This window comes from Humulus lupulus, chromosome 7 (assembly GCF_963169125.1).
Source record: "Humulus lupulus chromosome 7, drHumLupu1.1, whole genome shotgun sequence".
In the NCBI taxonomy this organism is placed as follows: domain Eukaryota; kingdom Viridiplantae; phylum Streptophyta; class Magnoliopsida; order Rosales; family Cannabaceae; genus Humulus; species Humulus lupulus.
Window position 1 is genome coordinate 62,553,018 of NC_084799.1, and position 72,089 is coordinate 62,625,106.

General features: G+C 36.9%; 1 protein-coding gene across 1 annotated transcript; it reads right to left on the bottom strand.

Annotated features, from left to right (window-relative positions):
- Nucleotides 1–37,426: 37,426 nt before the first annotated feature.
- LOC133792788 (ubiquitin-fold modifier 1) lies at nucleotides 37,427–50,461 on the bottom strand. Its single transcript, XM_062230732.1, has 5 exons — nucleotides 50,355–50,461; nucleotides 49,987–50,067; nucleotides 49,808–49,905; nucleotides 43,387–43,419; nucleotides 37,427–37,747 (listed from the first exon to the last, which is right to left on the bottom strand). Exons 2-5 carry the CDS (start codon nucleotides 50,052–50,054, stop codon nucleotides 37,650–37,652), a joined length of 297 nt encoding a protein of 98 aa, XP_062086716.1. The 5' UTR covers nucleotides 50,055–50,067; nucleotides 50,355–50,461; the 3' UTR covers nucleotides 37,427–37,649.
- Nucleotides 50,462–72,089: the final 21,628 nt, after the last annotated feature.

Sequence of the window (72,089 nt, forward strand, 5' to 3'; positions counted from 1 at the left end):
TACAAGAATGCAACACTTCGATATTTCTATGATTTCTGGAAACACAATCAAAGTGCCAATTTCGACTACCTTCCAGAGGACACCAGGAAGGCTGAGCTGGCTTGTTGTACTGCTCGGTTGGCTGCTGAAGAAAGGGCCAGGATTCCTGCCTCCCCAGATATTCCGCTGGCCGCCGGAGTAGAGGGTGCTGAAAACGAAGTCGTCGACCAGGACCTTCCTCAGAATTGTCCGCCTCCTCAAGCTTCATAATTTTTTCTTCTTTTATATTTCTTCTTTTTGAACCATATGACCTACGGGTCGTGATGTAAAGACGATGATTTTTCTTTGGTTTTGCTGCATGGGCAGCTTATTTTACTTTTACTTTTAAACAATTACATCCAAGCAATACTGCTTGCGGTGTAAAAGAATTCCTTTTGATATTATAATATTTTTGCTTTATTATAACATTTGTTCGCATGACCGAACTTAGAAGAGTACTTTGGCTTGATTTGACAAAATATAAATTTTGAAAAATACTCTAAGTACCGTAGTATGCTTTCACTTATTTTGTTCATGTGTTTACATACCTCTTGGTATGCTTTGCTATCGATGTGTCTTATATGCCCCCCAAGTGACTGAGGAGCTTTAGGTCCTTGGTCACTTGCCTTGACCACGACCTGTATGAAAATTACTGCTCGGTATAAAATGAAAAACTTATAATACAGCAAAATAACACTCGTAATGAACAAATACTTGTAAAAAATTACAAAGTTTGGCAAAAATGACTGGCTGCGCACAGTCCCTTATAATTCTCATATTTAAATGGACTAAACATGTCTTTACGAGTGATCTTTGAAAGATCTTACACTTATAAGCGATTAGCCATATAACATGACTAACCCTTTTTCAAAACTTGTAAAAAGTAAAAATTAATACAAGCCAGTCCTTTAAGAAGGACTGTTCACTGATAATACTTGCATAAGTGTTCTTTGTTCCAATAGCGTGGAACGATATCTCCATCTAAGCGTGCAAGTTTGTATGTGCCTGGATGAAGGACTTCTTCAATCTGGTAAGGTCCTTCCCAGTTTGGTCCGAGTACTCCAGCAGCCGGGTCGCGGGTGTTTAAGAAAACTCTTCGAAGTACTAAGTCTCCAACGTTGAACTTTCTTTCTTTTACTTTAGAGTTAAAATACCGAGCGACTTTTGGCTGGTACGCAGCTACTCGGAGTTGGGCTTTCTCTCGTTTCTCCTCAACCAAGTCTAGGGACTCCATCAACAATTGGCTATTTTGGTCTTGGTCGTATATGATTCTTCGATGTGAGGGCAGATCTAACTCGACTAGCAACATAGCTTCATACCCGTATGCTAAGGAAAATGGGGTATGACCTGTTGTTGTCCGATAAGAAGTTCTATATGACCAAAGTACTTCAGGCAGCTGTTTTGGCCATGCCCCTTTGGCTTCCTCGAGCCTTTTCTTTAGGGTATCCTTCAATGTCTTATTTACCGCTTCGACTTGCCCATTTTCTTATGGATGTGCAACTGAAGAAAAGCTCTTGATGATTCCATGCCTCTCGCAGAAGTCTGTGAATAGGTCGCTGTCAAACTGGGTGCCATTGTCCGAGACAATCTTTCTGGGCAATCCATATCGACAGATAATGTTTTTGATGACAAAATCAAGTACTTTCTTTGTTGTTATGGTTGCAAGTGACATGGCCTCGACCCATTTGGTGAAGTAGTCGAATGCTACTACTACGTATTTTACTCCACCTTTTCCTGTTGGCAAGGACCCGATTAAATCTATACCCCACACTGCGAAGGGCCATGGACTTTGCATCTGCTTTAACTCATTAGGAGTTGCGCGTGGGATTTTGGAAAATCTCTGACACTTATCACACTTTCGCACAAACTCCATCAAGTCTTCGTTCATGGTCGGCCAGAAATAACCCTACCTCAGAATATTCTTTGATAAGCTCTGCCCCCCAGCGTGATCTCCACAGAAGCCTTCATGTACCTCCTTCATCAGTTCTTTAGCCTTTTCTGGCGTAACGCACCTGAGCAATGGCATGGAGTATCCCCTTCGGTACAGAACACCACCGACCAGTATGTACCTAGCAGCCTGTCTTTGAAGAATCCTAGCTTTGTTTCTATCTGCTAGTAGTATACCACTCATGAGATACTCCCAGTATGGTGCCATCCATGTATCTGCTAACCAGACCTCCATATTGGTTTCATCTACTCGTATGCTCGGCTCGCGTAGCCGCTCAACTGGCACTATATTTAAAGTGTCAGCGTCCTTCGCACTTGCGAGTTTGGCTAAGGCGTCTGCGTTTGAATTTTGATCTCAGGGTATTTGCTGGATGGTATATTTCTCAAATTTTACCAACAGATCTTTGGTTTTGTTCAGATAGGCCACCATTTTCAGACCTCGCGCTTGATACTCCCCTAGGACCTGATTCACTACCAGCTGTGAATCATTGTATATATCCAACACTTTTATGCTCATGTCTTTGGCCAACCTTAACCCAGCGAGTAAAGCTTCATACTCGGCTTCGTTGTTTGAAGTGGCGAAATCAAACCTAATTGCACAGTGAAATCGATGCCCTTCTGGCGTTATCAATATCACTCATGCTCCTGCGTGAGATTCGTTGGACGATCCATCAATGAAAAGCTTCCACGAAGGAGCTACGTCTTGAGGCTCATGCGCACTAGGATTTTCGCTTTGTTCACCATCTGGGAGTTCAGTAAATTCGGCAATGAAATCAGCCAAGACTTGTCCTTTTACTACTGCTCGCGGTAAGTATGTTTATCAAACTGCCCGAGTTCGACTGCCCATTTCAACAAACGACCAGCAGCCTCTGGCTTTTGTAGAACTTGCCGAAGGGGCTGATCAGTTAAGACTGTGATGGGATGGGCTTGGAAGTAAGGACGTAACTTCCTTGAGGCCAAAATTAAGCAATAGGCTAATCTTTTGATTGGAGGATATCTCAATTCGGCCTCGATTAACCTTTTGCTTACATAATACACTGCCTTTTGTACGCCTTCTTCTTCTCTTACTAGCACCGCACTAGCAGCATATTCGGTGATCGCCAGGTAAATGAACAAAGTTTCTCCATTTATAGGCTTTGATAAGACAGGACGTTGTGCCATGTGGGATTTTAAGGCTTGGAAAGCCTATTCCCAGTCTCCAATCCACTCGAACTTCTTGTTGCCCCTAAGTAGATTAAAGAAAGGGACGCATTTATCTGTCGATTTTGAAATAAATCTACTGAGTGCGGCAATCCTTCCAGTCAAACTTTGCACATCTTTGATCTTTACCAGCGATTTCATATCGATCAGGGCTTTGATATTTTCGGGATTGGCTTCGATTCCCCTCGAATCGACAATGAACCCCAAAAATTTCCCTGATCCTACTCCAAAGGAACACTTGAGAGGATTTAGCTTCATTTGATACTTATTCAAAACATTGAAACACTCTTGTAAATCCTTCACATGTCCTTCTGCCTTTTTCGACTTTACCAGCATGTCATCCACGTATACCTCCATGTTTACTCCGATCAACTCCTTAAACATGTGGTTAACTAATCGCTGGTAAGTCGCACCAGCGTTTTTCAATCCGAAGGGCATTACTTTATAACAGTATAACCCTGTATCGGTCCGAAAGCTAGTGTGATCCTCATCAGGGGGATGCATACTGATCTGATTGTATCCTGAGTATGCATCCACGAAAGAAAGGATCTCATGTCCTGCAGTTGCATCGACCAGCTGGTCGATCCTTGGGAGTGGGAAGCAATCCTTAGGGAAGGCTTTATTAAGGTCTGTGAAATCCACACAGGTTCGCCATTTGCCGTTAGGCTTGGGAACCAGTACTGGATCAGAGACCCACGATGGATAAAACGCCACCCTGATGAACCCATTTTCCTTTAGTTTTTCAACTTCTTCTTTTAAGGCTTTCATTCTATCTTTATCGAGCAGCCTTCTTTTCTGTTGCATGGGTGGAAAGATTTTATCGACGTTCAAGACATGGCTGATGACTGCAGGATCTATGCTAGCCATGTCTTTATGTGACCAGGAGAAAACTTCCTGGTTCTTCCTTAAAAATTCCGCCAGTGCGCACTTTGTTGTTGCTTCCAAATTTTCTCCGACCTTTACAACTCTGGTCGAAAACTCTTCATCAAGCTAGACCTCCTCAAGGCCCTCGACAGGTCCAACATCTTCCTCAAAATCCCCAAAGCGAGGATCTAAGTCTCTATCCTCACTTTGGGCAACACCCTATTTGGTGACTTCATCACCTGATTGGGCATGTATATCAATGGCCATCTGCAAGGGGAGCGCTCTTCGACATTCCCTTCTTGGCCTTAGTAATTGAGGCATTATAGCAATCCCTTGCTTCCCTCTGGTTTCCCAACATGCGTCCTACCCCTGCGTCTATTGGGAATTTCATGGCCAGGTGCCATATTGAGGTGACGGCCCGAAAGTCAACCAGTATGGGTCTTCCGATTACAGCATTATAAGCCGAAGGACAATCGACTACTATGAAAGTAGTGAGTAATGTCCTGGTAGCGGGCGATGTACCTTCTGTTACCGGAAGTTTGATTGACCCTGTTGGAGCGAGTCCCTCACCAGAGAAACCGTAAATTGTTTGGTTGTAGGGCTCCAAGTCCTTGACGAACAACTTCATCCATTCCAGCGAAGATTTATATAGGATGTTAACTGAACTTCCTGTATCGACCAGCACTCTCTTTACCATCATGTTGGCAATTTGAACATCCACGACCAGCGGATCAGAATGCGGGAACCGGACATGCTGGGTGTCGCTATCAGAGAAGGTTATTTCATCGTCCTCTGACCGAGCCTTCTTTGATGCCCAGTCCTCCATAGTCATCATCTCGATGTCCTGGTCGTGGCGTAGGGTTCGAGCATATCGTTCCCTTGCCTTTCCGCTGTTTCCCACAAGGTGCGGGCTGCCGCAGATGGTGAGTAAAGTGTCAGCGACGGGATCAGGCTGCAAAGGTGGCGAGCATTGGCGTGCAGGCGCCTGCTCGTTGCCACCTGGAGCCTTTCATTGGGAAGCCCCCGAGGCCCGTACGTATCTCCTCAAGTGTCCTTTTCTAATAAGGAACTCGATTTCATCTTTCAGCTTGTTGCACTTGTTCCTATCGTGTCCGTAGTCGTTATGAAAATGACAGAACTTGGTTGTATCCCTTTTCGAAATATCCTTTCGAATGGCAGTGGGTCTTTTGTAAGGCACACTGGAACTTGTGGCCTGATACACCTCTGCTCGAGACTCGACAAGGGCAGTGTAGTTAGTGAACTGTGGCTCATAACGGTTGCCCTTAGCGCGTTTATTCTCGGAGGTAGAAGGTTCGTTATGGGGTCTCCTCCCCCCATTTTTGTCGTTGTCGTTCCCGTTGCCTTTACTGTTGTCGTTGGGGTTGACCCATTGGAAACTTTGGTGGGGTCTTCAGTCCCCTTATCTTTGCCTGGGGTCTTTCCCTCGCTGGCAATGGCATCCTCGAGCTTGATGTATCGATCAGCTCGATCCAAGAATTCTTGGGTAGTCTTAACCCCATGCTTCCTGAGGCTACTCCAAAGAGGCGTACGACGCCTAACTCCTGCAGTTAGGGCCATCATTTTGCCTTCGTCTCCCACTCTTGGCGCTGGCGCTCTATTTCTTGATGTTGTCGCGCCATAGTCTCCGCAGCACTTTCTTGACTGGCCCTCAGATTGGCCAATTCATCTTGCAATACCCCTAGGGTATTTCTCAGCGTTTCGGAGTCCAGTTCCTCCTCATCAAATTCCAAGTGTGGCTCATTTTCAGCCATGTTCGGAGGAGGAGGTTGAGATGGTGCAGCGCCAGCCGCCTGCCCAGTCTTCCTTGTTGTTTTTGCCATTAATGCTTCAACAACCTCGTCTCAAGCTCTCAATGAAAGCACCAGAATGTTGACCCTCGACCTACGTCCACTTAAGCTATTATTTATATTAATTCTCAAAGGAGTGATCAAAGAACTAGGGTTCTCTGAGTTTCACAAGCCTAAGAGAGATGAATAATACAATCCTAAGATAATAGCTCTAATTCTCTTGTAAATTATAAACTTAAATCAGCCAAAAGTCCCTTCCTTGAGCTATTTCTCTCTATTTATAGGCTCAAGGAGGATTACACGAATTAGTTACAGATATTCTTTCCTAAATAATCGGATCATCATGGATCATGGGTGATAATCTCGGATATGATTACAACTGTACAAAATTATCTCAAAATATATGGAGTATACGACCAGGCTGGTCGTATATAAAATCCAAATGTTACGTCAGAGGAATCTCACTGGTTGATGGTCGAACAGAACTTCTGACAGGTGTCAACCACGTGTTAAAAATGTCTGCCACGTCACCCATGCCTACTTTTTGGATAACAATGTGTTTCATTTTAGCTTCTTTAGCTTCTCTAGCTTCTCTAGAAGATAGATAAGATCTAAAATTATCATTAGCGTGTTTCTCCATAAACTAGCTCCTCTCAGCCTAAGCCAACTTTTCTAAAACAAACTAGGTTGATCATCATAACCTACACCATGCTTTCTCATCCTAATATATATAGATATGTTTCCATCCTTGCATAATCATGACTACAAACTCTATTATCGATATATTTCTAACGATGCATAATCTAGCTTACTACAAAATCGTATATATTTCCAACCTTGCATAATCTAGCTTACCACAAAACTATATATAAATATTTTCAACCTTGCATAATTTATCTAGCTACAAAATCATATATATTTCCAACCTTGCATAATCTATAGCTTGTTGCAAAATTACTACAAGCTAGCTCTATTCAACAATAATAAACATCCTAAGATATAAAAAACAATTTATACCACAAAATCTCTCTAATCTCTTTACACAATAAAGATGATAAACAATGCTTCATTTGTTGTAATCTTCCATTAATAATAAGAAGACAGTTCTTGCAACCGTGGATGTAGGCAATTGTAATGCCCCAAAATCCCTAATGTGGTTTAATGGCTGGATTAGTAGGCCGGGAGGGCCATAATTGTTTAATTATGCCATTAAATGATTATATGCATGTTTATATGAATTATATTATAATGTGATGTTAAATGCATGCATGTGGGTCCACATTTGATTACAGGGGTATTTTGGTAATTTGGCCCGTTGAGGGCATATTTGTATATCTTCGTGCATGCTTGTGATTAATTGTTGAGGCCACATTATAATGTGGATTTGTTCGAGCTATTTGGCATGAGACGATCCTTGAATATAAACTATCGGTTTGGTCATAATAGGTTTAAGCTCGAGGCTCGGGGTGAGTCTCGGGGTGTTTTGGTGATTAGAGCGTTGCTGGGAATTAAAGGGTAATGGGATATGAAATATTGGTATTTGAGGATATCAGGAATTTGAGAGCGTTAATTATTATTAACGAGATAGGTGGAAAAGGACGGTTTTGCCCATGGGAGTCCTTAGAAACTTTTATTTGACCTAGGGGCATTTTAGTCTTTTTACCCCTAGGATTGATATAAGGGCTGAAGGCTGTAGAAAATAGAACCAAAATAGAGTTTGGTTGCCTCCCTCACGATCATCATCTTCCTCTTGCTTCCTTTGGAGATTTTTATCCCAATTTGAAGAACTAAGCTAAGGAATCAAAGTTTGGGGCTTAGGACTTTAGTTCAACCATTGAAGAAGACTTAAATCCAACTTGAGGTAAGATTTCATCCATGAAACCTTGGTGATGCTCAATTTTTCTTATGGTTTTCAGTTGTGAAATTTAAGGTATTAAGTTGAGAATTAATGGAAGTTTTTGGAGGAAGTTCACTTGGGTTTTGATGCTTGTATGGTGGGTAAGTTGTGGTAGCAATTGGGGGCTTTGCTTGGTGATGTTGGGGGAATTTTAATGAGGTTTTATATTGAGTTCGAAGGGAGGAAAACATGGTTTTTAACTGAGTTTCAGGTGGGGTCACGGCTCTGTTCTGGAGCGTCGCGCCCAAGCTTGAGAAAAGGAGAGGAAGAGGCTGAAGGGTCGCGGCCCGTGCTAGGAGCTGAGGGGAGGCCGCCTCTGTTTGAGGGGTGGGCCACGGCAGGGAGAGCCGCGACCCTTAGTGGCATTTTGGCCAGAAATGGGTTTTTGGCTTGGGGATTCAAGCCTTAGGCCTCGGGATCGATCCTACTACCCGATTTAGTAGGATTCGATGTCTCGGAGGCTAGGTTTTGGTTTAGGAACCTTTGTTATTCATTTTATTGAAGGAATTCCATATTTGATTATGACTAGGTGACCGTCAAGGAATTAAAAGGTTGATCATTCTCAAGGGTCGTTCTTGTTCTGTTTCTCGCTCGAACCAGAGGTAAGAAAAATGCACCCTATTTGTGACATGCGGGATTATTGTAGAGGCATGTTGGTTGGTAAATGTAGACATTGATTGAATATTAAACGCTTAGCAAATCTTGCTTATTTGTGTATGGCACTGATTAGTCAAGGATGCCACTGGTCGCATATTACTGACTTGAGAGTCTAAAACGACATAAGCGTTCAGAACGCAGGGCCGATAAAAGATTAGATCTAATCGATATCAGCGTTGAATGACTCTAGGAGCATTAATGCTGGACCGATCCTAAGGTCGATGAAACTTATAAGTGCTTGACTAGTCTAGGACTAGTTACTCAGAGCCAGGGCCAAAGGCCTAGGTGACTGCTTGTCACATGGATAGTGAGCGGAATACCATGGTTATGACTTTATGGTCATGAGGTAGGTTATGTTGATGACTAGTTCATCAAGCACCTATCTTGTTTAAGCTAGTGAGAGGATCCCTTATTTGTAAAGCCCCGGTGACCCTATCGTCACATGGCTAGAGGGAACGGAACTAACCTTAGTGACTTTTCAACTGTCACTCTTCTGTTTTGGATTGAAAGTCCTGAATGATTATTATGATCATTGTTGATATTATATTCATGCTATATTGTGTTCTCTTGTTGGGCTTTGGCTCATGGGTTCTATGTGGTGCAGGTAAAGGGAAAGAAAAACTCACCCAGCCTTGAGTGGAGAGCTTAGGTGGTGCTATGTACATATGTGGCCGCTTGACCACCATGGCCAAGGAGTTCTCAGATGAACTAGGGGGTTTACCCTATTTTTGCCGCTTAGGTTGGCGGTTTTGTAAATTTGAAACTATAATGACAATTTTGAGTTGTAAATAACTTGTAAACGTTTTTATGGGCTCATGAACAGTTTTATGTTTTAAATAAAATATATCATTTCCTTTTGATTGGTTTTCCACCTTAACCTATTAATAACACCTAGAAGCACGTTTTTAATCAAAGAACTCGGGTAACGAGTTAAATTCACGGTTCATCATTCACCGTAACTGTTCTGGGGTAACCAGGGCGTTTACATATTTATATGCATTTAATTGTATTTATTTTGAGATTTGAATAATAACTCCCTAAAATGTAAGGGGAGATATTTGTAAACCAGTCTATAAATAGATTGGAGATATTCATTTGTAGACAGACTGAAAATTGGCACTGGGAATACTCTGCCAAATTGCTCCCTTACAAAGAGCTTTGAGAGAATTCCATAGTTGAATAACATCGACTCGTGGACTAGGTAGATTTTAACTGCTGAACCACGTAAAAAATTGTTTGTTTCCTTTTTATTTTTCTGATTTTGTGTTTGGTACTCTTCATTTCTAAGTTGACGAAAAACGGCGTCAATAGATGTATATATTCATGTCTTTTATAATTTAAATTTTAAATTATATGTTTAATATATGCATGCCTTTTATAATTAAATATGATTAATTTCTAGGTTGTTGGATGATATACTACATACCAATGGGTTGGATCATTTGTACGCATTTCAGCATCCAGGTGAAGTTAGTGTAGGTCATGAGAATAAGCGTGCTTAAGCACTTAAAGATCGATTAATTCAAATGGGCAAGAAGCAGTTCCTTATTTGTCCCTGGAATAATAAGTAAGTTTATATTAAGTTTTGAAATGTTAAGTTCATATAGTAATCTTCTAAATATTTGATTTTTTTTTCTAATGAACATTGGATGTTATTGCTATTTCAACCTCACTCACTTTTAATGGCGTTCTTGGATCTCATTAACCTTCGATTACACAATGAGATTAAAAATAAAGTTAGGTTGTAAGTTTATATAAGTTTCATTTCTTAATGTATATTATCTTTTTAATAGTACTTGTTTGCTAATTAAAATACTTTTATTATGTATAGTGCTTTCACGCTAGATGATAAGGAAAAAGAAAAAAGAGATGTAAGCCTAAAGTATTATAGTCCAAAAGTAAGTAATAATCAACTTTATAAAACATAAGATTTAAATTATAAGTATACTAACAAGTATATGTAATATACTTGATGAACCCAAAACGAGTATGTTTTAAAAATTTATAACTCACAAGCACACAAATCGTATATGAAATATAGTGTTCGTGTAAGCACGAGATTGAACCCAAATGAGTTGTCTAAAATAAAAAAGAAAACTATTTTAACCCAAAATTAATAAATTTTAACATAGCTCCAAAGATTGATGAGATTTAATATCATGAACATAAAATAAAAGATTTAAAATAAAGCTATTTAAGATAATAAAAATAAACCAATAATGATTTGAAAATAAGTGTTAAAAGGAAAGATTATTAAGATACTAGAATCCACAAAATGTAAGTTTAATAATCATTATTAGTATATTGATTCCCAAGTTTTAGTGATAGTTAAAATAAGTCAAACTATCATTTTCCAAATAGATTTATAATTTTAAGCACAAATTACTTCTAAAAAGATAGGATTTTTCTTCACTTTTCAAAAAGTATAATTTCAAAGTATTTAATGTGAATCAACCTAATGAAACAACAAAAATCAAATAATATTATTTATAAGGCAAAATATAATATTTTTGTTCTAAGCATTGGATGTGTACAATTTAATGACACATCTTACACAAAGAATATTATGTTTTGCAAAATGAAGAACAAAGTGCATATTATCTAACAATCCAAAATATGAGATATTAAAGATGAAAGACAAATATGAAGAAGAAATTCCATAAACTGTGTTGCATTACAAGGGAAATCAGCATACGACATAAATATTATCTAGTTACAAGTTGCTTCATCATGATCTTAATAATCTTATGAAAAATATTAGAAGCACATAACTAGAATAGAAATTATAAAATAAACAAAATACATACTTGAAAATGCTCTTGAAAAACCCAAAATGGAAGAGAGAATGGTAGAAAGAAGATGGTAACAAAAAATTAAGCCCCCCAAAATGGTCTTGAAAACCCTTATTTATAGCCAAAATGAGATTATTAAAATAATCAATTTAAATTGATTAGATTAATTAAACTAATAATAATATGGCAAGTAGGGGTAAATTGTAGGAGTGATGATGATATTGGGTAAAATATTGTAGAAAAATTGGGTAAAAAAATGGCATTTTAAACATAAGGGCAAAGGTACATTGATGGGCTCAAGGAAAGGTGGCTTTGTGGCTGTTGGCAGCTAGCTGGGCTTGGGGGCGTTGGGCCTGGGCAGATGGTGTTGAGAAGAGGAAGCTTGGGGAGGCAGCTGCTGGGCCTTCGCCTGGGCCTGGTTGGTGGACTGGGCTTGCTGGGAGGAGTTGAAGGAAGGCCCGTAGGGTGCAGCTGCTTGGAGACATTGCTGGAGATTCTGGTGGGCTGGGCTCAGAGAGGCCCACAGCTGAAGGTGCAGCTGGGCGTATGGGCCAGGGATGCGGATTGGGCCAGGCGACTGGACTTCCTTGAAAAATGCCCAAATTCCTTGCTAATCTCTTCAAAAATGCCATAGCTCTCATATCATCACAACTTTAATTTCTTTTCTTTATTTTTCTACTTCAAGCACCTTAAAATCAATAATTTTCCTTCAAAATAAATTAAATCATAATCAAATAATTTCAATTTATAAAATGAGTCATATTAAGTTCATGAAAATATTAATTAAAATTTAATTTCTTTGGAAATTAAGTTCAAAAGTGCATCTTTTTACTTCCAACTTAACAACAATAATACAAATAATTAAACTACAACATATTATAATAAAATATCTATAAAATTACACAAAAATCTATAAAATTACAATAAGACTAATAAATTCAAAATTACATAAAAACTTAATAAGTTACTTAAAAACTCAAAGACTAAGCAAAAATTAAAATAAAAAATGTGGTAAAATAACTCTATTTTGTAGAGTTATAAATACTTTTATATTTGTCTATGCTAATAGTGCCGACAACAACCAAAAATCAGAGTGCGGTATCTACTGCATGAACTATGCTAGGGATCTCATTTCACAACAAAAAACCAGAGCATATCTATCCAATAATGTAATAATTAAATGTGTTTACCTTTTAATTTTAATAAAGTTATATTTTAATTACATATATATTTGACATGTAACTTATAATTTCAATTATTTGCAGTTCAATTCAGATTTACCGTATACTGACGCTGAACTTAATGAAGTTCAAGAGGAGTGGACAAAATATATTATACCGCATCTCACTAAATGATGTCATGCATGCTCAGTACCTATGTCAGGGGATTTAGTCATTTTTGGAAATTTTGTATTTCTTTTATTAGAAATTGTTAGAATTAATTGTAAAATCTTTTATTGGCTAACTTTAATTTAGACAAAATATTTTAAAGTTATTAAGGAAAAATTAGTAGCATATCCATATTGATTCATGATTTAATTATCAATTTGATTCAGCTGATTTTCTAGTGTGAAAATATCTTTTTTAAGTGTGAATACATTTTTTACCTTATTTATCACAAATAAACATTATTTGGTAAAAATATATATTTCAGTTATCTTGAGATTATTTTCAGGGATTATGTTATTCTGGAATAAAGAAGGTGTCGAAAATGAACATGTTCAAAAGAAATGACCATGTTCGTTCTGCTAGATAAAACTGATTACATTGCTGACTCATCAGTTTCCTTTTCTGTCGACACAGAATTCATCTGGCTAGCTGATTTCCTAAATCAAAGGAATTTGCAATTTGATTTCAAAGATCTCGGAAAAGGATGGCCTTGGACTATTTCCTTGCCTATATATAGCTTGCCAAGGCCTTTGGAATTTTCATCTCTTCCATTTTGAATATTTGTAAACATTGTGGTATTTTGAAGAGTGTTTTTATTTGTAGAGATTAAGTTTGTTCACCTTAATCTTTGTGAGAGTGCTGAGTGTACTTGTGGATTTCTATCTAGTCCATTGTAAACAGATAGTGTCTATTGTGAACGTATTCATAAGGATCTTTGGGAGAGGATTCTATCTAAGTCTCACTTCGAGAGGAAGTGTGCACTCGCTATTCTTTGAAGGGAGTTCAAGAGAATCAACGTTTCATCAAAACCAGATTCGTAGAGAAGAGTACAACAAGATTGCGGCAATAGTTTAAGAGGGAGTCTTACATTGTTTAAGTCAATGCTTTTGTACACATTGTTTCTTTACTAATTGGTTTATTCTTTGGGCGTGGCCCCGTGGATGTAGGTTATTTGAAAAGATTTCTAAACCACGTAAAAATTCTCGTGTGTTCAATTTTTACATGTTTTTCTTTTTCTGTTTAAACAGTTTCATAAGTAGTGTGAACAAAACTGAAATCTATCTAAATAACTTAATCATTATTCCGCATTTAATTAAGTTGTTTATTTTAAATCACTTGGTAATATTAAAATACAGAATTTCAATTGATATCAGAGCGGGTCACTAAACTCTTAGTGCGATCTTGCACTTTTCCGTTTGTTTTGTGCCTTGTGAAATGTCTTTCTTTGCAGAAGGTGGATCTATAACTCGCCCTCCATTGCTGAATGATACAAACTATCTATATTGGAAGGTTAGGATGAGAGCCTTTATTAACTCTCAAGAAGAAAAGGCGTGGAGATCAATCTTAACCGGTTGGACACCTCCATCTGAATCAAATGATGTAACAAAGGTAAAATATGAACTTAACTGGACCGATGCTGAGGATAAATTATCTAGTTATAACAACAAAGCCTTGCATGCTATCTTTAATGGAGTGGGTGAAGGATACACAAAATTAATATCCTCTTGTGAATCTGCCAAAGAAGCTTGGGAAATCCTTCAAACTCAATTTGAAGGTACTGCTAATGTAAAGCATTCTAGGCTTGTTATGCTAATTACAATATTTGAAAATCTTAGAATGACAGAAACTGAATCTCTCATAGATTTCTATGAAAGACTATCTAATATAGCTAATGAATATTTTCCTTTGGGTGAAAAAATGGAAAATAATGTGTTAGTTCGAAAAATTGTTAGAGTGCTTCCTGACAGGTTTCAAACAAAGCTCATAGCAATTGAGGAGGAAAAATATCTCGACACAATGAAAGTAGAGGAGTTAATGGGTTCATTGCGAACATTTGAACTCAATCAGCAAATTCGTCAAAAGGAAAAACCAAATGCTCCCAAAGAAAAATCAGTTGGTCTCAAATCATCAAAGATGAAAGATTCAGATGAAAATGATAGTGAAGACGAAATGGCATTGTTGACCAAAAATTTTAAAAAATACATGAAAAAGATTGGTAACAAAAAATCCACGTTCAAATCTTCCAAAGGTAATCATTTTTCTAAAACTTTTGACAATAGCAATAAAAGAGGTGTGCAGTGCAGGGAATGTGAAGGATTTGGTCATATTCAATCTGAATGTTCCAATACACTAAAGAAAAATAAAAAGGTAATGGCAGCTACTTGGAGTGATCAGGACTCTGAAAGTAGTGATGAAGAAGATAACTCAAACCTTGCCTTAACCTCTGTTGTTTCTGGATTAACTATAAATTCACAGGTTAATAAAAGGCTTGTTTGTTTGAACAACACAGTTCAGGAAGAAAACTCTGAAAGTGAATTCAGTGAGTCTGATCTAGATGAGGACTCTTTGAAATAATCATTCAAAGATATGTATGATCAATGGTTAAAGGTTTGTTCTGATAATCGCTTAATGGCAAACAATAACAAATCCTTACAGAAAAAGAATGATGAACTTGAAAACACTATGAAGAATCTAGAGGATAAAGTTATTGCCAAAGATTGTGTAATTAAGAGATTATATAATGAAATTAATCACATGATAAAAGGTGTTAAAATGCTTAATCCAAATTCTAGGATCTTGGATGATGTTATTGGTGCAGGACAAAAAGCTGGTAATTTTTCTGGATTAGGATCTGATGGTTTTAAATCGAAAGGCAAAACCATTTTTGTGAAATCTAGCATTCATTCTGGATCAACCACTAATGTCTTTGCAGGTACATCTCAGACAGGTGATGGTATAAAAGTACAATCTGTTTCCACATCTGTTAAACATACCAAGTTTTTCAAAAGAAATAAAATAGATTGGTTCATTCTAATTTTTCATTTTTGTGGAGTGGAAGGGCACATCCGGCCCAGATGTTTTACTATGATGAATTTTTTCAAAAACAATTATTTCAATCATTATAGTAAAACAAAACAGGTTGTGAAAAAACCATCAAAAAGTGTTTGGATTGTAAAAAGAAGAACAAATTGTCTTGCTACTTTCACTTGTCATAAATCTCGTGCCTTTAACTCTTGGTATTTTGATAATGGATGTTCTAGACATATGACAGGTGATGCAAATATTCTCACAAATTTCAAATCTTTGAAATGTGGTGTTGTAACTTTTGGTGATGGTATGTTAGGTAATTTTGTTGGAAAAGGTACCCTAAGTCTTAATGGATTACAAACATTGAGAAATGTTTTTTTGTTGAGGGCCTTAAGGCTGATTTAATTAGCGTAAGTCAAATTTGTGATCAAGGCTTCAGAGTAAATTTTTCTTGTGATGATTGCAATGTTATTGATCAAAATGGTATGAGTGTATTGAAAGGATATAGATCTATTGATAATTGTTATACACTTTCACCAACGCTCACATGTCATTCGGCTATAGGTAATACCACTGACTTATGGCATGAAAATCTCGGTCATATAAATTTCAAAAGTTTGGAAAAGATTGCTAGTGCAGGGTTAGTTCGTGGGTTACCCAAATCGGGTAAAGAATCTGCAGGTAAATGTAAACCATGTCAGTTGGGGAAACAATTAAAAAAACTCTCACACAAGTGTTATAGGAATTAATACTTCAAAAGTTCTTGAACTCTTGCATATGGATCTCATGGGTCCTATTCAAGTTGAAAGTATTAATGGAAAAAGGTACATCTTTGTGTGTGTTGATGATTTTTCTCGTTTTACTTGGGTTGACTTTTTAAGAGAAAAATCAGACACTTTTGATGCCTTCAAAAATCTTTGCATAAAATTAAGAGTTGAAAAGGATTGCAATATAGGTAAGATTGTGAGAATCAGAAGTGATCATGGTAAGGAATTTGAGAATACTGTTTATGATGATTTTGTAAATCTCTAGGTATTTCTCATGAGTTCTTAGCTCTCAAGACTCCTGAACAAAATGGGGTTGTTGAGAGAAAAAATAGAACCTTGCAGGAAATGGCCAGAGTAATGCTAAACAGTAAGAAACTCTCCAAACGATTGTGGGTAGAGGCAATATTCACTGCTTGCTACACAATCAATCGAGTGTTTCTTCGCCCAGGTACCTCCATAACTCCCTACGAAATCTGGAAAGGTAAAAAGCCCAATGTAAGTTATTTTCATGTGTTTGGGTGTATATGCTATATTATTAGAGATCGTGAGAATATTGGAAAATTTGATTCAAAAAGTGATATAGGAGTATTTCTTAGATACTCTATGAATAATAAAGCTTATCGTGTTTATAACATGAGAACTCAAACTGTTATGGAATCATCCAATGTTGTTGTTTATGATTTAAAAGATTTTTTTTAATATTCCAATGAAGAAGAAATTGATAGGTTCATTGCCGAAACCTCTCAGACGGAATCTCCTGCTGTGACAATAGGTGATGTTGTGCTGTCTTATACAGAAAAAGTTGCAACAGAAGCTGAATCTGTTCCAACACCTTCTGAGCGACCAACAAAGGAAGGGCCAGAAATCATCACAGATTCAATACAGAGAGAACCTTCTGCCAGAATTAAAAAGAATCATCCTTCAGATCTCATTCTTGGTAATATTGAAGAAAGTATGGTGACAAGAAAAAGGTATGTGAATTTGGTTCAATTTGTTTACTTTACATCTATCTTTGAACCAAAAAATGTGAAAGAAGCTTTGAATGATGAGTCATGGATAAAAGCGATGCAAGAGGAATTAGAAAAATTCACAAGAAATGAGGTATGGACTCTTGTTCCTAGACCAAATCATACCAATGTTATTGGTACCAAATGGATCTTCAAAAATAAAATTGATGAATTTGGTACAATAATAAGAAATAAAGCTAGGCTAGTTGCCCAGGGGTACACTCAAATTGAAGGTGTTGACTTCGATGAAACTTTTGCCCATGTCGCAAGACTTGAGTCAATAAGATTGCTATTGGTTGTTGCTTGTATTATTGGTTTCAAATTATTCCAAATGGATGTTAAATCTTCCTTTTTAAATGGAATTTTGAATGAAGAAGCTTTTGTTGAACAACCAAAAGGCTTTGAAGATCCACATAATCCTGATCATATTTTTCAACTTAAAAAGGCTCTCTATGGTTTAAAACAGACTCCTAGAGCTTGGTATGAAAGATTGACTCCATTTCTTGTTTTGAATGGCTATAAAAGATGAGGAATCGATAAAACTCTTTTCATCAAAAATGTTGATTCTGATATTGTTGTTGCACAAATCTATGTTGACGATATTGTTTTTGGCTTTACTTCTAACACCTTAGTGCAGGAATATGTCAAACAAATGACAGATTAGTTCGAAATGAGCATGGTAGGTGAGTTAAACTATTTTCTAGGACTGCAAGTCAAACAGTCAGAAGATGGAACCTTCATCTCTCAAAGTAAGTATGCAAAAAATCTGATCAAGAAATTTGGGATGGAGTTTGCTAAACATGCCAAAACACCAATGGGAACCACGGTCAAACTAACCAAGGATGAAAATGGTGTAAAAGTAAATCCAAAATTGTACAGAAGCATGATTGGAAGTCTTATGTATCTCACAACTAGTCGTCCTGGCATTAGCTACAGTGTTGGGGTATGTGCTCGATATCAAGGGGATCCTATGGAATCCCATGTGATAGCTGTAAAGCGAATCATTCGCTATGTGAATGGTACTCATGAGTATGGAATTTGGTACACAAAGGAAACAAACTCTAACCTTGTTTGTGTTTAGTGATGTTGATTGGGCAGGCAATGCAGATGACAGAAAAATTACAAGTGGTGGATGTTTCTATCTGGGAAACAATTTGGTTTCTTGGCATAGCAAGAAACAAAATTCAATCTCCTTGTCAACTGCTGAGGCTGAGTACATAGCTGCAGGAAGTTGTTGTACTCAACTATTATGGATGAAACAAATGATGACAGATTATGGGTTTGATCTTAAAACCTTGACTATTTTTTGGAATAACACTAGTGCAATTAATATCTCAAAAAATCATGTTCAACACTCTCGCACTAAACACATTGACATTCGTCATCATTTTATTAGGGAACTTGTTGAAAATAAAACTTTGATCTTAGAATATATTGAGACAGACAGACAAATTGCAGATATTTTAACGAAATCCCTTGATACAGTTAGGTTTGATTCCCTCAGGAAATCCTTGTGTGTATGTCCTAATTAATTTTTGTTTGTGTTGTACCATATCCCTGTGCTAGAAAAATATGCGTAATTCCTTCTTGTCCTTGTTCACCGAAAGAGTCTCAATCATTATGTCAAAATGTATTTTTACTTCAGGTTAGAATTTATAGTTAATATATATTTTGCATTTTTTTTTAAAAATCAAAATAAATAGTCCCTTCAATTAATATTATTTCAAATCAATCTGTGTTTATAGTGTATGAGCATTTGATCCTTGAAAAGTATTGTGAGGCTCCATCTTAGAATAGAGCTACCTACACAGTTGTGTAAATTGCTATCTTTGAGTAAGTTGGAACTATGTAACTAAAATTATGTAGAAGATACTCTACCACTGATAAATGCAGCCTTTAGTGTAGTGTGAAAGCGTCTAATTTGGGTACTCTTTGAGAAAAAGGCTACAATTTCCATACAAGGCAATGATCTATGCTTTCACAATCACACACAAATGCTTAAGATATACTGTTGGAAAAATTTGTAAGTCTCATACACACTCATTGATTTGAATAAAATATTGTTTGAGACAGGAGTAAATATTTTGTGATATTTTATTTTGAAAATAAAAAGCATGATTTATATTAAATATATTTTCTAACCTTATAGTAAAAATTTGTTTTGAATTAATGATTGTTTCTCTCTACACAGGCAAGGGCACGAAGACTTTGAGCACTACTCAAAATGAGATATTTTTTGGTACATTTGGTTATATATATATAAAATAATAAAATAAAATATATATATATTCTTTCAAAGGAAAATCGAATCTGAGTGTGTTAAAAAAGGACATGTTTTATCAATTTTGTTTGTCTTTATCATATATTTTTCTAAGATCAAAAGGTTCCTATTTTGGCTTGTTTCCCAATTTTGTGTCGTGTACAATTGTTGGCAGTTACTATTTTTTTTAGGGATATTATTGTGTACTTTCCAAAAGTGTATATTTCATTTAATTCTCAAAAATTGAATAAAAGATCAAATCCCTATCCATCCCTTTCTTTATATTCAGACATTCTTGGGCCCATTATCTCAACCGTCTCCATCTTTCTTCCTCTTCTTTTTCGGTTTCTCTTTTTCCTTGTGACAGTTTTCTCTCTTTCTCATGAAAACATGGTGAAAACTAGAGGAAGTTGCTCTCGATCTGTCAAAGATTTGAAGTTCGGCTCGTTGTTTGCATCTCCATCTCTCACCAAGAAAAAGGCCCGAAAGAGTACCTTGTCTCAACCTAGCCTCATTGACGCAACCACCACCACGAGAAAAGTCGTGGTCATTCCTGACCTTGAAACCCCCAAAGCACCATCTAGACTTCCTTCAATGGCGGCTCCGCTCGTCTCTATTCATGGGTCTTCCAAAAAGGTCCGAGCATCCCTCTTAGATGATGTCTCTGATCATGACGGTGATTCGGCCAAAACTCATTATGACTCCACTGAATCCCCTGATGTTCTTGCACCCAAGAAAAAAAGTAAAGGGTGGTTCCAGGTTTCCTCTTTTCGAAAATCCTCTCGGTCCAAAGGTACTAATCCTTCATATTCCACTCCAAAGGTCTCTTCTCCCATGGGTTCCACTCCACTTTCTAAGTTACGGACGAAGGTGAAGAAGATTCCTCCATCCTGTTCCTCTTCTGAAACTGACCCATCTGAAGCTTTTGTTCCCTCTGATGATGACCCCCTTGAGATGATGCCTCTATTGATGATGATGTTGCATCTGAAGCTGAATCTGACCCATCAGAGGACCCTCCTGTTTCTCCAAAGGGCAAGAAAGCTGTGAAAATTCCTAAGATTTCAATGACAATGAGAAAAATATGAAGCATTATGTGCATCGTGATTTTATCTGTGAGAACAATTATTCCTTCTCTGCCCATAGAGTGTTTGGGGTCATTAAGAATATTGAGGATCGAGGGTGGTTAGGTTTTTTAACTGGGTTTGATTGTTTTGTTCCTCGGGTTGTTCAAGAATTCTATGCTAATCTTAATGATGATCAGTTTGATAACAAGTCTTTTATGTTTGGTCAAGTTTATGTTCGGGGCCATTGGTATTTGTTTAGTGCTGCAGAAATTGCCAAGGTTCTCAATTTACCTCCTGCTATTTTCAATGATGCTGTAGAGTTCAACAAAGATAAGGTTTTATCTGAGTTGGTGAGACATAATATGGTTAGGGAACAACACTCGGTTCTCCAGGTGACCGATCTTACTCATAATTATGTCGTGCTTCACAAATTTGCCATCAACAACTGGATTCCCACCACTCATACCTTTACCATTACCTTTGACACGACCTTCTTTCTGTTCAAAGTCGGGACTGGCCTCCAAGTTGACCTTGCTGCTCTCATTTTTTATCAGATCACTGCCTTAGGAAAAGCCAAAAAGAAAGGCCAATATTTGGTGTTTCCTCATTTGATCTACAAGTTGCTTGATTCTCAAAAATCTCTTCAGTTGGAATATGAAATCGTGACACCTCCCACTGCCGGTGTAGAATACAAACTCAAGAAGGAATCCTCAGCTATCCAGACAACTAAAGGGATTGCTCTCAAGGCTGGCGATGCTGATTCTGCCATTAGTGAACTCAATGGTGTCAAGGCCACTCTGGAATCTGTTCAGACAGAAGTTTACAGTCTCAAGAATTGTGGATCGACCATGATGTCTCAATTTGATGCGGAAATGAAGCCTTCTATTTCTGCCTTTGTTTTGATTTCCTCTTTTTTTGGTTTAAATAAATTGTAAAAGAACGCTTTTTAGTGTCTTTTCATTTGGCTTCTTTTGTTTGTGTTTTTACTCCTTTGGCCTTTTGCTAGACAACAAGGGGGAGTAAGGTTTATTTTGTTGGGTCTTTATCTTGTGTTTTTATCTTGTTAAACTTTCTCAAAAAGTTAACCTTGTCTGTGATATTGGTTATAATTGAGATTTCTTTCGCAGAGGGGGGGGGGGGGGGGGGGGGTAATTACATTACTATTTTCTCTAACTTGGTTTGTCTTTGCAAGATCTTTCAAAATAAACTCTTAAAATATTTTTGTCTATCAAGTTGCCAAAGGGGGAGATTGTAAAATCATTTATTGGCTAACTTTAATTTAGACAAAATATTTTAAAGTTATTAAAGAAAAATCAGTAGCATATCCATATTGATCTATGATTTAATTATCAATTTGATTCAGCTGATTTTCTAGTGTGAAAATATCTTTTAAGTGTGAATACATTTTTTACCTTATTTATCACAAATAAACATTATTTGGTAAAAATATGTATTTCAATTATCTTGAGATTATTTTCAGGAATTATGTTATTCTAGAATAAAGAAGGTGTCGAAAATGAACATGGTCAAAAGAAATGACCATGTTCGTTCTGCCAGATAAAACTGATTATATTGATGACTCATCAATTTCCTTTTCTGTCGACACAGAATTCATCTGGCTGGTTGATTTCCTAAATCAAAAGAATTTGCAATTTGATTTCAAAGATCTCAGAAAATTCTGGCCTTGGACTATTTCCTTGCTTATAAATAGCTTGTCAAGGCCTTTAGAATTTTTATCTCTTCCATTTTGAATATTTGTAAACATTGTGTTATTTTGAAGAGTGTTTTTATTTGTAGAGATTAAGTTTGTTCACCTTAATCTTTGTGAGAGTGTTGAGTGTACTTATGGATTTCTATCTAGTCTAGTGTAAACAAATAGTTTCTATTGTGAACGTGTTCATAAAGATCTTCGGGAGAGAATTATATCTAAGTCTCATTTCGGAAGGAAGTGTGTACTCGCTATTCTTTGAAGGGAGTTCAAAAGAATCAGCGTTTCATCAAAACCAGATTCGTAGAGAAGAGTACAACAAGATTGCGGCAATAGTTTAAGAGGGATTCTTACATTGTTTAAGTCAATGCTTTTGTACACATTGTTTCTTTACTAATTGGTTTATTCTCTGGGCGTGGCCCCGTGGATGTAGGTTATCTGAAAAGATTTCTGAACCACGTAAAAATTCTTGTGTGTTCAATTTTTACCTATTTTTCTGTTTCTGTTTAAACAATTTCATAAGTAGTGTGAACAAAACTGAAATCTGTCTAAACAAATTAATCATTATTCCGCATTTAATTAAGTTGTTTATTTTAAATCACTTGGTAATATTCAAATACGGAATTTCACTAATGAAATACAAAATCAATCTAACAAATTATAGGTTGAGTTAATTTAGCTTTTTGATGTGCATACTTTGCTAAATATCCATTTTATGACAAACTAGTTTTTTTGAAACTTTGCAAGATATACATTTTATGACAAACTTTTTTGGAACTATGAATTTCTTTTATTAGAAAGTGTTAGAACTAATCAAATACAAAGTTTATGTTACCAATGTTGATTTAATTTAATTTTGGATGTGCATTCTTTTACTGCAATTGTTGCGTTGATTTTGAAACCAGGGGCATTGACAACATATTTGCAGTGCCCTCTAGTGTAAAAACTTTGCGACAGTTAAAAATTGTCACTAAAGAGAGCCAATCACGACAATTATTAATTGTCGGCGTTGCCAGCAACAGCGGCACTTATTAACTATCGACGTTGCCAGCAACAGTGACACCTAATAACTGTCAATGTTGCCCGCAACAGTGACAATGCTACGCCAACATAAGCAAATACGTCAGTTAGTCGACTATCATCGTTGCTCAATAGAGACAGTTAAAAACTGTTGCGAAATCTCATTTTTGTAATAGCGAATCGCACTTCATTAAAGCTTTATCATTTTTTATGTATATTGTTGTGTCATATAAAACACAATTATAACATGTGTCAGTCAACTAATGATATCAACTCATGATATCAGCAAGCATACGATAATACTCTTCGTTAAATTAAGATCTAGAGAATTATCTCATTTCTAATCATTTTTTCTATATAGAGAAAACTATATTGGACATTCATTCGATATTATAACTGAACCACTTTATATCTTATTCTTTTTTTTTCTTTATCACAAGTCTTCTCAATGGAGTTTATGTTGGGAAAGTGAGATTTTATTACACCACCAATTTAAAAAAAAAAAAACAATGCTACGAATCCAAAATAAAAGGCAAAGAATCAAATTAAAGGGAAACCAAAAAACAAAAACCAAATGAGTGATGTTGTAAAATCATAAAACCCTTGAGAAGAACACTTAAATTTCAAAATCATTTGTAGGAGAACACCCAAGGCTTATATATGAGTAGTATTCGATATTCAAATATTTTATTTCCTAACACTTGGTAAATGCTTGTGGTTTTTTCTAAGATGAAAGTGTTGGAAATTACATGGAACAGGATCTTTTTTTATTTTTATGTAATTTACATATTATCAAACAAACATGTAAATTCCTATAACATGCTCCTATGAAATTGATATAAATACATAGTAAAGTAAAAAACTTATATTACGCAACGAAATTGGAACAAATCATTCCTTCAATCTCTCTAACCCCTGATTCATTTCTATTGCAGAGTATTATCAAGAGATTGAACTAGATAGCAACACAATCTTCCTCACCAAGCCTTTGATCAACCTATAACTAGTGTGGGCTGGTTTTCAACACATGAGATAGAGATCTAGAAGAGAAGAAGAGAGTGAATGGCCAAGAAAGGATTAGACTGTCTAGATTTTTACTTACCCAATGAATCAATTGAGACTTCCTTATCAAAATCTTAGATATCATATTCCTTATATAGGCAACTTAATGAGCTTTATTATTTAAATTTAAATTAATTAAAAATAATAAACAAAAATAAAAGTCTTGGGCTCCCACAAATGGGCTTGGGCCCAATCTCTTTATTTTGAATTTAAATCTCGATTGGGCCTAAATTCAAAACATTTTTTTAATTAATTAATTAAATCCTTATTCAAATTAACTAATTATAATTTGAAACTTGATTTAATATTATTTATTTATACTGACATCAATTTATCAATATTAATAAATTTACCCAAAGATTCTCTTTTATTCTCTAAATCTAGTATCTCTGTAAATTTTCCAAAATTTACCTTGTCAACTTTAAAAATCCTAATTGAGACATTCTAGATTATTTACTCAAAGGTGATGCGGGGACCATGGTTCCATGAAATCAAACTCCAATAAGTTACTGTTAATTTATTTACGAATAATTGCACTACCTTATTAACTCCCTGTGACTCCACTATAGACTCGGAATTGTACTCTTTAATTCATAGAATGTATTTTCCAAACCATAAATATGTTATCCATTGTTATAACCATTACAGTCAGTCAATCCTCTATCGATGATTTACTAACAAGCTGGGTGCAAATTACCATTTTACCCCTCATCAGTATTTTATCCTTAACTCCCACTAAGTTCCTTATAAATGATATTTCCGTAAACTTAATCACAGAAATGAGATCTCAATTATTTAACCTTTTGAACAAAGAAATTAAGGAAATAATATTTTCATTTCTCATATAGAAGTTGTAGATTTCATATCTATGAATAATACTCCCACTCAATTACACTACTAAATCTCTAAGATGTAAGTATGGGCTAGATCATAGGGTAAGCTAATAACGAACAACTCAAAAGATTTAAATAATATAATTACCATAATATTATCACTCAGAATTAAGATTGACTTGACCTATGGTCAACATTGTGACATTGATTAGATTCGATAACAATGATACTTATTTATCTATTAATAATCAATATCGGTCCTAGTCTAATGTAACCAAATACATTCGATCTTATCTACTTGGTCAATACCTTGGACAAGACATCACACCCCGACTGTGTAAGTTAATCATATTGTAGATTGCCTAATCAGTGAAAATCCAATGCACTGATCTAATCGTATGACTCATTCTTTTGAACATATAATTACAACTATAATCCACTATGACCTAGTCACTGTAATTGTAACAATCCATATGTTCAGAATTTTGTAAATGTTTGTATTATTTCAATAATCATGTAATAAAACAAGCAAACAACACGGTTGTCAAACTAAATGATTTCTACTACTTTTATTGACAATATAAAACGCGTTATATGTCTGACTTGATTTTACAAGGGCATAAAAACCAACAGAAAGAGGATTATGTTTGAACAAGCCTTTGAAATTCAAAAGACAATCACTTTTTCTAGATAAATTTCTTGGAGAAAATTTGTGATCTTTGAGAGCTAGAGAGAGTTGAGAACTGTGATCGAGTCTTCACAACTCTAAATGTCTCATTTTATAGTATAGCTACCATCATTAGGCTTAACCAATAGGATTAGACTTTTTAAAATACAAATTTTGGAGCCAAATTTAAACTTCATATTGTTGGGCATAGTGCCCTAAAAGAAATAAAAGTGATTCATTAATTATGAAATTTATAAGAGAAATATTTTACTTATAATTAATGTTTATTATTATTATTGAATAATGTTTTGATAAATATCAAAAAATTCTTAATTCATTAATGTAACTATAATCTTGTATTTGTGTGAGAGCATTAAGATTATAGATAATGAATTTAATAGTCTGCAATTTATATTAAAGTTATGGGATCTTTAATCAAATATTTCTAATACAGATCACTAGTATTATGAATGCATGTGATCTAGATCTAGAACACTAGTGTAGTAGGACATCTTAGTGGAGGTATTTTATATAATAAGATTGTATAGAACTGGACCCGATATGTATTTAACGCTTTATTAAAATACAGTTTACCTTGAAGAGTTATAATCATATCACTCGATGATCATATGTAAATCGATCTAAATCCTAAAGTTATCATGAACTCTTGTTTATGTTATTTGGGTCATTTGATTAACTCGTTAAGGTCTGTCACAATGATCAAGCTAAAAACTTTTGTTTTGGAGGCCCATTGATGTAGATGGATGGAGACATAATTTATAGATATGAAATTCAAGCCTTCTTCATAGAAGATTGAATGATGGTTCCCTTAAGGGTTAAATTCTGGAACTGAATAGTTTGAGGCTTCTAATTCATCAAAGGTTTGTAAATTAATTGTTCGCTGGTGAATTTAATGGTACTTAAGGATAAAGAGGTAATTAGAATGGTAAAATGATAATTTAACCTAGCTTTAATTATGAACCAATTATTGGAGGATTGAATTGCATGAAGTGACTATATCAATGAATATTTAATAAAGTACTCAGTCAATATAGTCTATAATTGCAAGAGTGCAATCCCATATTTTTAGTAGAATAATATTAGGATTAATAAATAAGATCATTATATTAAAGAGTTTAATTATTAATATAATTTATTGGAGCTTGAAATTATAGGTCAATAGGTATCTGAATTGGCTCTATAAACATTGTACAGGGTAACAGTAGCAATAGAACATTGGTATATGTGTCAAGAAAACTAGTTTTTTTTTGGTAAATACGTAATTATGAGATAATTATGAAAAACATATTTATTATTTAATTAATTGTAATTTTTATAATTTTTAATTAATTAAATAATATAACTGGTTTTTAATTAATTATATCATCTTATTTTAAATTAGTTTGAGAAGTTAATTTAATATTTAAATTTTGGAAGTTAGATAACTAATTTTAAATCAGTCTGATATTTTATCTGGGTTGTTAGATTGGTTTTTAATAAATTTTAATTTAATTATATATTTTTTGAAAATATAAATATATAAGATCTATTTTTAATTGAATTAATTTATTAAAATTATTTTAATTAATAAAACCCTAAGATGACTATATAAATATATATTTTGATTTCTCTATTAAAGAAAGAAAGAGATTGAAAAATACGATACTCATAACCTTTCAAGAAAACATTTCTCACTTAAAGAGATATTTCATAAAAGAAAAAAGAAAAGAAAAGAATTTCACCATTCTTTTAACTCAACCTTCATTGAATACATGTGTTGAGAATATCAATGGAGTCCTAAATAGTCATATTGAATCTCTATGTACCCACACACGTCATGTTGTGCTAAGATTATGATCTGGAAGACTTTAGTGTAAGTCTTGCCCGCTTGGATAGGATGATCTTTTATTATACTAAAAGATAGCAAAGATATTTGAAAGGTTTCAAGAGGTCAATCTTTCATTTAGATTAATATATGTAAATCATAACATCGTACATATAAAATAATTTTATATATAAAAATTTTGTAATTAACTAGACCATATAACATATTCTTTTGCGAGAAAAATATTTTCCAACACCCACATCAGCATGTGGTGATGTGTTGCCACCTATATGGCCTATTGTATCACAATTGACCTTTAACCTTTAAGGCCTTAGTCAACATGCCTCCTCCAAAGAGGTGAGGCAATGCGTTGCCACTAAGCCTGGTCAACTTTTATGTTTTTGTGCCAAATCTACTTCAAATGCTTCTAAATTTTTTGGGAATGTTTAGATGCTTTATTGTATTACTTTAGACCCCAAAAATTATTTTTTAAATGCCTACAAACAAAACTCAAATTTTGCACCTTCATTATGTGAAATCATAAAGAGTTTTACACCACATTGTGTAAAACTACTCAGGGATTGTAATTAACCAATTCTAACAGAATATACACCTCAAATTTATAATTTTAAATGTGAATATATATATATTTTTAAAAATAAGAATAATGTATCCTCCCTTTAAAAATATAAAAATATAACATGACATTGTGTACAAAGTATGCACAATGAGTGTATATTTTATGCATTCATTCATGGTTGTTTTATTTTGATTTAGTGATTTACCTCAAGTTTTTATGTGTATTTGATGTGTTATCTTAAAATGTGCAGGATTAAGTTTAATTGATGATGTTGTGGCCAATTCGGATCTCCAAGCCTAATTTTGACTATGTTGCCATCATTTTCTTCGAGATCCTTTGAAACACAAAGTTGTAGATATATTTCTTAGCTTTCTAAAACATGTTAAATCATCTCGTTTGAAGTTTGGATGAAAAACTTAAGCATGTTTTACTGAGAAAGGTTTTGAATCATAAAAATTGAATGAAGCGTCACGCTATATGTCACAGACATCAGGTAGGTGATATGTCACCACATGATCTGCGACATATAGCCTATTTACGCAGAATTTTTGGGATACTTTTATTTTTCACATGTTTTTCACTCATATTCAACCATAGATCAATCATGAACGTGTCTACGTACTAAGGCACATCCAAGAAACTTATAAAAGGAAAGGGAAACACAATTGGAATGGGAGAAAAAAATTGGAGATCTAAGAGGCAAATTAAAGTTGTTATGGCAGAGTTTTCAATAGTTTTTCTTAATCCTTCTTTATTACTCTTTTATTTTCTAGATTATTGATAATATATTGGTGATTAACACCAAAACATGACTTCCACTAGCAGTGGTTGTAGTATAGATTGGGCAATCGATTCCACAAGGAAGCAAAGAAACAAAGTCAACAATAAATAGAGTTAAGAGATAAATAATATGGTCATAATTCATAAAAGCAGTCATCTTACAACCAACACTTACTAGAACTCTCTAAGGTTACTAAGTAACCATGGATGTGACTTTACTCAAATTGGCCTTTAAGCAAAAAATAATATATTATGTTGACAAAACAAGCTTTGTTTTATTAGTTTTTTTTTTTTGTTTGTATTTTATAATTTTTTTTAAATATTTGAAACCTAAAATTTGAAGGTTTTAATAAAACTAATAATAATAATTAAAAAAATGTTAAGAGACAAATCTAACCTAAATGATAAAAACTATCTAAACACAAGAAATAAGATGCTCAAAAATCCAAAAATAAAATAAAAAAGTATAGGAACAACTAACAAAACAAATAAATAAAAGAGCTAAGAAAAAAAACTATAATAAAGTAACAATTTTTTTTTAGCCATAGGAAAGGCTAACAAAGTAAACAAACAAAACCTAAAAAAATCCATAAAAATAACACAAAACTAAAATAGAACAAATGTAATAAATCCTAATCACAATAATAAAAAAATGTAAAACAAATAAATTTAAACTATCCTAAATATAAGCAAACAACTTAATAATGATTATACACATATAACAAGCTTTTTTTACATTATAATAATAAACAAAAAGAGAGGAAAGGAAAAACTAACAAAATAAACTAAGAGTAAAGCTAATAAATCCTAGAAAAGAAAGGATAGTAATTTTTTTTTTACACAACAATGGTTTTTAACTAAAGAGGAACAATAATAAAACAAAACAAAAAAGGAATAAAAATTATATTATTTTTTTTAGAGAAGAAGAAACAAAATAAAGCTAAAAAAATTAAAATAATAGAGAAATATACAAAAAAAAAATGATAGAATTACTTACCTCTATTGAAAAATTTGTTGAAAAACTTTTTTTCACTATTACCTTCCCGACAACGGCGCCAAAATTTATTTAACGCCCAAACATGACTTCCACTAGCAGTGGCTGTAGTATAGATCGTGTGGTCGATTCCACAAGGAGACAAAGAAACAAAGTTAACAATAAATAAAGTTAAGAGATAAATAATATGAGAACATTAGAACAATTGGTTTTTTTTGTTATTTTTTATGATAAGATTACAAATAAAGAGAAGATAAATATGAAATGTAACAAAAGGTGGCAAATAGGAAATAGAGTCACATATATGCAATACTTATTTTTGTACCCTAAAAATTAGCATGGATTTAATCACTCAGCTAGGGGTATAGTTGGCAGATAAGCACGTGGAAAAAGCAGGCGAGTAGAAGATCTAGCTAATGATGATATGCGTAGCTCGAGCTAGGACTCAGCAATACGACATGCAGATAATTTTCAGACCGCCTCATAGGACGATGATCCATTTCGAGACATGTAATGACCAGATCACCTTTAGGGTGTTCTGAACTTAATCCGAGCTAAAGTTCAGAGACTCTTCGATCAACAGCTCGATAAAGATGTTCAGCTCATGGAAACCTAGTCATGAAGCACAGTGAAGGATCCCGAAAGACTTGGAGGCTCTTTATACACTCATTAATGCCCAGGCTATATTGAACATTTATTGCCTGATATAACGGGAGTAATTTCCATAGGCAATCGTATCCCTATGTAAATGAGAATTATCTTGATTAAATGCTTACCATATTTATGCACACAGTTACTAAAACCTGTCCAGGAAATGCCATTATAAATATCAGGGATAATGGATAGGAAACGGGACTGCTTTTTGTAATACAGAAAGTCTGCAAAAATTGTGAGAGAATAATATAGTCTCGTGAACTAGGTGGATTTTAACCACTGAACCATGTAAATTTGTGAATGTGAGAAGTTTTTCATATAGTTCATTACGTTTTAGAAAAGATTACTAATATCTTTCTTAATGGATTTCTTAATTTGCTGTTGGCAAAAAACCGCATCAACACTTATTTATTTTTATATTTGATTTACAAAAATTACATAAAGGAAAAGTTCACATCTCAACTATTCATTAGGAAGATTTAACATCGAAGCACAAATATATTTCTCAAAAGTGTATTTTAGTGATTAATATTCTTTACAATGGAATGATGAGATAAGTCTTGTGAGAAATCCAAAAATGACACTATACCATTGGCAATAAAGCAATAAAAGATTGGACATAAAACTTAATACAAATATTACTTTCACTGTTTATAAAATACATAGAAAGAGTATGACTAATTGTATATAAATTTGGCAAAAGTAAATACATATGAATGGGATGGAGAAAATGATAAAGATACTATCTATATAATTTTTACTAATTTGATAATACATAGAAAGTGCTTGACAAAATATATATACTATTAGTAAGTATAAACATAGATAATAAGAAGAAGAAAAAAAAAAGATGAAAGAAAATAAATTACTCAAATATATAAACTTGAAGTATATGATGAATCAAAAATACCAAACAAAATCATAGTGCATATAGGATCATCTCTAACCTTCCTAAGATGGTTAGCCTATTATACTACACATTCTCACAAAAATTCTAGAGAGAACAGATGAGAAGTGAGACTAAGTTTTGCCACCTAAAAATTACCTATCAAACTAAGAAAATAAGCTTCTATTTATAGAGTCTCAAAAGGGATTAAAATAAATTTAAACTATATTTGGGGTTTACAAAAGAAAACTAAAATATTAATAATAAAATTTGACTTAGAAATCAAAATTGTTATTATTAACATTAGTTTTAGTGTTATCATTACTATTAGAGCTGTAAATGTGTTTGAGCCCACTTTATTATTGCCAAAAAATGTGAAGATGAGGAATTGAACCATCTACCTTCTTTTTAAGGATCAATGGACTCACCATCAATCCAAATATATTTCTTTGCTTAAATTATAGTTTTAGATATTTTTATATACTTTTTAACAATACTTTGCACAAAACTATATCAAAGATAATTATTAGAATTTGAATACCTAATAATAAATACTAAAAATTTTAACTCACAAATCTTAAAATAAATTAATATAATTATAAAAATATAAAATTGAGAAACATAATAGACTTTTATTATCATTTTAATTTATAGATAATTGACAAATAAAAATTTATTATCATTATTAATGTCAAAATATCCAGCTTTTTATCGTGTCGTGCCTTCGGGCTTGTCGTGTCATGCCGTGCTTAGGCCCATGTCGTGCCGTGCCGTGCCAATTTTCAATTCGTGTCGTGCCTGGCCCAAGCCCATATTTTTTCGTGTCGTGTCGTGCTCGTACCTCCTAGGCTCATGCCGATTTCGTACTGTGCTAGAAAGCCCGACCCATATTTACAGCTCTAATTACTATTATGTTGTATATTTTTTTCTTGTAGGTGGCGTGGGGGAAGACAGCAGCTGCTGAAGCTTGGCATGAGCGCATGCAAACCGAGGCGATGGGACGGCAGCAGCTGGCGCGGCTGTCAGGCGTGGGGTGATGTAGGTGTGGGCCGGGTCGGGTGCTGGGCCGAAGGTGGAGCAGGTCACGGGTCACAGGCGGGTCGGAGGGCTGGCAGGCGCATAGGACACCAAGTGGCGCTCGGGGAGAGAGAAAACCAGGCGGGCCTAGGGTCTTTTGGGCCAATTCTGCTGGGCTTTTGGACCTCAAGAATGTCATTTTTTCTCATTTTCTTCTCTTTTACTTCTTTTTTTCTTCTTTCCTTTTATTAATGCCCAAAATACATTTTATTTCCTACAAAATAACATTAAATTAAATCATAATTAAATATTTTCAATATAAAAGTATATCATATAAAATTCATGAAAATATTAATTAAAACTTAATTTATTTTAACATTTAATATTAATAAAATGGCATTTTCAACTACTAATCAATTGGGATTATGAACCACGTCATGAGTGGCTAGTTTTCTTAATTCTTAGGGTTTAAATGGCTCGTTTATTATGATTCTTGATTTCATAATTTAATGAAAATTTAAAATTTAGTCCAATATCTCTCTTGTGTTCTATCTTGTTTAATTATTATTTTTACATGATTTATACATTGTTTTTCTTATATGATTATGTTTAAAGCAATATTTAGATTGTGAGAATTATTACTCGAGAGATTAACATTTAAGCAATCTGGCAGCACATAGAACAACTTAGGTAGTGTAAGATCGAGAGATAAGCATTTATATAGGTAGTTGAAATAAATTTTGGTTGTGAAATTAAGATGTGGAATACTTAGAATTTTTTCTAGAGTAGTTAAAAATTATGTAGATTTTTAGAGCTCTAGGTCTTAAAAAAAATGCAAACAAAACCAAAATACTTTGTACATATGTGTTGGAAATCTACAAATTAGTGTTTTAAGTCAATATTTTCTTGGGTTTGAGTTTTGGATTTGACTTTGAATCATTAGAACATAAAATAATAAAAAAAAAGTTGATTGGTGCTTTAATGGTGAAAGGAGGTGGTGCGTCAATGATGATGACGATGTTAATGCCATGGCAAAAAAAAATGTTAATTGGTGATGTTTGCATATTTATTAATTAGGGTGTAAGAAGATGCATAAAGCATCAAGTTGTCTTTAATCATATTAGGGACTTTCACGTGAGGCACAAGAGTATGTTTGCTCACAAGATTTCTATGTTTTGGCATCCCTAATAATATTTACATTAAAGATTTTATGGGCAAATGATTACTCATATTATTGAAAAAAAATTACTGCAAATAAGAGTAATTAGTTATGCATAAATTGAACACATATCATAAACCCATAAATATGTATTTGAGAACGTGATGGCAACTGTGATGGTAACCAATTACTTATAAATTAAGCACATATTATAAAATTTAGAAATATACACAATTCAGAATACAATGGTAACTAATCCACATATAGAGAAAAAAAATAGATCTGGAAAAAACTGTTAATGAAGAAGAAAATTACAAAGAGAAAAATTGAAGAAGAAAAAGAAGATCAATATGGCAAAATAAGACATTAAAAAAAAGGTTAAATATTGTCGTAGGCATCATCGGAGATGTGGACCAAAGTTGTGGTCGTCCACCATGATGGTGGTTAGAGAAGGAGGTCAGAATTGTGGAAGGCAAAAAGTACATTATTACCAACACACCCTGATTAAGTCGGGGCGAATCCACCTTTTTGCCATTCTTAGAGAAAATCATTAGAGAGAGCTATCTAAATATTGAAATAACAATTTCATAACTTGAGGCAGTGATTTTATGCACCAAAACGGTGTTCAACCTAACATGACATGATTTTTAATGACACAAATAAGTTTTTATTTTGATGCGCAAAGGCATTCCTCTCATGTACTAACTATGGGGTATCAAATAGTGAAATAGTGCTCACACGATCTTTCATAGTTTGCCATGTTGTTCTGTTTTTCTTAAACGTGTGTCCTCAAAACACCCCTAAAGGCGAGTCTAGTTCAAACCTATTTGCACACACCACATGAGCCCATATTCGCCTTGAAATTCCGTGTCTTTGGCAATAGCTTGAGATCCAATGACAACATAATTCTCTACAAGTATTGATGTGACCTCGTGGAGAATACATTTTCGCAATTGAGCCCAAACGAATTGCTACCATCAATATAGAAATCGGACTTTTACAAGAATCATAAATCTAGGAGAATTTAAAAAAAATATGGCTTTTATACCATTAATGTGCAAAAATATGGGAGTTATATTTTTCTTAATATGAGAAATTTATTAAAAAAAAAGTTAAAAGATGGGAAACACAATTAGTAGCTAACTAAAATATAGAAATATCACATTTTTTATTATAGTTATGTTTTCTTTAATTTTGAAGGTAATTTTTTTTTTCATTTTTTTTTTCTTTACTTGTTTTTTCTTCTATTTTTTTCTTTTTTCTTTTTTTTTTCTACCAATTTTTTCCTTCATCTTTTTTTCTTTCCATTTTTTCATTATTCTTCAACTTTTTTTCATTTTTATTCATTTATCTAGTTTTTTCTTTCATTTGTATTCTTTTATTTTTTTTTCATATTTTTTCAGTTTTTTTTTTCATTATATTTTTTCTTCATTTTTGTATTTATTATTTTCCCTTTCCATTTTTTTTTCTTTTTTCACACATATGAGCTTTTTTTTTTCCTTCTTCCATTTTTTTCTACCAATTTTTTCATATTTTTTTTCCTTCTTTCATTCATATTTTTTTCTATTCATTTTTCCATTATTTTTCTTCTTCTTCTGTTCATCCTTATTTATTCATCTATTTTTTTTTCATTCATTATTTCTTTTGTTTTTTTTTTCATTTTTGTACTTATTCTTTTCTCATTCTATTTCTTTTTTTTTTTCATTTTTTTCACACATATATATTAGCATTACATAATTATTCTACTATTTTATTTATTTATTATCTTTTATTATTGTAATTTTTTTATAGTTTTTTCCACTATATGTAAAAAAAAATCAAATCAATTTTTTCAGCATTTTATTTTTTATTGTAACACTTTTAGGAATACCAAAATTGGGAAAGAAAACTAATAAAAATATAAAAACGTGAATGAGTAACTAGTTACCTTCACATTCTTTGTGTGTATATTTCTGAGGGTAACTGGTTACTTTCACATTCTGGTGTGTGTATATTTATGGTTTCTTTATGGTAACTAGTTACTTATGTTACTAAAATCATAGTTACTTCTTCTTCATTTTTTAATGAAGTGTTCTTCCATTTTTTTCCTTCAAATTTGATGTTTCTTTTCATATTTAATATGAGTAACTCATCACCCCTCTTAGGTAGTTGGTTACCCCTCTTATGAAAGAAAGTTATTCATCTCAGGATAACTGGTTACCCCTCCTGGTGCATGTTATTTAACCTAGCTCTAGGATTTTTTTTTAAGATCAATCAAGTAACTGGATACTCTACCCAGGATTTGAAAAAAAAAACGTACAATCTTAAAAAAAAATATGTTTATAATAAATAAATAATAATTTTAAAAACAATTCATATTACAAAAAAATTTTGCAAAGCAACCAAAGAAAAATTTAATATAAAATTAGTAATATAAAAAAACAAATAACCTAAAAAAATAATAATCAAATTACAAACATACCCTTCCAAATTTGATTAAGAGTAAAACTATGGCATAAACCAACTTTTATACAAAAATATGGGAAAATAAACCCATAAAAGTGAAAATTCTTAAAAAAAAGTCATAGATTAAATTTTTTTGAAAAAAAGCCATATTTTTGCACACTCTATTAAAAATCTCATATAAAATATAATTTCCTCTAAATCTAGTGTGATTAAACTAAAACTTAGGGCCCAAAATTTGCAATCAATAAAGTTAGATTCTGCCGCACATTATGAATTGAAATTTTTTTAAAAATATGACTTTTATGCTAAAAATATAGGAATTATACATTTGTTAATTTGTATGAGAAAATTTATTAAATAAAAAAATAAAGTATAAGAAACATAATTATTAAGTAACTAAATATGAAAGCTAAAATTAGAACCAAAATACTTTAGCCAAACAGAGATATTATTGTAAAATTAACATTCTACTCTTCTTTCTCAAACCCCAACCACATAAACTCTTTCTCTCTCCAAACCTAAACACAAACTCATTCTCTCTCCAAAACCCAGCTGCACCATCCCCTTCAGCTCCGGCCGACACAATCCCCTCCAGCGCAATCCCCTCCAGCTCTAGCGACCCCATCCACACAAGCGACCCTCCGTTCGAGAGCCCCAACTCCGCCCGAGCCCGACCATCAGAACCTAGGTGCGATTAGCTGCGTAACTCCAAGCCCATCCCCACAACAACCCACACCTCCCACAACAACCCACACCTAGACGCGAACCACCCTCCTCATCTCCTTTTCTGTCGTCAATCCCGAGATCCAATGCCACCCCTCTACACCCAACCCCAAACCCAACACTCCAAGCCGAGAACCAAGAACCCAAAAGCTCCACCCTAACCTCGTCGCATCCAGGTGAGTCCCAACCTCGACTGTCGGCCATTTTCAAATATGATTTTGACAACAGATTTAACATTCTTAATTAGTTCATTTAAACTAATTTTCATTCCTTCCACTTAAATAATAGCATCACCCTACAACTAACAACTCTACCAATCAAACACAAATAATTTTGGACTTCTTACATTCATTTTATAACGAACTCATAGAAAATGTATCTCTTTCCTCTTCTATTTTCTTCCTCAAGTAATATAGCCTTCTTTTTTCCAATCTTCTCCCTCCTACCAAGCATAAATTAAGGTACTCATTGTTATACACATGCTGATCAACACCCTGCCTTAATATCAAATCTTGTGCAATCAGACTTCCAAGCAATAAAATGAGGGAATCGCTAGATAAAATGGGCACACATTTCGCTACCCACAAGCTAACAAATTACGAACAATGAAATAACTATTTATTATAATAATATTATTATTTTTGAACTTTTTATTCATAAATTCTTCCATCGATGACTAATGAATTTAGCATATAAATATTCAGTGAGCATACAACATAAATTAAACTAAGTTGAAAATCCTCCAAACTTCGTACTCAGGTAGAACTATTTTAAAGATTGACTAAAAGTAAGTAGAGAAAATAGAACGCTTGTTCGTGTTCACTCTGATAAATGTGCAGCCTTAAATGTCCCCGAAGCTCCAACTCTATCACGAGGAATCAGGCGTAGTTCAGAACCATGTTTGAGAAAGACATTCCCTGAGAATTCGATCAAAGTTGTGAGAAATTGAGAATCTCAGCTCATAATGTAACTGGCAAATGCAGCGAAAGGAAAGGGGATGCTTAATGCAAGCAACATGCATTCTTGCCACCATTTGTCTTCTGCCGGCGACCACCTAGGGCCCCCAAACAAGCTTAAAAAATCGGATATTAAAACGCCCCAATTATACCGATTAGGGAACGTGTTGTGCCAGTACAGCACATAGGCATGTCAAAATAGTTACCAAAGACATTTTATTTTTTAAAAAATACATTTTGTTAGATTTAATTGAAGTAAATATTTTTTATTTAGTTTTTGAGATATGTATTAGACAATCTTGGTTAAACTTCTGATCATATTTGTACTATTTTGGTTCAACTTTCGAAAATTGCTTGAGATGAAACATAGGTTGCTATTTTTGAATTTTTTTTTTTATTTTCCGAGTTCATGCGCTCTCAATTGTTACTTATTATAGAACTCCCATTTATAGTACTAAGAGAACTACCACTTATAGTACTAAGAAAATATTTCAACTTGCTGAACTCGTGACAAAAAGAAAAGTCTGTCTCAAATGCACAGTACTAAGTCCATGTACTCGTATTCACAGGTATGTCAAAAAAATTCTCTTGCTTTTAATTTCTCATATAAGTTGTATTCTATTTTATAATACTTTCTTATTCTCATAGCTTTGTAATTCATAGATATGTCAAAAAATTTATCTTGCTTTTAATTTTCATAATAAAAATGTGCTTATTCTTATCCCCATATGCTAGAGTTTCTTATTCCTAGAACTTCGTTATGAATACGTCAAAAAATTTCTCAGGGTTCTTAAAAAAAGTATAATCTTTAATTTTAAAGAATATTCATGGACGCACATGCTCTATATACTAATAGAACTTCTCAAAGAGATTCCAAAGGTTCGCATTGATGAAGTTAGCAGCAGGGATGAAAGGATTTCTATTCTTCGAAAGACCACTGCTGCATGTGAGCGCATTGAGTGGATGGTTAATAGGAAGGGAGCACTCATTTGTTCTATCGAGCAGTATTGGGTGTTGAGGGCAGCATTAGCTATGTTTCACGAGGCCCTCTTCAACCTAACCATGATGCTTCAAGATACCCCGGAGCCTAGCTCATTTAGATACTTCATACATCAATTCTCGAACATGTATGAGTTTCACCAAATGGAGTTGATCCTCCCATCTGATGAGGATGGCAATCTAGTGGAGCGCAAGGAATTGGTGACCAATCCTATGGGGGAGACAGCGCGTCGGGAGGTGCTCTAATCCATACCTGTTGTGGACGATAGGGACAGAGCAAGAGCTAGCGTGCCTGATTACTTCCACATCACCGAGGAGATACTAGACCATGACTCTGGAGATGAGTTGACTATGGAGGATTAGGACGTATTCTTCACAAAATCCCTTAATTTATAGAATAAATGGGATTTTAAAATAATTCCAAACATAGTAAATCTCATTTATTCTATAAAATCCAGGGATTTTGTGAAGAATACGTCCTAATCCTCCACAGCCGACTCATCTCCAGAGTCATAGTCTAGCATCTCCTCAGTGATGTGGAAGTAACCAGGCGTGCTAGCTCTTGCTCTGTCCCTGTCATCCACATCAGGTATGGAATAGAGCACCTCCTGACACGTTGTCTCCCCCATAGGATTGGTCACCGATTCCTCACGCTCAACTAGATCGCCATCCTCATCAGACGTGAGGATCAACTCCATTTGGTGAAACTCATCCATGTCCGAGAATCAATGTATGAGGTATCTAAATCTGCTAGGCTCCGGGGTATATTGAAGCACATCATTCCACATCATGGTTAAGTTGTAGAGGGCATCAGGAAACATAACTAATGCTGCCCTCAACACCCGATACTACTCGATAGACCAAATGAGTGCTCCCCTCCTATTAACCATCTACTCGATGCGCTCACATGCAGCAGTGGTCTTTCAAAGGACGGAAATCCTTTCATCCCCACCGTTAATTTCATCAATGCGAACTTTGGAATCTCATGAATCTCTTTGAGAAGTTTATTTCCCGATGTTTTAAATATTAAAGTATATGAAACTAGTTCTCTTTAAGCACATGACACTGTAAATCGTGAATTTATAATTATTTTTATCTTCATATTATTATGTATATAATATTACTTAAATATTTTTAGGTAAAAATTAATATTGAAAACTTATAAAAGTTAACTTATACATATTTTTAAAAAAAAATATGCATTCAAATTAATTATTGGAAAAGTGTTATAAAATAAGTGTGTATCCTTTATTCAAATTAATTTTATTATACCTTTTAATAAAATTATTTTAAAAATATTTCCCTCTACAGAGGATTCTAAATCTCAATTATTCCCAAATCATGCTGACATTATTCCTTAATCTCAATGTAAGCTAGATGACAAGGTCAAGGAAACTTGTTTTAAACACTTAATAAGTCTATATACACAAGAACGAAACCAAATTATGCAGCCCAAATGTTTAGTAAGTGTCATTGCAGATGTTTTCAATTCGACAACTTTCTCTCTTCAACTAAGCAGTGGAGATTTAATTTATAGTTTAGAAGATGTTGTATATTTGACAAAGTTGTCAATTAATGGAAATCTTGTTATTTGACAAAATTTTAAGTCATTTGACGAGTAAGTTGAAATATGCATAGAAAAATTAGGAAAATCCCCTGAAAGAAAAGATTTCATAGGAGCACAAGTAAAACTCAACTGGCTACGCAAAAGTTTTGAGGTAATTCCTCAAGAAATTGGACATAACGGTAAAGAATTATGTTCAGGGATATCTTTAATTTCTGATATGTTCTCTTATAAACATTGATACATCCGACTCCACTTATAATGCGATGTATCTGCATCAACTTACAGACGTGCTGACAATAAACAGATACTCTTGGGGATCTGTCACTGGCTATTTTCATGAATTCCCTCGGATATATTCAAAAGAAAAGTACTCAAACAGATAGAGGATTTACCTTATCTCTTGTTGTAAGCATATGCATTCTAATTTTAGTCTTCAGGTTGAATCGCTAGGCAATTCATCATCAAATAATCCAGCAAGGGGTGTTGTATTAATAGCAGGGGCTAGGGTTTGGGTTGATAAGGCATCAATAAGGGCAGGGTTACTAAAAAAATGCACAGCAGGTGCGGCACTAAAATCTCCATCATCTGTAAACATAATAGGCATATGACAAGTTTAATTTCATTTTTTCTCTACTCTATTTACAAATGCTGGAGCTGGAATTTCTAGTGCCCCACTCGTGCATTTTTCTAGTGCCCCTGCCTTATTGATGCAATGCCAACCCCAACCCTAGCCCCTGTTATTAATACAACACCCCTACTAAATTATTTGATGATGAATTACCTAGCGATACAACCTTAAGACTAAAATAAGAATGCATATACTTACAACAAAAGATAAGGTAAATCTTCTAGCTATTTGAGTACTTTTCTTTTGAGTATATCCGAGGAAATTCGTCAAAATCTTCCACCTATTTGAGTACTTTTCTTTTAAGTATATCCGAGGGAATTCGTCAAAATAGCCAGCATGGCAGAACCCCAAGAGTATCCATTTATTGTCAGCACGTTCATAAGTAGAGGTAGATACATCACATTATAAGTGAAGTTTGATGTATCAGTGTTTATAAGAGAGCATATCAGAAATAAAAGATATCCTAAATATAAAACCATAATTCTCGACTGTTATGTCCAATTTCTTGAGGAACTACCTCAAAAATTTGGCGGAGCTAGTCGAGTTTTACTCGTGCACATACGAAATCCTTTCTTTCACTGGCTCTTCTTGATTCTACTATGCATATTTCAATTACCTCATCAAATGACCTAAAATCTTTCCCCTAACAGGTTTGCCATCAATTGGCAACCCTGTCAAATATACAACATCTTCTAAATCATAAACTAAATCTCCATTGCCTAGTTGAAAAGAAAAAATTGTCGAATTAAATACATCTGCAATGGCACTTAGACTTACTAAACATAAGGGTTGCTGCTTAACTTAATTTCGTTCTTGTGTACATAGACTCGTTAAGTTTTTTAGGCAAGTTTGCTCAACTATTTCCTTAACCTTGTCATCTAACTTCCATTGGAAAGCTAGATTAGTCCGTTGTGTTGTACCTTTACGCAAATAAATAAAAAAATAAACATGATAAAAAACAACAATAGTATTTGCAGATATATGGATGTCATGTGGTGAAGAAAAAGTACGACCCGAAGGAGAGTGGCAATGAGGAGTCCTGGAGCAAGATTAGTCACATGCCCAAAGTTACATTTATAAGGTAGTGCGCCATGCATACAGTCAGTAAAGCCAGAAAATAAGCTGAGATGGAAACAAATAGAAAATGAAGAGCATACAAAGAGGGAATAATTGTCGGCAAGATTTGGGGTTAGGGAATAATCATAGGTAGGATTTAAGATTTGGGAATAATTGGAATTAGGATTTGAGATTTAGAATTGGAATCGTCGGGCAAAGAGGAAAGAGGGGGAAATATTTTATATATATATTTTAAAAACATTTTATATATATTTTTAAAATAGTTTTATTAAAAGGTATAATAAATTTAATTTGAATAAAGGATACACATTTTTTTAAAAACTTTTCCAATAATTAATTTGAATGCATAATTTTTTTTAAAATATGTATAAATTAATTATTAAAAGTTTTCAATAGTATATATTTTATTTTATATATTAAATTTTACCTAAAATAATATAAAGATAAAAATAGTTATAAATTCACCAATTACATGCGTTAAGCACTTGAAAGAAAACTAGTTTCATATACTTTAATATTCGACTTGCTTTACAATATATATATACTAGTATATATATCACGTTGCGTCCGTGAATATTATTTAAAATTAAATATTATAATTTTTAAAGAAATTAAAAGCAAGAGAAACCTGTGAATACAAAGCTTTGGGAATAAAAAACTCTAACAGATGGGAATAAGAAGGTGCACATTTTTATTATGAAGGAAAAAATGGTAAACAATTTTGACTCAGAAGCACTTTACCAAATACAATACAACCTATATCAGACATTAAAAGGAAGAGGAAATTTTTGGCATACCTTTGAATACAAAGCTCTGAGAATAAGAAATGCAACCTATATCATACATTAAAAGCAAGAGGAAATTTTTGACATACCTGTGAATACAAAGCTCTGAGAATAAGAAGTATTACCAAATATGATACAACCTATATCAGAAATTAAAAACAAGAGAATTTTTTTTTTTTTGACATAATTGTGAATACGAGTACCTAGACTTAGTACTGTACATTTGGGACGGACTTTTCTTTTTGTCATGAGTTCAGCAAGTTGAAAAAATAAAACAAACTATATACAAGTTTGTAAATGGGAGTTCTATAATAAGTAACAATTGAGAGCACATGAACTCCGAAAATAAAATAAAAAATTCAAAACTCCTCAAAAATAGCAACCCATGTTTCATCTCAAACAATTTTCCGAAGTTGAACCAAAATAGTCTAAAACAATATGTCCAGAAGTGAACCAAGATTGTCTAAATACTTCGGCAGAATATGATATTATGAGTTATAAAATGGCTGTAAGAGTAATAAGGGAACACTAAGCAATGTAATACCTGCACTTTGCTGAGGATTGATTCCAACTCCATCTGCATGCATTATAGGTAATCATTTGAGAAACAACCAACTTAACAAGATAAGATAAAGAATATTATTTCTGCTGAGTGAAATAGTTCGAAGCACTGAGATGAAAGTTTAAATATTATTGCACAATTTATACAGCAACTTTTATGGGAGGCTACATGTTTTATATATATACTTATGTACAGGTTGTAACTAAATATGCAAACTTGTTCCAGGAAATAAAGCCTAAACAGGCCAAAATCCTTGTTGCTTAGCCTTACTGTTCTTCTTTTTTATTATAAGTAGTTAGCAATTTGATAAATTAACCCAGAAGGTGTTTAAACCCCAGACTTTTTAAACAAGACAAACACACCCAACCACTTAAGCTAGACTCAAGTGGTGTCTCACTATACATATCTTACGAGGACTAAAGTTTCTTTCTTGAAATTTCTTGAGTGATGTGAAAGCATGATGAAAACATATTATTATATCAACATAGTGATAGGCCACCATTGACCTATGTGTATGCTCGGAGGGGAGGGAAAAGTGAGAGGACCACTGCCAAGTCAGCAGAAATTAGTGCAGCTTAGAATCAGTGCAAGAAAGTGGTTATGTGAGTAAGTTTAGCCCAAGGGTAGACCTAGGGACACTTGTGTATACCTGAGCAGTAATAGAATAAGTATTGAGTAAGGGCCATTTATGTAACTGTGGAATGTTTGAGTAAGTTGTATTGGAGAGACACGGGCTCTCGAATTTCCTGTTAGTTCAATGAAAAGCTGCTATTACCACTATTTCTACTCTATTTCTCTGTTTCTGTCACTCTAATTGGCAGGTTCTCCCTATCAATTGGTATCAAAGACACGATCCTTCATGGCAAAGAAGTTTGAGGCGGTAGTGGAGGTTTTGGAAGGCAAGTTTTCGGAATTCCGACTGGAGATCCAAATGGAAATGGCTACAATGAAGGCAGATATAGGATCTCTGAAGGAGGGTATGGCACGAATACTTGCTATGGAGAAGGCTTTGCAGCTAATCGCGGCTCAGATGAGTCAACCAACCCACAAGGACATGGGCGACTCTTCGACCATTAGCGTCAATCAGGCTCAGCGAGCAATCGACGGCGACACAGTGACAGGAGGACGACCATTGGGCTTTCAGGAGGGCCGATCGTCTCACAGTTCCCCTCTGGCAGTCCGACCAGTTGTTCTCAAATCCTTGTTTTGGCAAGGACTACCGTCCAGCACGACTGGAACTGCCCCTATTTTCCGACGAGAATCCGGAGGGGTAGACATACAGAGCAGAGCAATAGTTCCTACACTAAAAGATGACAGAGGCTCACATGCTTGAGACAACCATTATCAGTTTGGAAGGGGACGCGCTAACATGGTTTCAGTGGGAAAACCAACGAAGACCAATTACATCATGGGCAACCATAAAAACTCTACTCCTAGGCCGGTTCCGAGCTCAGCCAATCGGTTCCATGACGGAGGAATTTTTGTCAGTGAAGCAAAAGAATCAACAGCGAAGGAAAACCAACTGAAATGGGAGGCGTTGGCTTCTCGGGTACCCGATACCCCAGAACACATCTTAGAAGGCAACTTTGTTAAGGGCTTGAAAAAAGAAATTAGGAGTGCAATTCCTATTTCGAAGCCCACGGGCTTGGCCCAAGTAATGGATCTGGCCTAGTGGATTGAGGAGGGCCACCAGATGTTAGGTGGATCAAACCCAACTGCTCAGCCATCTACAGCCCGCACCACTGTAAGTCCGATTACGCCATATCGTTCTTCCATCTCGGCCTGGACTCCCAAACCACCATCAACCTTTAGTTCGAACTCTTCTGTAGCATCAGCTTTGACACCGGCACCGAATGCTACCACAGCCACCATGAAGAGCTCACAAGTACGGCGCATCACGGAGGCGGAGTATCAGGACAAAAAAGCAAGGGGCGTTTGTTTTAAGTGTGAGAAGAAATGGCACGGGGGGCACGAGTGTGAGCAAAAAGCTTTGCAAATGATGTTAGTGATGGATGAGGAAGAGGGCAGTCCACCCATGGAATCACCACCTCTAACCCCAAAACCTTTGGAAGATATGACGACTGATGAAACATTGGCAACTTTATCACTGAATTCCTTAGTAGGAATCACTTCAGCCAACACGATAAAATTGGCAGGACATATTGGGCAGCACTCAGTGACAGTGCCCATCGACAGTGGGGTGACGCATAATTTCATTTCAGGAGATGTGGTCAAGGCAGCTAGCATTCCCATCACAGCCACATCTTTCTATGGTGTGTTGTTGGGTACTAGAGGTAAAGTTCGCACTGATGGGATTTGTAGTTCAGTGGAGCTTGACTTGGGAACTCTTAAGGCCGTCACTGATTTCCTTCCGTTGGAGTTGGGAGGCGCGGATGTGATTTTGGGAATCAAATGGCTAGAAACTTTGGGCAATATACAAGTTAATTGGCAGACGATAGTGATGAAGTATGAAGTTGGTGGTTCTTGGATCACTTTGCAAGGGGACCCCAGCCTTTGTAAATCTCAAATCTCTCTCAAAGCCATGATTCACACGGTGCAGCAAGAGGGCGAAGGATTTTGGGTGGAATTTGGGTCTTTTGTTGTGGAAGAGGAACCCAAAAGGTGCTCTCCACCACCACCAGTTACCAGTATTTTGGAACGATATGGAGCTGTTTTTGACATGCTGCAGGGGTTACCGCCTTTAAGGGCAAGAGAGCATACCATATGCTTGAAGGAGGGGATGGGACCAATTAGTGTTCGCCCATATCGTTATGCACAAGCTCAGAAGGATGAGATAGAGAGATTGATGGCTGAAATGTTGAAGGCCGGTATCGTCCAACCAAGCACAAGCCCTTTCTCTAGCACGGTACTCTGGGTGAAGAAAAAGGATGGGAGTTGGCAATTTTGTGTGGATTATAGAGCTTTGAATTGCGCTACGGTGGCTGATAAATTTCCTATTCCAGTCATCGATGAGCTGTTATACATGGGGCGAAAGTGCTCTCTAAGTTGGACCTTAATTCAGGATACCATTAAATTCGGATTGCTGCCAAAGATGTGGAAAAGACAACTTTCTGAACACACGAAGGACACTATGAATTTTTAGTTATGTCGTTTGGTCTTACAAACGCCCCCACCACCTTTCAAGCACTAATGAATAAGGTATTCCGTGATTTCTTGCGAAAGTTTGTCTTAGTTTTCTTTGATGACATTTTGGTGTATAGTGCTACTTTGGAGGATCATGAGCGACATTTAGAGATGGTCCTTAACCGATTATGTCAACACCAACTTTATGCAAATCGCAAGAAATGTTTGTTTGCTCAAAGTCAGTTAGAGTACTTGGGCCACATGATTTCAGCAGAGGGTGTTTCCGCCGACCCAAGTAAGCTCACTGCCATGGTTGAATGGCCTATTCCTAAGACACTGCGAGACTTGCAGGGATTTTTGGGTCTCACTGGCTATTATCACAAGTTTGTGAAGGGCTATGGACAGACTGCTTGGCCCTTAACTGATCAGTTGAAGAAAGATGCTTTTGAATGGTCAGAAGAAGCACAGGTCGCTTTTGTTCGTTTGAAGGAAGCAATGTGTTCAGTACTTGTTCTAGCATTACCTAACTTCTTTATTCCATTTGTTTTGGAAGCAGATGCGTCGGGCAACGGGTTAGGGGCTGTGTTGATGTAAAATCAACGACCCATTGCCTCCTATAGTCAAGTCCTATCCTCTAGAGCTCGCACCAAGTAAGTTTATGAGCAAGAGTTGATGGCTATTGTGCTCGCGGTACAGAAATGGCGCCATTATTTGTTGGGTCGCAATATTTTAGTCTATACAGACCAACGAAGTCTCAAATACTTGCTGAAACAAAGATTGGTGGCCCCCAAACACTAAAAATGGCTAACTAAATTGTTGGGATACAACTTTGATAATGTTTATAGACCTGGCCTTGAGAACAAGGCAGTAAATGCACCTTCTAGAGTGTCTCAGGAGGTATCTTTGACAGCCATTTCAGCACCGACCCTTATTTCTGTCCCAGACTAACAGGCACACGTGCAGGCAGATCCAGCATTGGCGAAAATCATCCACGAACTTAAACAAGGCCGGGATACAGGGGGTTACTCATTGGTTCAAGGGTGTTTGAAGTTTCGTGGCCGATTGGTTATTCCATCTTCTTCACCGTTCATACCACTACTACTTCAGGAGTATCATAGCAGCAATATGGGAGGCCATTCGGGGGTGCTTAAGACATTCCAACAATTGGCAAAAGATTTGGATTAGGCTGGTATGAGACACGATGTCCAAAAATGTCTCAGAGTGTGTTGTTTGTCAACAGCATAAGTACTTAGCACAACCGGCGGGATTGCTTCAGCTACTGCCCATTCTGGATCAGATTTGGGAAGACATTTCGATGGACTTCATTGAAGGATTACCGCTGTCAAATGAATTTGACACAATCTTTGTGGCAGTTGACCGATTGAGCAAGTATAGCCACTTCATCTCACTTTGCCATCCATTTTCAGTGACTACTATTGCCATAGTGTTTGTTAGAGAGGTTGCAAGGTTGCATGGTATCCCAAGATCCATTGTGTCCGATAGAGACAAGGTCTTTATGAGCATATTTTGGAAGGAGTTATTCCGTTTACAAGGAACCCATCTCAAACATAGTACCGCTTACCATCCGCAATCCGATGGACAAACGGAGGTCGCTAATAGATGCCTTGAGACTTACTTGCGGTGCTTTGAGTACAAAACCCAAACAGTGGGCAATGTGGCTCCCTTGGGCAGAATTCTGGTTCAACACTTCATATCACACAGTGGCTGGGATGACACCTTTCTTGGCAGTATACGGCAGGGACCCTCCCCCATTGGTTAAATTTGTGCTTGGGACTACCAAAGTTTCCGCAGTGGAAGATAACCTGCGAGCTCGAGATGAAGTGTTGGAGTTACTCAAGTTGAACCTTTAGCAAGCACAACAAAATATTAAGATACAAGCTGATCAAGCGTCAAGATGTCCAATTTGCTGTGGGCGACTTGGTGTATGTGGAGTTGCGCCCTTATAGACAAAGATCAGTGGCAAAACGTCGCAATGAGAAGTTGGCCCCTCGTTTCTTTGGACCATTTCCTGTACTCGCACAAGTTGGAACAGCTGCCTATTGTCTCCAATTGCCCCCAGATTCCACCATTCATCCAGTGTTCCACGTTTCCTTGCTTCGGGCTGCCTTGGGATCACAGCAGCAAGCCTCGAATGGCTCCTCACACCTAAGAAGGTATTGGATGTGCGTCCGAGCACTCACAAGACTCCTCCGCAAGCCTTGATCAAGTGGGTTAATCTTCCAGAATTTGGGGCCACTGGGGAAGATTTTCCAGTACTCCAGCAACACAATTCCCTGACCTCCACCTTGAGGACAAGGTGAGTCTTTGGGCAGGAGGTATTGATAGGCCACCATTGACCTATGTGTATGCTCGGAGGGGAGGGAAAAGTGAGAGGACCACTGCCAAGTCAGCAGAGATTAGTGCAGCTGAGAATTAGTGCAAGAAAGTGGTTATGTGAGTAAGTTTAGCCTAAGTGAAGACCTAGGGATACTTGTGTATACATGAGCAGTAATAGAATAAGTATTGAGTAAGGGCCATTTATGTAACTGTGGAATGTTCGATTAAGTTGTATTGGAGAGACAGGCTCTCGAATTTCCTCTTAGTTCAATGAAAAGCTGCTATTGCCACTATTTCTACTCTATTTCTCTGTTTCTGTCACTCTAATTGGCATGTCCTCCCTATCACATAGCTTTCGCTGTTAGTAACTAGTTTCTTAAATATGAATATAATTTCTTGTCGATTACAACATGTAAGTGTAACTATCGTTCAAGCTGTAACTAGGACTGAGCAGAAATCCGTCACTAAAACAATTATTTATACCTCGTTAAACTCCTATCTTAGCCTATACAACTATCTCTATACAAACTGAACCGATACTAGGAAAACATCCCAATAGAGTTAACTACATACAACATGGTTTAAGCCAGCCATTTATTACCTTTTGGTTTTTTGTGTGAATAAACAAAAGAACAGAGACAAACGACTCCCTTTTTAACTATTAAAAAAACCACCTGAAAACTAGATAAATTTAACAATAAAAAAGATATGTATACAAATAGAGCATCCCCAAACATGGTCATTCAATATAATCACCTGCAGCCTTTCATATATAAACATACTACTGATTACATTTCCCCACAACACGGACGGCAGTTCAAATCTAAGGACAAGGAAACATAATTAAATTGAAAATTGGAAAAGGGTTGGCCAAAATGCAATACCCCAAATCAAATTGTGTATCCAAATACACACCAAATTGCATAAAAATAAGAGTGATTAGACCTGAATTCTTTAAGACAAAGGAGAGAATAGAGTTTACCATTGGTGATAATAGCACTGGTTTGGGGGGGCACCTTGAATTCTTCGGCGGCAAATTTAAGAACGGCGGTGAAAGGGGCTGCTTCCGGAACGCTAAAACTGAAAAAGCAAAACGGTTGAAACCCAAAAGAAGGAAAAATCATTCAAAGAAAAGAGGAAAATGAGAATGAAATTACTAACACTTTGAAGGGGAGCTTAGGATCGGAGGTAAGAGTGACTTTAAAGGACACCTTTCCGCCACCAGCCATTCTTCTTTATTTTCTACACCAAAAAATTACAAGATAAAATTTGAAAACTTAAACACAAGAACAAATAAAGCATTCATATTTAAGAGAAACTAACACAAAAAGGTGTAAATTTCAAAATCCAATCAGTAAGTTCAACAAAATCCAACCAAACATATCAGATAACAATCTCTATAATCAATCAATAATCTTCTACAATAACAAGAAATACATTTATTCCGAAAAATTAATCTTTTTGAATATAATAATCTCAGAAACAATCAAATTAAACCGAAAAAAGAAAAGAAAAGTTAATTCAATTACGGAGTGTGTTGGTGGCTATGGAGAAAGCAAAGTAAATTGAGTTCAGAATTGCAAAGAGAGGAAAGAACAGAGGATCCGATAGGGATCTGGTAAACCCTCTCTTATACGTAACAAAAAAATATTTGAGAATTATTTAAAAGTATTATTATATATTCTATTATTCTTTTTTTATATATAATTATTCTAAGGAAATTCTACACTATACAATATTTTTTTTTTAAGGTACACCCTCTTTTATTTTCGTTATCTAGATAATTTTTAGCGTAATTTTTTTTATGATCATATATATTATAGTTATTTAGAGCATCTGTAAATTTTTTATTAAATTTCAAATAATTTATAGTGTTAAAAACATGATTCAAATAGTTTGTTGCAAGCATGATTGTTTTATTTTATGTGCATGAAAATATTATGTTTAAACTTTGTTGTCCACAATGTAAATTATTCATATTTTTTAAAAACTTTACAGGATGTTTTAAATAACTAAAATGTACACAATCATTAAAAAAATTACACAAAAAATCATCCAAATAATAAGAGAATATCGAAGAAGCGATCATTATTCTATTATTCTTTTATTGATGATATATCACGAATTGAAATTATTTCTTCTTTTTTAAATTATCTTTTAGGTTTTTATAATAAAAGTTGCATTTCCATTTTAATAAAAATAGAGTAAAAATAAATTATTAAACGCAATTTCTCGTAAATTTTAATTAAGAAGTTTACATAAATATGAGGAAAACAAACATAGGTAGCATTTGGTTGCAAAACAAAATTTGAATGGTAATGGTAATAGGAATGGAATAAGATTTTCATTACTTTGTTTGATAGATACTTTGGAATCAATGACTAAATGAGGATTATTGTGTTTGGTATATTATGGAATTGAATGTAATTAATATTATTTTTACCAAATTGCCATTACTTTCATAAAATGTTTATTTTTTTAAATTAAATTATCCTTGTATATTAACTTTTTTTATATACAAAATTATATATTTTTTAAAATTAAATTATCATTATCCTTCTATATTAACTTTTTTTTATATACAAAATTATATATTTTTTCTAAAATCAAATTAACACTATATTACTATATAAATAAATAATTAATATATTACATATCAAGACTTTGTACACAAATATATAATAAGATACATTAATACTTATAAAAATGTACTAAATTAAATGCAATTTTTTTTATAAAACATAAAATGTGATCTAATTATTATTATTATTATCATGTGTTATCCCAAAAGTTTGAAAAGAATGACGTGGCAGTAAAATTGACACATGGCATGAGTTAGTGGGGTGATCTGGCTTAATAATGGCCCAATACATCAGTTAAGGAATGAGACAGATAGTCAAGCCAAATACGCCCGATCGAAGAGAATATTTGGACTGGGGGTTGCTTGGCTCAGACCTCAGTTTAAAGACCCTTGTAATTAAATTGGAGCCAAGTCCAAGAAGTTGAAGGGGAGGTTTGAATTTTGGTTCAGTATAAAAGCAATAGGTCCGATCGGACCTAAGCTTAGGGGACCTCTTGTTAAGCTTGGCTCGAATGAGTTCAAAGAGAATGACCAAGGCTCAAGTTTTACTCAAGGGGAAAGCCACATAATGGCCGATCGGGTATGATGTGGAAGAGGTACACTTGGGCTTGAATGAGGTGAGGAGGAAAAGTATACCTCGGACCACTTTGGTCCGAGGAGAAGGAAGTTGTGTCCGATCGGACATGATGCTTGTGGGTACCTTGGACCATTTTGGTCCAAGGAGATGACTATGCCCGATCGAGCTTTGGTTGAAAAGGAGAGGACAATGTCCGATCGAACATGCTCATAGGAGGTACCTTGGGTCGTTTGGGTCCAAGGTGGTGATACGTAAAAGAAGAGTCCAAGGTCCGATCGGACCTTGGTTGAACAAAGGAAGGCTCGGACCATGTTGGTCCGAGGAGAAGAAAGATGTGTCCGATCGGACATGATGCTTATGGAGTACCTTGGACCATTTTGGTCCAAGGAGATGTAAATGGTGGCTCGGACCACCTTGGTCCGAGGAGAAAGGTCCAAGGTCCGATCGGACCTTGGTTGAACGAAGGAGGCTCGGACCATTTAGGTCCGAGGAGAGGGGCATTGTGCCCGATCGAACAAGACGCCTGAGGGAGTGCCTTGAACCATCTTGCTCCAAGGAGATGGCAAGAAAGATGGCTCGGACCACCTTGTCCGAGGAGGAGAGTGCAAGGTCCGATCGGACCTTGACTGAAGGAGTCAAATAGAGTGGTTTGAACCACCTTAAGCCAAAGAAGACAACCATTGTGCCCGAGGTAAGAAGCAAAGTAAGTACCCTCGGACGACCTTAGTCCGAGGAGAGCCAAATGTACCTGACCTTTGGTCCGAGGAGAGCCATGCACATACCACCTTTGACCTACGTAAAGCTTGAAGAGTAGTCAACATGCATGAGAGACTACGTCAAACTGCCCGAAACTACTTCAGTGAGAATTGGTCCAAGCATCCGGGAATCTCTCAATCCTCACTCGAATTTAGGGATCAGTTGTATTTTAAACATTTATTTTGTAATATAAATATTAGGTAAATAATGAAATATCCCTATCGAACGGAGATATCAGTTGAGAATCCCAGGTCTATAAATAGAGAGTTGGGAGGATCGTCAGAGGACTTTTGGAAAATTGAGAGTTAATCTGTGTTCTAGAGAGAGAAAGTGGGTTGTTCTTGAGAGAAACCCTTTTTTGTATTCTGGAATATTTGCACTGAAGAAACTCAGTTGACTCTGGTTCATCTGATCTTGAGTGTGAATACAGTAATAAAATCTCTAAGTGGATTAGGCTATTACCGATCATCGGGGCTGAACCACTATAAAATCTTGTGTTATTTACTTTCATTGATAAAAACTGTCTGTTGTCGTTCATTATTCTCTTGAAGGCTTGTCGTAGTTGACGTTCTTACATCGTTGGCTAAAATCACAGTCAACATTTTGGTGCTTTCATTGAGAGCCTGAAGAGAAGACAGACAGTCCCTGAAGCATTATGGCGCCCAAGAACACCACCGCGGCCTCCAATTGGGTAAGCACCTCCAGGGAGCATGCTAGATCGGAAGGTCCCAGCGTTCAAGATCGTGAGAATGAGCCTAGAGTTGTGCTCGAGGATGCAGTTCCAGAAGTAGAGGAGCTCCAGGAGACTATGAGCGCATTCCAGGAGGAGCTAGCTCAGTTCAATGCTAGGCAGGAGGCCTTTGCTGAGGAAATGGCCAAGCAGAGGCGAGAGATGGACGCTAGGAGCGAAGAGATCCGTCGGCAGCAGGAGGAGGCCGACAGGCGACATCGCGAAGCTGCGCTCGCTCTGGAGGCAGCTACGCAATTGACCCGAGCCAATGCTCAAGCTGCGCCTAGGGTGATACCCACCCCAGAAGCAAGGACCACAGAGGCTGGTCATAAGAAAGCTGATAGACCAGGTAGGGGTGGTGGTAACCCACCTGGTCATGAGGAGGAGGGAGTACGATCACGCACTGCCTCTACCCAAAGGGGGAATTCTAAGACCCCCTCAAGGAGCCACAGATCAGAGACTTCCAGGTCAGGAAGTCATAAGTCTGGCAGTAAGAAAACGCCTTCTGAGCAGGGGCACAACAAAACTCCTCGTGGCAAGGAGACTTCCCACTTCAAAGATGGACATGGGCGTGATGAAGGTGACAGTTACCATACCAACCAGTCGAAGGAGAGGAATAATAACCGACGAGGAGGAGATGATCAACCAGCTCAAACGGGGAAGCCACCACGGCATCCCAACCAGCGTAATGGCAAGGAGCACGCTCCACCTAGCAGGCCCTCCGAAAAGACTCGGAGTACGGTGTTCGACCGGTTGGGAAAGAACACTGCTCAGAAGGACCTAAGGGATGTCATTGATGACAGAAGGAGGACCGCTCCGGTCGAAGGGCAGGAGCCAATCCGTCCTACCAGTCGAGTAGAAATACTCGACGTGGATACGCCGGATAGGAGTGCCCGACCAAGCGGTCCCGAAGGTGCATCCTTAGCAGTGGCCCCAGCCATCCAAGCCCAGCTTGATGCTTTGACGGCGGCAGTACAAAGTCTATCAAAACAACCAGTTATTGATCCGGTAGACCACAGAAGTGGTAGTCCTTTTTGTGCTAAAATAAGAGCGGCCCAACCACCAAGGAAATACAAAGCTCCGGTATTGCCAGTTTATACAGAAAAGGCAGATCCGGTAAGACATGTTGGAAAGTTCGAAGATCAGATGGAGCTGCTTGGGGTGAGTGATGACTACCGCTGCAGAGTCTTCCCCACCACCTTGTCAGACACTGCCCAGGAGTGGTACTGGAAGTTCAAACCCGACTCAATCACCTCTTGGGAGAGCTTTAGGAAGGAGTTCTGCAGGCAGTTCAGTACTGCCCGAACCCCTCCTGTTTATGCCAACCACTTGGTGGATATTAGGCAGGGTAAGGATGAGTCTCTCAAGAACTACATTCAAAGGTTTATGAGAGAGGCCAATCAGGCTACCGCGGTTGGAGATGAAGGGAAGATGGTTGTAATCTCCTCGGGTATTATTTATCGAAGTCCTTTGTGGGATAGCATTCACCGCCATCCGATATCAACTTTACAACAGTTTTTGGACCATGCAGATAAGTACATGAAGTTGGATGATGCCATTGAGAAAGGAGAGAACGGGTTGAACAACCCAAGTGGATCAGAGGATACTCCAAAGGATAGCGAAAATGATCAAGGCGGTAGTAAGAAACGTGGGAATAACGGGTCTAACCGCCGCAGTGAGAAAAAAGCTAAGTCTGGGTCGAATGACAAACCTACGAAGTATGAACCTCGATTCACCAACTACACTACTCTTTCGGCAACCCGAGCGGAGATCTATCTAGCCAGCCATCAGGAGGTCCCTTACCGAAGACCCCCTCCAATCAAGAAGGAAATGAGTAAGAGGGATAAGAACAAGTTCTGTCGTTTCCATGGAGACTATGGTCACGACACGAATGAGTGTAATCACCTTAAAGATGAGATAGAGTTTCTCCTCCGTTCGGGGAAACTAAAAAAGTATAAGGCAGAGAAGACCCAGGGAGAGGGGAGCAGCAATAATCCTGGTTTCAAGCGGCAATGGTCCCCACCTTTGCAACCTGAACCTGTGGACTTCACATTAGATACAATATGTGGAGGACCACATCTTGTTGGTGATAGCAACAAGGCGAGGGAGAGATATGCTCGCACCCTTCGTCATGAGTTGGAGGCAGCGTCCACATCCGAGGTTATGACGGTGGAGGAAAGACCATCAAAGAACCCAAGGTATGAAAGTGAGTCCCTCACTTTCACTGAGGAGGATGCTAAACACGTGAGGTATCCTCACAATGACCCTCTTATAGTGACAGTTCAAATAGCTAACATGAAGGTGAAAAGATGTCTGGTTGATACGGGAAGCTCAGTAAACATTATTTATAAGTCCTCTTTCGAAAAAATGAAGCTATCCATCAATGACTTGAAGCCATGTTCTCACGTCATTTATGGGTTTACTGGAGAGGGACTGCACCAGCTGGGACAATAAAGTTACCAGTCACCATGAGGGAAGCCCACAAACATGAAACCGTGATGACTGAGTTTTTGATTGTTGACTGCTCGTCTGCCTACAATGTGGTTATTGGTCGACCACTACTCACCAACTTGCATGCGGTAGTTTCAATTTGGCACCTCTCTATGAAGTTCCCGACCAGCGCTGGCATAGGCTGCGTCCAAGGAGACCAAAGGGAAGCTAGGGAGTGTTATAATGCCTCCATAGCTAAGGCAAAGAAAGGTGCCAAGGAGAACAACATGATTGTATGCGTTGAAAGAGAGGAGGTGGACGAGATGGATGTAGACCATAATCTTGTAGCAGTGAACGATGGAGAAATGCTGGAGGAGTGTGGCCAGGAGAGCACTCCTAATTTGAAAGAGCAGAAGACCCCTCAGGTGATGAAGTCACCAAATAGGGCGTTGCCCAAAGCGAGGGGAGAGATATTGATCCTCGATTTGGGGATTATGAGAGTGATGTGGGACCGTCCGAGGAGTTAGAGGAGGTCCCTATAGATGAGAATGACCCAACAAGAGGGGTCAAAATTGGAAAGAAGTTGAAAGCTGAAGTAAGAGTACAGCTGATAGAGTTCTTGCGAAGGAATCAAGATGTCTTCGCCTGGTCTCACGAGGATATGGTGGGTATCTCACCAACTGTGATTAGCCACGTGCTCAACGTGGATGAAAGATATCCAGCGGTACAGCAGAAGAGGAGGTTGCTTGATAAGGATCGAGCAAAGGCTCTTAAGGAGGAGGTAGAGCGATTGAAGGAGAACGGGTTTATTAGAGAGGCATACTACCCAGCTTGGGTTTCAAACCCAGTCTTGGTGCCTAAACCCAATGGAAAGTGGAGGACTTGTGTAGATTTTACTGATCTAAACAAAGCATGCCCGAAGGACTGTTTTCCCTTACCGAGAATAGACTAGTTGGTGGATGCAACCTCTGGTCACGAGACCTTTGTAGGAAAAACTCATTGCAGGATCTTTATTTATTTTCATGCAATTTACATATTATCAAACAAACATGCAAATTCCTAGAACATGCTCCTATGAAATTGATACAAATACAAAGTAAAGTAAAAACTTACATTACGCAGCGGAACTGGAACAACTCCATCATTCAATCTCTTTAACCCTTGATTCCTTTCTGTAGCAGAGTATTATCAAGAGATTGAACAAGATCAGCAACACAGTCTTCCTCACCAAGCCTTTGATCAACCTAGAACTAGTGTGGGCTGGTTCTCAACACATGAGATAGAGATCTTGCAGAGAAGAAGAAGAGAGAGTGGCTAAGAAAGGATTAGAGTGTCTAGGTTTTCACTTACCCAAATCAACTGAGACTGACTTCCTCCTGAAAACCCTAGATATCATATTCCTTATATAGGCAACTTAATGAGATTTATTTAAATTTAAATTAATTAAAAATAATAAACAAAAATAAAAGCATTGGGCTGCCATAAATGGACTTGGGCCCAATCTCTTTGTTTTGAATTTAAATCCCAACTGGGCCTAAATTCAAAACCTTTTATTTATTTATTTTTAATTAATTAATTAAATCCTTATTCAAATTAACTAATTATAATTTGAAACTTGATTTAATATTATTTATTTATATTGATACCAATTTATCAATATTAATAAATTTACCCAAAAATTCTCTTTTATTTTCTAAATCTCATATCTCTGTAAATTTTCCAAAATTGACCTAGTCAACTTTTAAAAATCCTAATTGATAATTAAATCAATTAATTGAGACATTCTAGATGATTTACTCAAAGGTGATGCGGGGACCATGGATCCATGAAATCAAGCTCCAACAAGTTACCGTGAATTTATTTACGAATAATTTCACTACCTTATTAATTCCTCGTGACTCCACTATAGACTCGGAATTGAACTCTTGAATTCATAGAACGTATTTTCAAAACCATAAATACGTTATCCATTGTTATAACCATTACAATCAGTCAATCCTCTATCGATGACTTACTAACGAGCTGGGTGCAAATTACCGTTTTACCCCTCATCAGTATTTTATCCTTAACTCCCACTAAGTTCCTTATAAATGATATTTCCATGAACTTAATCACAGAAATGAGATCTCAATCATTTAACATTTTGAACAAAGCAATTAAGGAAATCATCTTTTCACTTCTCATACAGAAGTTATAGATTTCGTATCTATGAATAATACTCCCACTCAATTACAATAATAAATCTCCAAGATGTAAGTATGGGCTAGACCGTAGGGTAAGCTGGTAACGAACAAGTCAAAAGATTTAAATAATATAATTAGTAGAATATTATCACTCAGAATTAAGATCGACTTAATATATGGTCAACGTTGTGACATTGATTAGATTTGATAACAACGATACTTATTTATCAATCAATAATCAATATCGGTCCTAGTCCGATGTAACTAAATACATCCGATCTTATCTACTTGGTCGATGCCTTGGACAAGACATCACACCCTGAATGTGTAAGTAGATCATATCATAGATTGCCTAATCAGTGAAAATCCAATGCACTGATCTAATCTTAGGACTCGTTCTTTTGAACATATAATTACAACTATAATCCATTGTGACCTAGTCACTATAATTGTAACTATCCATATGTTCAGGATTTTATAAATGTTTGTATTATTTCAATAATCATGTAATAACACAAGCAAGCAACACAGTTGTCAAACTAAATGATTTCTACTACTTTTATTGATAATATGAAATCGTGTTACATGTCCGACATGGTTTTATAAGGGCATAAAACCCAACAACCTTGTCCTTCATGGACGCATATTCGGGATACAACCAAATCAGCATGCATCCTCCTGATGAAGAGCATACCAGCTTCCGAACGGATATAGGGCTATATTGCTATAGAGTGATGCCCTTCGGATTAAAGAATGCAGGAGCTACCTACCAGCGCTTGGTGAATGGTATGTTTCGTGACTTAATCGGCAAGAGCATGGAGGTATACGTAGATGATATGCTTGTGAAGTCGAAGGAAGCTGGGGGGCACGTGGGAGACTTAGAGGAGTGCTTTGCAATCTTGAGGAAGTATAACATGAAGTTAAACCCCCTCAAGTGTTCATTTGGAGTGGGTTCTGGGAAATTCATTGGGTTTATTGTCAACTCCCGAGGAATAGAGGCAAACCCAGAGAAGATCAAGGCTCTCATAGAGATGAAGTCTCCGACAAGAATTAAGGAGGTGCAAAGCTTGACTGGGCGGATTGCGGCTCTAAGCAGGTTCGTTTCAAAATCAACGGACAAGTGCGTCCCGTTTTTTAACCTGCTTAAAGGAGGCAAGAAGTTCGAGTGGACCGCAGAGTGTGAACAAGCTTTCCAGGCGATAAAGGAACATTTGGCTCAACCTCCTGTTCTTTCTAAGCCAGTTGATGGAGATGACCTATTTATATATCTAGCAGTCACGAAACACGCTGTTAGTGCTGCCTTAGTACGTGAGGAGGATAAGGTGCAGCACCCAGTGTATTACGTTAGCAAGCGTTTGATAGGAGCGGAGTCCCGATACCCCATGATTGAGAAGTTGGCTTACTGCTTGGTACTTGCATCACGAAAGTTGAGGCCGTATTTCCAAGCACACCCCATCAAGGTCCTCACTGACCAGCCTCTTCGCCAAGTTTTGCAAAATCCGGAGTCGTCTGGTCGGCTACTTAAATGGGCGGTCGAGCTAGGCCAGTTTGAAATCAAGTACCAACCAAGGACTGCTATTAAAGGTCAAGCCTTGGCAGATTTCATAGCTGAGTGTACCATAATCGTTGAGGTCCCTGACCAGCAGGAGAATGTTACTGGGTTAAAAGAAGAACTCCCTGCTTGGCAACTTTTCGTTGATGGATCGTCGAACGAGCACCATTCAGGAGCTGGGATTATACTAGTCACACCAGAGAAGCACCGAATTCATTGTGCACTGAGATTCGGATTCAATGCTTCTAACAACGAAGCGGAGTATGAGGCCCTCTTAGTAGGCTTGCGACTGGCTAGAGATGTACGTGCCCGGTCAGTGGAGATAAACAGTGATTCCCAATTGGTGGTTTATCAAGTATTAGGGGAGTACCAGGCAAGGGGCCTACGCATGGTGGCATACTTAAACAAAACCAAAGATTTGCTAGCCCAGTTCGAGGAGTATACCATCAAATTAGTACCAAGGGAGCAGAATTCCAATGCCGATGCTCTAGCAAAGCTTGCAAGTGCGAAAGATGCCGAAACACTGAATATAGTTCCAGTAGAGTACTTGGCGGAGCCAAGCATTGATAGACAAGAGGCCATGCCGATTACGATAGTCGACACCTGGATGACCCCCATCATTGCTTACCTTGAGCAAGGGACACTCCCAGATGGTCGTAATGAAGCAAGGAAAGTTATGAGGCAAGCTGCTAGATACACCATGGTGGATGGAGTGTTGTATAGGAGAGGATACTCCTTACCTCTACTCAGGTGCATAACTCCCGACCAATCAAAGAACTTATTAGCTGAGGTGCATGAGGGGTTTTGTGGAGATCATGCTGGGGGGCAGAGTCTATCTAAAAAGATCTTAAGGCAAGGATTTTTCTGGCCTACTATGAACGAGGACTCTATGGAATATGTGAAAAGGTGTGACAAATGCCAAAGATTTTCTAAAGTACCCAGAGCACCCCCAAATTTTTTGAAGCAAATGCAAAGTCCGTGGCCTTTTGCAGTGTGGGGCATTGATCTAATCGGGAAGTTACCCAGAGGAAAAGGAGGAGTGCAGTTCGCAATGGTCGCGGTAGATTATTTTACTAAATGGACTGAGGCCGAGCCATTAGCCACGATCACATCGAAGAAAGTGTTGGATTTTGTTGTTAAAAACAAAATATGTCGCTATGGTCTGCCTAAGAAGATAGTGTCTGACAATGGCACCCAGTTTGACAGCGACATATTTACCGATTTTTGCACTCGGCATGGCATCACCAAAAGTTTCTCCTCGGTTGCCCATCCTCAAGCCAATGGGCAGGTCGAAGCGGTGAACAAAACATTGAAGGACACTTTAAAGAAACGCCTGGAGCAAGCTAAGGGTGCTTGGGCAGATGAGTTACCAGAGGTCCTTTGGTCATATAGGACTACCGCTCAGACGGCAACTGGCCATACCCCATTCTCTTTAGCATATGGGTATGAAGCCATGTTACCTGTGGAGATAGATCCACCCTCTCATAGAAGGACCGTTTACAACCAAGAGGAGAACCATCAGTTGTTGGCAGAATCATTAGACTTCCTCGAAGAGAGAAGAGAGGAGGCAAGCCTCAAAGTAGCAGCTCATCAGCAAAAAGTGGCACGCTACTTCAATTCCAGAGTGCGAGATCGAAAGTTCCAGGTCGGAGATTTGGTCCTAAGGAAGGTGTTTGTTAGAAACCCAGCAGCTGGTGTGCTAGGACCGAACTGGGAAGGACCGTATCAAATTAAACAATTCTTACCGCCCGGCACTTACAAGCTTGCTCGGTTAAATGGGGAGCTGATCAGAAACTACTGGAATGGCGAGCACTTGAGAAAATATTATCAATAAATACTACTTGCAGAGTAGTAGCTTTGTATCAAGTGCTTAACTTGTTATTTAAGTTTTTTGTTTGTGAACTGGTTATTTGCTACCCAGTCACATTATTTTGAACAATGTTATTTTGTTTGGAACTCGTTGTTAGACACGTTTTGTCATTTATTATTACGAGTAATAAAAGAGACCACGCGCAGCGTGGTCGCATCTTGCTACAAATTTTGCATATGTGTTGATTATTTTTGCTTGACAGTGTTCAACTGTCATAATAATTTAAACAAAACAGGTCTTCTAAATACTAAGTGTAAATATATACCGGACAGTGTTCAACTGGTCGGTATCATGATATGAAGGACCAACGTTTAAATAATATTTTTGTAGTGGTCAACTACTGAGATATCTTCGTATATTTTATGTGTTTCACGAGTAGTAACTACTCGAACAAATTCGATCAAGTAGCAAGTGATCAAGGATTTATCAACCCTCAATCACTTGGGGGGCACATAGGATATACTGATATGTATGTCAACACAGGCAATAAGAACACGAGCAAATATATTTGTTTGGGCTGACTTGTAAGCTTGGAAGTCTAAAAAAAGCCATTAAGCTAACTTGTTTTACAAAGCTTAAGTAACTTGGAATTTTTTGAATTTTTCGAATTTTAAGTTAGAAACGGATATTCGTGTAATTTATGCTCATAAAAAGTTAGAGCAATAAGAGCATGAGGAATTATATTTAGTATGGACTTATGAAATGGTAAAAAATTTCTAAGTTAAAAAACTAAATACTCATGTGAAACTAAAGGCATCTAAGAAATTTGCTATGTACAATAAAAACTTAAAAGTTTAAAGTTGTCAACAAAGAAAGAGTAAAGTGCTAAATGTCAAAATAGCTCACTAGTTCGAGCAACAAAATACAAAATAGAGTAAACTATGATGAACTACGAGAGGGAATCACTGGCGGGTTCCTCTAGGGGGTTGATCGACTCCCTCCTCAGCGTCAGCTGCTCCTCTCGCTCGGAATGATAAAGCAGAGTAGGCGGGGGTGAGTGCAGGAGGATTGGCAGCTTCTTCAGTGGCCCTTGCTTCACATCTGGCAAGCTCCTCTGCCTGGGCCTCCTTGGAGAAACAATCAAGATTAAGAGGCTTGTTCAGCTTCCAGACCTTATAAAAGCAGTCAAAACTGGCCTCCTCAAAGCGAATCAGGTCAAGCTCTTTTTCTTGCTTCAGCTCTTCGTTCTCGCTGATCAACCTCTCATTGTCTCGAACTAACTCTTTAATATCGAGGGATTGCTTCTCCAATTGAGTTGTCAAGGAAGCATTGTTTTGAGCCTGCTTTTTGAGAGACTCGTCCTGTTTAGCTACAGTTCTCTCTGCTTGCTCCAGCTTGGACTTGGCCTCCACCAGTTGATCGTTCTGCACCTTGATCAACTCCTTGTAGTCTACGGCTCGGAGCTGAGCATGACCAATGGTGACAAGTGACTGCATGGAAGACAAAAGGTTAGTACAAGTAAAAATACTAATAACAAAGTGTCTCAAGAAAAAATGCTTACCTTCATCAATTGAGCGAGTCCTCTCTTCAAGACAACTTCGACACTAAGTCGAGGGTAGGAGTCTAGGCTTTGAAGCGTCGATGCATCATGGCCAATATCCTCAAGAAGCCCCTTGCCCAGGTCGCTAACAGCACGAAAAATCTCGCTCGAACTACCCTGGTGAGTAGGAGTTAGGCTCGCAGAAGAAGGAAGGGAAGAGGGGGTCAATGGCGGAAGTGTAGTCGATCCCTCAGGTTGCCTCCCTTGACTGGGCGGTGCTACCTTCTGAATCTTCTGTGGAGGCATAGAGCCACTTCCATCACCAGTTTTCCTCTTTGAAGCAACGCACTCTCTGAACATGTCTGAATCTGCAAAGGATGAAAAAACAAGATTGTTAGAGAAATAAACATAATGAAACGTGTACAAGTGTATGCTACAATTGTGTTACTCTCTAATTACCGATTATCAGAAATATTCCTATTTACACTAGACATGTGTTACCTGCGTTGAGGATTTGATCAAGGAACTCATCCTCGTCGTCCGAGGATGAGCTAAGTTCCCCATCAACCTGGATAGCTTTTCCTTTCCCAGGATGAGCGGGAATAGTAGATCTACGCTGAGGATCAGGCTCTCTAATGACTAGGTCGCCAGGTCTGCGAGAAAGTGGAGAAGGCCCAGGAGAGAGCCGATCAGTCATTTGCTCCGTGCCCTCATTAGACTGACCAGGCGTGTCGTTCTCCCCAGTGGTACTTTCCACCACCAAATCTTGCTCGCACGGCACCAGGCCCACCATTTGAAGGAAATCCAAGGTGACCAAATTTTTCACATCCTTCTCTTTAAGACTCATGTTAGCCAATTTCTTGGCCCACCTAAACATCTCTTCAGTAGGCAATGGTCGCTCAAATGGACCCGAGCGTGTAAAAGCCAAGTTGTTGGCCTCAATATCCAATGTGAGGAAGTATTCCTTATGATACTTCCCGGCGTTTGATTTGTGGGAGATGCCGTTGAGATATGTAATCCCCCTGTGCCTGTGATAGAAGTGGAAGAAGCCTGAGTTGTTGTGGGAAGGATTGGTCCGAAGATCAAACAGGTAATGCACCTCATGAGGGGTGGGCTCGTCCCAACCATTCAGGAAGTAAAGGATGTACAGCGCAGAGAGTGCCTGGATCCCATTCGGTGTGATCTGAAATGGGGAGACGTTGAAGTAGTCTGCTACCGACCGGAAATAAATGTGCAGCGGGAGTGTTGCTCCAGCATGCACATGATGCCTGGACCAGGCGCAGTACCTTCGCCCGGGCCTATTGGCTCTTTGATGCGAGCCTGAACACATCACGTTTGCCCTGCTCAAGCCTAAAGCTTCAATGTGTTTCTGGAATAGCGCGGGAGTAAGTTTTGAGGTTTCGGCAACGAACCAGGAGGGTTCTTCTTCTCCCTCATCACGTGGCTTCTGAACAGCCAAATCCTGGATCGCAGTAGCAAATTTCAGAGAAGGCTTTCTTGAAGCTGTGGTAGTGCGGGTTTGATTGCGCTTTACCACCTTCTGTACTGCTCTACGGGCAACCTGCGGATCGTGTTCCTGAGGGAGCCTGTTAGATTGCTTCACCCTCATCGTCGACTGAGAAGCCTGTCGAAGAAACTGTTCCTTGTGGAGAAGATATAAGGCTGAGCGAGGGAGGATCTGCTTGAAGCGACGAAGACGATCCTCTAGAGTATAACCAGTAGACGAGCCTGGTGAGGAATCGCTATTCAAGGGAGTCTCGATTGTTTGCGGGGCGGATGATTCGGAGTCCGTATGATTGTCACCTCCCCTATAGTCAGAGCGATTCATCTACAAAAATGAATGAAAAATGGGGAGGTGAGTAACCATACAGAAAAAATTCATAAAAAATGAGAATTATTTTTATACTTGGAAAATTTTGTCTAAGTTATAAAAATATAACGCATATGAAAAAAATAATTTTAATGCTCAAAAGTGCCTAAAAATACTTAAAGTATTGAACTTATTAAAGCTTATAGAAGGAGGCATTTTTGGGGTTTTCCTATAAGGCTAAGTTCCTTATGTGTGTAGTTAACATACAGAGGTTGGTTATACATTTGGAAGGAAAAGAAGCCAAGGTCTAAGGAATTAGGTGTGGTCCGATCGGACCACATTTTAGGCTCAAAGGAATGGTCTTATGCCTCCGATCGGATGCCTAGACCCATTAAGTGGGCATGACCATAAAGGCGTACAAGCCAAGGGAATTTGAGGACAGTCCGATTGGACCGTATGATTATTCTAAGGGATAACTTAGCATTCGATCGAATGCCAAGATACGTTGGGTACTCATGACCAAAAGAGGCGTTCAGAGCCCATGGGTCAAGGAACCGTGCATCCACGCGAGCCCAGAGAAAAGTGCACTTGGTCCGATCGGAAAAATTCTAGCCAGGAGACGTCCTGCCTCGCCACCGCACGAGCCTCACGTGAAGACCCCAGGACGTCCGATCGGGCGTAGCACGCCCGAGGAGAAGACACGCACCCACGATCCAAGTCCGCCTGGTATGCCTCGTGCCTCCAAAGCTCCTAGCCAGCAGCAACACTCTGTGTTCGATCGGGCATGGGTGTTTAGGAAGGTTCGAGGTTAACTGTCAAAGGTTCGGGCACTTAAAAGCCAAGGAAGGAAAGTGTGGTCCTATCGGACCACACATTTGTCTGAAATTTTTCGAATCTCCGATCAGGTATGAAGAGAAAGGCAACCACTTCCAGCCTTGGACAAGAGCTCCGATCGAACCTAATGACTTACCCACAACTCAAGGAGGCGTCGTTGGCTAAGGTGTTTTGGCGTGGGCTCCGGTCGGACATAAGGTCCGATCGAACCAGATGGATCTTGCACGCCTCAAGAGACGCGTATGCCCAGAATTTCTGGGCAAAAACCGAGTGAAAGAAGGGTCCCTAATTGCATGCTTTGCCTACCAAAAGTCCAAATTAAATAGGCAAAGCCCAAAAAAATCCTAGTCTAAACACATTCCATCATCCACACAAACAAAAAACAAGATCAAAACATAGAAATGAAAGGTTTTCTTCATGTTCTTAAAAACCCATTACACTATCAAAACCCTCAAAACCCATATTCATGTTCATGTCAAAATAGCCAAAATGTCTTGAAATTCCTATAAAATTAGGGGAAAATTCGGGTTACCCATGCCACAAACCTCATCAAAACAACAAGCAAACATATTGAACAAAACATTTTCAAAAATTTCAAGAACATTCAAGGCACACATGCTTATTCGGCCATGGTTTTTCTTTAGAATTTCTAAAAAAAATGTAGCAATCTAAGAGGCATGGAGAAGAAGACTTACCCAAGGTTAGAGAACTTTGAGTTTGCTTGGAGAATGCTTGAAGATGAAGAGCTCCCCTTGAAGCTTGTGAAATCGGCAAGAAGAGGGAATCCTTGAGAGGGTTTCGGCCAAGAGAGAAGATGAAGGGTTTTTTAGAGTAGTTTTTGTATGTGTGAAGAAGAGAGTGTAAAGTGGGGATATTTAAAGGGAAAAAAGTGGGTTTTTCATTTACTTTTGGACCTTTGGTATTCTGGGACTATTTTTCTCTCCACGATCATGGGTGGATTTTTGCAGTGATCGTGGGTCTGCTGCATGAAGATGAACAGTTATTATTTTTATAATGACGTCAGCTGGAGAAAAAGTTTATTACGTGAATGAATCATATAATAAACTTGGGGGGCAAATGTTATCCCAAAAATTTGAAAAGAATGACGTGGCAGTAAAATTGACACATGGCATGAGTTAGTGGGGTGATCTGGCTTAATAATGGCCCAATACATCAGTTAAGGAATGAGACAGATAGTCAAGCCAAATACGCCCGATCGAAGAGAATATTTGGACTGGGGGTTGCTTGGCTCAGACCTCAGTTTAAAGACCCTTGTAATTAAATTGGAGCCAAGTCCAAGAAGTTGAAGGGGAGGTTTGAATTTTGGTTCAGTATAAAAGCAATAGGTCCGATCGGACCTAAGCTTAGGGGACCTCTTGTTAAGCTTGGCTCGAATGAGTTCAAAGAGAATGACCAAGGCTCAAGTTTTACTCAAGGGGAAAGCCACATAATGGCCGATCGGGTATGATGTGGAAGAGGTACACTTGGGCTTGAATGAGGTGAGGAGGAAAAGTATACCTCGGACCACTTTGGTCCGAGGAGAAGGAAGTTGTGTCCGATCGGACATGATGCTTGTGGGTACCTTGGACCATTTTGGTCCAAGGAGATGACTATGCCCGATCGAGCTTTGGTTGAAAAGGAGAGGACAATGTCCGATCGAACATGCTCATAGGAGGTACCTTGGGTCGTTTGGGTCCAAGGTGGTGATATGTAAAAGAAGAGTCCAAGGTCCAATCGGACCTTGGTTGAACAAAGGAAGGCTCGGACCATGTTGGTCCGAGGAGAAGAAAGATGTGTCCGATCGGACATGATGCTTATGGAGTACCTTGGACCATTTTGGTCCAAGGAGATGTAAATGGTGGCTCGGACCACCTTGGTCCGAGGAGAAAGGTCCAAGGTCCGATCGGACCTTGGTTGAACGAAGGAGGCTCGGACCATTTAGGTCCGAGGAGAGGGGCATTGTGCCCGATCGAACAAGACGCCTGAGGGAGTGCCTTGAACCATCTTGCTCCAAGGAGATGGCAAGAAAGATGGCTCGGACCATCTTGTCCGAGGAGGAGAGTGCAAGGTCCGATCAGACCTTGACTGAAGGAGTCAAATAGAGTGGTTTGAACCACCTTAAGCCAAAGAAGACAACCATTGTGCCCGATCGGACACAATGAAGGAGTATACCTCGAATGTGCCCGAGGTAAGAAGCAAAGTAAGTACTCTCGGACGACCTTAGTCCGAGGAGAGCCAAATGTACCTGACCCTTGGTCCGAGGAGAGCCATGAACATACCACCTTTGACCTACGTAAAGCTTGAAGAGTAGTCAACATGCATGAGAGACTACGTCAAACTGCCCGAAACTACTTCAGTGAGAATTGGTCCAAGCATCCGGGAATCTATCAATCCTCACTCGAATTTAGGGATTAGTTGTATTTTAAACATTGATTTTGTAATATAAATATTAGGTAAATAATGAAATATCCCTATCGAACGGAGATATCAGTTGAGAATCCCAGGTCTATAAATAGAGAGTTGGGAGGATCGTCAGAGGACTTTTGGAAAATTGAGAGTTAATCTGTGTTCTAGAGAGAGAAAGTGGGTTGTTCTTGAGAGAAACCCTTTTTTGTATTCTGGAATATTTGCACTGAAGAAACTCAGTTGACTCTGGTTCATCTGATCTTGAGTGTGAATACAGTAATAAAATCTCTAAGTGGATTAGGCTATTACCGATCATCGGGGCTGAACCACTATAAAATCTTGTGTTATTTACTTTCATTGATAAAAACTGTCTGTTGTCGTTCATTATTCTCTTGAAGGCTTGTCGTAGTTGACGTTCTTACGTCGTTGGCTAAAATTACAGTCAACATCATGATTTTTTAGATTATTAGTGAGTATATGTTTTTAAGAAAAATATATGATTCTATATTAACATTAACTATTAACTAATATATACATATATATAAAAGTTGGTTTTATAATTTTGGGTCATGTAGTTATTATTTCTTTCTATAATTATTTTGTTTGCTATATAAAAAATGTTGATTATTGTGTAATTTTAATTTTTGTGTGTGCTGAAATGTTTGAAGAAAAAAAAAGGTAAATAAGGCATAATTTAAAAAAATATTGGAAAGTATGGAAATGAATAAATTTTCCTATGGATTAGTTTAGGAATGGTGAGTCAATTATATACATGAATGACAATTACTAAGGAATGAGTTTTCAAAAATCAAAATGGAAACCAAACAATTGAATGGATTTAGCTTAGAAATGTCAATTCTATTCCAATATTCATTACTATGAACCAAACACCACTATAGTTTTTATATTTATGGGAAATACAAAATACGGCAAGTTTCGAAAAAAAAAGTTTAACATATGGTAATTCCATAAAAAAGAGATTACCATAAACTTAATTACACAAAACTCGCTCTCACTCTCTCCTCTCTCCCTCATGATATCTCTCTCTATTTTCTCATTTCTTCCCATCTCCTCCCCCATTTGGTTCCCTCATCTCAGCCCTCCGCCCCCACTCCAGACGGTGACACACCTCCGCCCTTTTGGTTCTTCTTCTTTCTTCAAATTTGGTTTTATTCTTATTCTTTTTAAACTTCTTCTTTTTCATATCTAATTTTTCTATCTCAAATTTACTTTAAATTTGGTTTTGCGCTTCATATTTGATTTTTTTTTCTCTTAGACCTAACTGTAATTGGTTATTATCACGATCTGCTCCTAATTTATGGATTTTTTTTTTCCAGATATATATTAAGTAACCAAATACTACGGCGCCTATTTTTTTTATTCATATCCGGGGTGTTTTTAGACATAGCTGTAACCAGTTACGATAACAATTAATTTAGATTCTTTTTTTTATATCTGATTTTGCTTTCACACCTAAATAAGTAACCATGCACCATGCCGACTAGTTTTTTTTTAGATCTATTTTTTTTTTCAAACCTAGCTGTAATCAGTTACAATTATGATCAATTTAGATTTTTTTTTTTTGATCTTATTTTTTTCCAGGTCTAGCTAAGTAACCGGTTACCATCATAACTTGTTATTTTTGTCGTATCTATTTTTTTCAGATCTAGCTGTAGCCAGTTACCTTCACGATCAATTTAGTTTATTTTTTCATACTAGTTTTTTTTTCTCAAATCTCACTAAGTAACCTGTTTTGGTTGGTATTTTGACAATGGTACATTACTAAAAAAAATCAAAATTAATTTTATAGTTGTAACCAGTTACTACAACACCACTTAAAAAATAAAACTGATTTTTATAGTTATAACCAGTTACCACACATCACTAAAAAAATTGACAGTGGCATCGATTACTACCGCAAAAAAAAAATCAAAATTATTTTGATAGTGGTAACCGGTTACTGCAGAGAAAAGGTAGATTGATGAAGATAAAAATGGAAGAAAAGAAGAATAAATGGGAATAAAAAAAACATGGTGATGAAGGTCTCAAAAAAAAAATTCTCAAAGAATAATGTAAAAAAGATGTTTTTATAAAATATGAATGATAAAAAATAATAAAAATAGAATAAAATTATAAAAATAATATCAAAACATATTAAAACTAGCTACTAAAACTGTATGAAAAATAAAATATGGTATACAAATAAAATATTACAAATATATGAGGAAAAACTCCCAATAAAATGTAAACAAGAAAAATATGCCATAAAAAACTTAAGAAAAAAAAGTGTCATATTTTTCAATGTTTAAAAAAAAAATCTCATATTTGGTGTAATTTCCTCATTTTAACTTTATAAATACTAAATATATCTTTTCTTTAGCGGACATACTAAATATATCTTTCTTTTTTTAACAATAAACATTTCATTGAAAATAAATTAGTGTAATAAATCTAATAAAAATGATGGGAAATCTTTCATCCATACAAGTTCACTATCCATCTTGAATGCATGCGCAACTAATTCATGAGAGACCTTATTGGCCTATTAACGTAAATGAATTAGGGATGTCTTAAGAAAATTGAATAATGAACTTGTTATATCTTCAAAGAATGATACAATACAAGGATATGTTAGAGAAAGCAGAGACTAAAGTCAAATAATCAGTCTCTATAAAACGCCAAGGTAGCCCAATGTAACGCCCATGATAGCTAAGACCGTTAAACTGTGTGTTTATGAATGTGCAAGACTTGCTAATCAAGTCATAAAGTTGGAAACGTGAACCTAAAGTCGTATTATGTAAAGATTAAAAGATTTTAGTTATAACAGATAATTTTTCATATAAAACGAATGTGTTAGTACATGGGATCCCAAAACAGGGTTTAAAAGACATGTTTACAAAAATTCCAAAAGTTACAAATAACCATGGACACTCTAATAGCAAAATTACATTTTAGGTTTTCGTCCCTGTACAAACCCTCGACCGTGGCGGCCGAACAGCTGACAATGTACACCTCGCCCCTAGAGCTCTCCAACTCATGGCTGAACTACCAAACCCTTGCCTTACCTACACCACGCAGCACCCGTGAGCCGAGGCCCAGCAAGAAAACATAATATCACGGCATGATCAATATCAATAATCAAGTATTCCACAAGCATAACCAAGTATTCAACAATTCTTATCATTCTCCTATTCAGTGATAACTGACGACAAATTAACAATTTGTCAACCAGATAATCAACATCTCATATTCATTAGGTTAACAACAATAATCACATTCATAATCAACAGTTTATCACAACCATCAAACAATACTCAGGGTTGGCGCCCTTAGGTCGCACCCTCTGTTTAACCCACTGTTTTCGGCTCACTTAGGTCGTCCCCAGTGTTATACCCATTGACTTCGGCCAGCTTAACCGAGCTAAGTGATTAATAAGCTGTCCTCAGCTACTAGTGGTTGAGTTGTGCCCTATGCGCAAATATTGATTCCGACACTCTTAGGCCGTTTATCATATGTCCCCGTGACGTAATACCACTACATGACATTATATAAAAACACAAGGAGCTCTTAGTCCCAGTACAATCACATAACACAATCATACAACAATGTCTACAAATATAGGGAACTCTTAGTCCCAACTTAACCACCTAACCGGGTGCAGTTTTCTTACCTTAGATTCCGATAGCTTTCACTAGCGAAATTGACCTTCAAGCACGATCCCGTCCGAGCCCTAGCGTTCACCTAGTTACAACCATGAATTAGAATCCATCACTAAACTTCAATACCAAAATCTAACCTCGGGACCAATCTCGAGCCCTCAGGAAGCCCTAATTCCACCAAATGGGGTGGTGGAATCAAACTCCGAGCCCCTGGGCAAAAACCCTAAGAAATAACCCAAAAATCTCTCTGGAAACAGGGTAGCGCTACAGCGCCCTAAAGTGGGCGCTATGGCGCTACAACCAGAGCCAAAACGCCCCAAGCACCCAAGCCTAGCGTTGTAGCGTCCAAAAGCTAGCGCTAGTCACAGACCTGCAACACCCTGTTTTTCTTCCTTC

Coding starts and splice junctions, on each gene's coding strand:
- LOC133792788 (XM_062230732.1), bottom strand. CDS start 50,054: ATGGCTGGTGGCGGAAAGGTGTCCTTTAAAGTCACTCTTACCTCCGAT. Junction 49,906..49,986: donor CCTAAGCTCCCCTTCAAAGT/GTTAGTAATTTC, acceptor TTGCTTTTTCAG/TTTTAGCGTTCCGGAAGCAG. Junction 37,748..43,386: donor CAATCCTCAGCAAAGTGCAG/GTATTACATTGC, acceptor TCGAATTCTCAG/GGAATGTCTTTCTCAAACAT.